The sequence below is a fragment of the Chenopodium quinoa genome, unplaced genomic scaffold, assembly GCF_001683475.1.
Source record: "Chenopodium quinoa cultivar QQ74 unplaced genomic scaffold, ASM168347v1, whole genome shotgun sequence".
NCBI lineage: Eukaryota > Viridiplantae > Streptophyta > Magnoliopsida > Caryophyllales > Amaranthaceae > Chenopodium > Chenopodium quinoa.
Window position 1 is genome coordinate 1,652,178 of NW_018744593.1, and position 64,439 is coordinate 1,716,616.

The 64,439-nt window shown below is 37.5% G+C and overlaps 3 protein-coding genes and 1 long non-coding RNA gene across 4 annotated transcripts; 2 read left to right on the top strand and 2 right to left on the bottom strand.

The window, feature by feature from the left end:
* Positions 1 to 3,632: 3,632 nt before the first annotated feature.
* Positions 3,633 to 5,318, bottom strand: LOC110699791 (protein FAR1-RELATED SEQUENCE 5-like). Its single transcript, XM_021877308.1, has 3 exons — positions 5,195 to 5,318; positions 3,753 to 4,602; positions 3,633 to 3,672 (listed from the first exon to the last, which is right to left on the bottom strand). Exons 1-3 carry the CDS (start codon positions 5,316 to 5,318, stop codon positions 3,633 to 3,635), a joined length of 1,014 nt encoding a protein of 337 aa, XP_021733000.1.
* Positions 5,319 to 40,451: 35,133 nt separating this feature from the next.
* LOC110699612 lies at positions 40,452 to 42,442 on the bottom strand. Its single transcript, XR_002506952.1, has 3 exons — positions 42,213 to 42,442; positions 41,239 to 41,282; positions 40,452 to 41,149 (listed from the first exon to the last, which is right to left on the bottom strand). It is a non-coding gene; the product is annotated as an uncharacterized LOC110699612 (long non-coding RNA).
* A 695-nt stretch (positions 42,443 to 43,137) lies between these two features.
* LOC110699613 (uncharacterized protein At4g22758-like) lies at positions 43,138 to 44,705 on the top strand. The gene is made up of 2 exons (XM_021877118.1): positions 43,138 to 43,833; positions 44,193 to 44,705. The coding sequence occupies exons 1-2, from the start codon at positions 43,437 to 43,439 to the stop codon at positions 44,363 to 44,365; spliced, it is 570 nt and encodes a 189-aa protein (XP_021732810.1). The 5' UTR covers positions 43,138 to 43,436; the 3' UTR covers positions 44,366 to 44,705.
* A 4,181-nt stretch (positions 44,706 to 48,886) lies between these two features.
* LOC110699614 (coatomer subunit beta'-2-like) lies at positions 48,887 to 51,772 on the top strand. The gene is made up of 8 exons (XM_021877119.1): positions 48,887 to 49,003; positions 49,509 to 49,535; positions 49,634 to 49,695; positions 50,198 to 50,520; positions 50,775 to 50,909; positions 51,033 to 51,181; positions 51,337 to 51,405; positions 51,493 to 51,772. Exons 2-8 carry the CDS (start codon positions 49,525 to 49,527, stop codon positions 51,542 to 51,544), a joined length of 801 nt encoding a protein of 266 aa, XP_021732811.1. The 5' UTR covers positions 48,887 to 49,003; positions 49,509 to 49,524; the 3' UTR covers positions 51,545 to 51,772.
* Positions 51,773 to 64,439: the final 12,667 nt, after the last annotated feature.

Here is a 64,439-nt window from a genome sequence, read left to right on the forward strand (position 1 = left end):
ATCAATGGAGCTTAGAATTGCATACTTCAAAGAAAGAATAACAAATGAATTGAGGTTATACAAAGTCAAGAGTGCAGTTGGATATCAACAGGTATTAATGAACAATATGGAATTATAATATGTTCATTTACATTAATGTGTATATATAATAATATCGTGTACTATGTACAGATTTTTTTTCCAGTGGCCATATATGCACATTTCTATCTTCTATGCATTGATCATATCAATGAGGCAATGCATATAATTGACAACAGGGAACTGCCAAAACATCAAACAATTGCAACAAAGTATGAAAACCAACCCCAATTGGTGGTAAGTATATTGTTTAATAGATATATAAATGATCAATTTGTTTATACAAAATGATCAATATTGAAAATTAAAATGATCAATATTAATATGATCCTTTGAATTTTTTTTCTGTATATGTTGCAGTTAAAAGGATATGCAGAATATTTGAAAGGGTTGGGGTATGAAGATGCAGATTCTATTGAGAAATATAAGGTGGTTTTGCAAAAAATGAAGTGGAGGAGCAACGAAGATTACACCAACTGTGGAGTTTACATTATGAAACATATGGAAACTTTCACTGATGATCCCAATGAAGAATGGGTTTGTGACCTAAAACCAAACAATGTAAGTAAATTTCAACAAAACAAAAAAATATACTTCATGATCACTTTATAATACATAATGATCATTTATATCCCATTAATGTTCATGTTTATAATAAATTATTTTCTTGGAACAGGTGAACCAAATCAGAAAGCTCAGAGTACAATACACTGCTGAACTAATGCTGAATGAAGGAAACAGGCAGTCACAGAACAATAGAAGAGCAGCAAGAAGATTTGCACAAGCTTAATACAATATGTTCATATATAGACATATATATGATCATACTTGCTTTCAGTATTTGTATGGACATAAGTTTTTGTTGTTGTTCAAGTAAAGACAAAATTTATTATCTTTTTAATATTTACAAATAGTAAAGTGTTACATTATAATTGCCAGTTTTAAATCATCTAATATAATTATTCCAATTTAATAATGGTTCTTACTATTTAAAATAGTATATGATCACTTCCAAAAGCAAAAATAATCATTTATAGAACATTTAAGAATAGTTTGAAAAAAAAAAGATTCAAATTACTTAATAAATCAAAATATAAAAAACTTAAAGCACTTGAATCTCTATAAAGTTGAGACAACTAAAAATGTTGATAGTTAAACACCAAAACATAATTTCATATTGATTTACTCTCTTATTTACCATTTGTAGCCAATCTCTTAGCCACACTAGTATCAAAAAACGCTAATAACCTATCATATTTGGTTGAAATCTGTGGAGAACCTCCTTGAGTACTTCTTGAAACAGTAGGAGATCCTTGAACATTCATTGAAACACTAGGAGAAAGTAGAACATTCCTTGAAACACTAGGAGAAACTTGCACATTCCTTGAATTTCCTTGAGTACTTCTTGGAACATTAGGAACATCATGCACATTTCTTGAAATACTAGAATCAACTTGAACATTCCGAAAACAGCCTTGAGTACTTCTTGGAACATTAGAAGGAGCTTGAACTTTCTTCGGAACACTAGAACGAACTTGAACATTTCTTGGAGCTTTTGGAGGATTTTGAACAATGCTAGAAACTTTAGAAGGAGCTTGAGCATTGATTTGAGCATGCACAACTGTGGGAAATTGTACATTTCTTGGTTTCTTTGGTGGCAATTGAGAACTTGTTGGAAAATTATCAACATCATGAGCAATTGTAGCTGTTTTGCCCTAATGATCAAACTTAAAATAATTAATGATCAAATTCAAAATTCATAATGACCTTATACAAAATTAAAAGGTAGATGATTAATATTTCACCTTAACAATAGAAGATATGTCTGGATCAACAGTAACGTTTGATTGCATAGAGCTATATCCATATTCCTATAATAAAATGAAAATTATAAAAACATTATAATCACAACTTAAACTACTAAAATGAACAACTACAATTACATACATAATCATTTACATAATACCTGTTCAAAGTCATTTGAAACACTATCATCTGAAGGGATATCTTCTACAATGGCAGTCTTTTTATTACAAACCTTGAAAAAAAATTAAAAGTAAAAATGTTTAATATTCTAAAGAATTTGATAAAAACAGATAAAAAAAAAAGAAAATAAGTTTTTACCTGAGCACTTGGATCTTCAATCACAATTAACTCATTAGGATCAGCCAAAGAATTAGCATAAGATATAGGACACCCATTCTCGTCCAATTCCTAAGGCAAAACAAAAATGTTCAATTCTTGAACATAAATGATCAATAACAAAAACATAAATGTGCATTATTACCTGAACTACTGCTTGACCTTTAGATCTTTTATAAGGAGTGTATACTGACTTTTTCTTCAACCACTGACCCCTGGCTTTGTTATAAGCCTTCTCTAAATTACTCTTAGGCCTATAATTCCTCTCTCCAATAGGTCTTGATTTTGCCGGATTCTTAACTTCATGATCAACAATTTCAATACCTTCAACCGGTTCATTAAAATCAATTGTACCAGTAACACTCTCAATCTTTTCTTTTAAAAGATTGAAATAACATTCAACCTCTGCTCTAGCATTCAAAGAGTGTTGACAACTTGTTACCAACTTAACAAATTTCCTTAGTGTTTGTGTCCTCCAAACACTTGTAGATACTACATTGGTTTTCATTGTAGGTTCATCAAGGCCATGACTACACATAGCAGCCTTAGTCCACCTCTTACATATATAGTCATCTGGAATCTTATGAACACAATTCATATGATAAATTCGAAGAGCATGACAACAAAGCAAACCCATTTCACTAAACAACATGCATGTACAACATATTGCATGTGTTTCTTTATTAAAAACAATCTCGTGGTTGATCATATCTTTCCCAGCTCTCCACAAATGATAATAATATTCAGGAAAATTCACACCAGCATCCTTGTGATCACAACCAGTACCCTTAATGAACTCTTCCTCAAAAAGCACATAAGCTTGAATAGTAAACAATGATCTAGCATGAACAAGAATCCCAATGTATGCAAAAGCCAAATGACGATTACCTCTGATTGTATTATAATCTCTCCCTTTTTCTTTGCTTCTCCACTCTTGAACCACATCGAGAAACACTTGATAGAAATCACATAGACCTTGTGTCTTGTTAAGCCTTTGAGAAACTGATTTGTTAGTTGTCTCACTACGTTGAGATGAAAGCACACCTCCTGACCAAAATTTCTTTGAAAAAGCTGGATACCACATCTCTTTGATTTTATACAAATCATTCAACCAATCAACATTTGCACAGTCATATTTCAACAACATTCTGTAAATGAAACATGATCATTAAGCATAACAGTTATGATCATTATAAATAAACATTTATAAAAAACTAAATGTTCATTTCTGTAAAAATTATTTAAGAAGCTAAACAAGTATAAAGCAGAAGTACCTTTTCCAATAATGCTCAAATTCTGGTGGAGTTTCACAATACTTCAGTAAATAACCAAATAAATCAGTGAAACCATCCAAAGCTCTCAATGCCCCAATGTGTTTCTTAGAATTTTGTTCAATATGCCACACACATAATCTATGATGAACACCTTTGGGAAAAATATTTCTTATCCCAGCTGCAATTGCTTGAGCTTGATCAGTCATAATAGTAATAGGACTTCTCCTTCCCATAGAAGTTAGAAAAGTATCAAATAACCACTCAAATGATTCTGTTCTTTCATTAAGTATAAATCCCATGCCAAACATCACATTATTTGCATGATGATTCATACCCACAAATGGAGCACAAATCATACCATATTTGTTAGTCCTATAAGTAGTATCAAAAACTAACAAATCACCAAAGTAATGATAATCTCTCATCATCCTTCCATCTCTCCAAAAGAAATTAACCAATGCACCATTTTCATCTTGTTCAAAATCATAATAGAAATCTGCTTCATCAATTTGTCTCTTAGCAAAAAATTTGATTAGTTGATTGCTGTCACCTCCCCCAAGTTTAGTTGTCTTTTCAACAGAAATAACATTATAAGCATCAGGAGCTGTAAAACAAAGGTTAGGAGAACCTCCAACCTCCTTCTTCAAAAGTCTCAAAGAATCAGAAACTTTAACTCCACTCAATCTAAGTGTAGAAATGAAATTAATATGTTCCTTAGAAATATCCCTTTGAGACCTTATTAAATGTCTCTTGTCAACAGGAATCATTTCATGATTATGAACCATCTCATGTCTTGTACATGTATATACACCTGAACGGTCAATACTAAACTGCACAAAAGCTAAGCAACCAGTCCTTATGTTAAGTCTCTCATACAGCCTATTATTCCTGCACTTATCATCTTTAAAACCCTCATTTGTACAAACAAATCTTTTCATAGAGAATGAATCATCTCTTCGCCTCTTACTTTTTCCAATTCTAATTCCAAAGCCCTTTCTAAATGCATATTCATTAAACATTTCATAAGCCACATCTTCAGAAGGAAATTGTTTCCCATAAAATTCAGAACTAGCTGCTTCCTCAAATAAAATAGCATTCTTTTTTTCCACTGCAATATTAAAATGTAACAAATGAACACAAATAATAGCAATAATGTACAATAACCACATGTAAACTGTTAATCATCATTTATCATTACATAAATGAACATATATCAAAATGATAATAAAACATATAAATGAACATTTATGATTACATAGATAAATGTAAATTATAGTAATTACACCTATGTTAACGTAAATGTACATATAATCTAACATACATGAGCATTAATTGAATGTCAAATTTTATAAAACTATAGACAATCATTAAAATGCAGAAAACTGGAAAAAACATCAATCGAATAACAACATTACAAAGAAAAACAATAAAATCACAACAATACATCACAAACTATAAATTAAAATAATCATAAATAAAAATGAAATCAAATATTATAATCGACCATAATTTTGATTTTAATTCATACAATAAGCAATAACAATTAGCTAAACAATAAAATCAAAAATTATAATTGAGCATTATATAAACTATAGTTCATACAATTAGCAAAACTATGAAATCAAAAATCAAAATCGAACTATTACACGCGAAAAACAGAGCATAATCAAAATCGAATGATTGAGGAAAAAATTACTCACATTGTTTCGAAAACGAGTCGACTAAACCAACTCCAGCAGAAAAAATAGAATCACAATCACGATCAAAAGCAATTAAGCTAGAATCACTGTCACGATCAAACGCAATTGAGCTAGAAATTTCCATGGAAGAAGAGAGAGAAAAATTGGGGGAAAAATAAAAAATGCAGGAGAGAGAAAATGAAATAAGTAAAATATGAGATAAATAAAATGGAAATTAGGTTAAGAAAATAATTATATAGTTGCTTGAATAGAAAGTTAACAAAAATGAAAAAAGATGAAGAAAAAAAAATGGCAGAATGGTTCAATATAAAACGACGTAGTAGCATGGGGGTGTAGGAGAAGCTGGCTTCCCTAGAGTCTAGGAAAAAATTTGTACAACAATGGGCAACAGCTCCTTCTCCATACCCTCAACAGGCTCAATTTCAATATCGGCCCGCACCTCAGCAATAACGGACTGCATATGCGGCCCAATATCCCCAACAACAATTTTAGGCTCCGTACCAGGCTTATCAAGCCCCTACCTATGGACCGCTCATGACTCCTACCGAGTTGGGGAACTCTTTTGCTACTATGTCTATCCCGCAAGACAACTCATGGTACGTGGATTCCGGAGCAACTTCACACATGACCAACAATTCAGGTAATCTCATGCCCCTTTTTAATTTGAGCACCGAAATTCATATTTTAGTTGGTAATGGTAGTCGCATTTTGGTTACGGGTTACGACCACACCACTTTTCCTAACTCCAAACCCCCCTTACAATTCGTGATGTTCTTTTAGCACCTCAAATCGTTAAAAACCTTATTTATATTCGTAAATTCATTTTTGATAACTCTGTGTCAATTGAATTTGATCCCTTTGGTTTTTCTATGAAGGATCTTCGTCCGGGGAAGGTAATAATGAGATGCAATAGTTCAGGGGACCTATATCCTGTGACTACTAACACCAGTCCATCCACGTGTCTTGCTACCACACTCACTGCTGCCACTACACCCTCTTGGCATGATCGCCTTGGGCACCCGGGAAATTTAGTTTTAAGCTTTCTTCGGTCTAAAAATCATATTTCATGTAATAAGGAGCATGATTTTACTTTTTGCAATTCTTGTCAATTAGGAAACATGTGCGTTTGCCGTTTCATAATTCCAATAGTACTACTTCTACTTCTTTTCAAATTATTCATGTCGATTTGTGAACTTCACCTATTCGTAGCTATCAAGGTCACAAATATTATTTAGTACTATTGGATGATTTTACTCATTTTTTTTGGACTATTCCATTAAAATTCAAATCACAAGCCTTTCAATGTTTTTTGAATTTTATAGCTTATGTTGCCACTCAATTTGAACGACTAATTAAATCTTTTCAAAGTGACCATGGTAGAGAATTTGATAATGATCCTTTTAAACTATTTTGTGTCTCTAACGGTTTAGTTTTCCGTTTTTCTTGTCCACACACTTCATCTCAAAATGGGAAGGCCAAACGCATGATCCGAACCTTGAATAACATCTCCCGTACTCTTCTTATTCATGCTTCGATTCCTCCTTCCTATTGGGTAGATTCTCTAGAAACGGCAACCTATCTTCTTAACATTGTGCCTACCAAAGCTCTTGCCAATGGGACTCCCGCTTATGCTTTGTTTCGTAAAACTCCGTCCTGTGATCATTTACGAGTCTTTGGTTATCTTTGTTTTCCTAACCTATCGGCTACAGCCCCTCACAAGTTGGCCCCTAGATCCACTCCATGTGTTTTCTTAGGATATCCAACCAACCATAGAGGTTATAAGTGTCTTGACCTTTCCACGCATAAGATCATTATTTCCCGTCATGTCACATTTAATGAGACTTAATTTTCGTTTCATAACTAAGTCAATTTAAAAAATATGACTACTCTTTTCTTGAGGATACGAAGCCAAGTCCTTTACTATCTCCATTATAGCGTCAAACGCAAGCCCCAACTCCCCACACAAATCAGTCCTCACCGCAGGGTACCTGCGGCTCAAACTCCCCACTCGCGGACTGATTTGCTACCCTCACCAAACCAAATCAGTCCGCCACCTAGCAACCCACTAACACACCCCACTTCTCCCTTGCGCACAAATCAACCCAACTCCACTAACCTTCTTGTTGGGCCCGCCTCACCAATCAACCTACTTCCTCCAATTCTTTAAGTTCACCAATCCAACCCATTACTCCAACTACATGCAATTCCTCATATACGCCCCCCCATTAAGGGGCATCATGCCCATTCGGCCCACTCACCCCCACCACCTTCCCCTCGTGTGACTCGTAGTCAACACGGAATTTTTAAACCAAACCCGAGATATCACCAAGCTAATATGACCATTCACATAAATCACCGCTCCCTAAGACATATAAAAATGCTCTTAATGACCCTAACTGGATTGCGGCAATGCAAGATGAATTTGATGCTCTTATTAAAACATGGAATTGGGATTTGGTACCTAGGCCTACGGGGGTGAAAATTGTTAATTGTATGTGGTTATTTAAGCACAAGTACAAGTCTAATGATCACCTTGAAAGGCACAAAGCTCGTCTTGTTTGTGATGGCAGGTCGCATGAAGTTGGTATAGATTGCGATGAGACTTTCAGTCTGCTAGTTAAACCGGCCACTATTCGTACTGTTCTCAGCTTAGCTTTGGCTAAAAAGTGGTCGATTCATCAGTTAGATGTCAAAAATGCCTTTTTACATGGTGATTTGTAGAAAACAGTATATATTCATCAACCTCTGGGTTTTGTTGATCGGAGAGCACCCTCCTATATATGTCGACTTCGTAAGGCTCTATATGGGTTGAAGCAAGCTCCTCGAGCTTGGTACCAACGTGTTGCGAACTTTTTGGTCAGATTGGGTTTTGTCATTGCTAAAAGTGACACCTCTCTTTGTACTTTTCGACATGGTGATGATATGGCATATTTGCTTCTTTATGTTGATGATATTATATTAGCTACCTCTTCTGACAGGTTGAGTGAGGGAATCATATCTCAGTTGTAAACTGAGTTTCCTATGTCCGATTTGGGCCCTCTGAGTTATTTTTTAGGGATTGCGGTGATCCGTACTCCCTCTTATTTGCTACTTTCACAGGAAACGTATGCACAAGAGATTTTAGAGCGTGTAGGTATGGGCTCTTGTAAACCTGTAGCTACTCCAGTTGACACTAAGTCTAAACTTAGTGAAGATGCCGGACCACCTTTTCGGGACCCCACTTTGTATCGCAGTTTAGCAGGTGCTCTTCAGTATCTCACTTTCACCAGGCCAAATATTGCCTATGCAGTACAATAAGTGTGTCTTTTATGCATGATCCCCAGGAATCTCATTATGATGCTTTGAAACGCATTCTGCGTTATATACAGGGTATCATTGATCATGGATTACATTTATATCCGCCTGCTTCTCATCGATTGATTACTTACACTGACGCTGAATGGGGAGGTTGTCCCGATACCCGTCGTTCCACATCGGGTTATTGTTGCTTTCTTAGGGACAACCTCGTTTCTCGGTCATCTAAGCATCAACATACTTTATCTAAATTGAGTGCAGAAGCTGAATATTGAGGCATCGCAAATGTTGTCTCTGAGGCATGTTGGCTTCGTAATCTTTTACTTGAGTTACATTATCCTCTTCGACAGGCTACTATTGTTTATTGTGATAATGTCAGTGCTATTTACCTTTCTGGCAACCCGGTACAACACCAACACACCAAGCATGTGGAGATGGATATTCATTTTATTCGAGAAAAGGATGCTTTGGGAGAAGTTCGGGTTCTACATGTTTCTTCTAGATATCAGTTTGCGGACATTTTCACAAAAGGCCTACCACGATACTTATTTTTGGATTTTAGATCTAGTCATAGAGTACGACCTCCTCCCGCTATGACTGTGGGGGTGTGATAGATATTATAGTTATGATAATATTTGTCGCAGATTAGGATATGTTTTGTATATATTCTGTATCCTTATCGTACAAGGATTACGAGTCTTGTAAAACTCTATATATATTGACCAATGGTACACACTCCGATTTGAGGAGTTTTCCCAAAATCTAACACACACATACATCAATCGCAAAATATCAATTAATTGAAGATGAAACAAGTTAAACAAGATAGATTTATGTATATTTAGCTTTCAAAGCATATAGTCGTTTTAGGTGTTTTGGAGGTTTTTGTCCTTCGGGAGAGCTACGTCACCTAAACTGACCTCCGGGCGCCTGCACTTGCAAAACAACGGAGACTCCGGTGGAGTTCCGCCTCCGACGATCAAGCTAGTAAAGATTCAAAGTAAAGAGTGCGGAAAAGTAAATATCTTCTCGGATTCCGAGATCAGGTGTTTTCTCTGTTTTCGATAATAATAATTGCTTTGTAACGATTGAATGCGTGATTAATGAATGATTCAATTTGTTCCCCAAGGGGGTAAATCTCCCTATTTATAGGATCATTGGAATTTGTGCCCTTGTTATAGGTTGCAGAAACCTAGGACTGATGGCCAGCACCGCTTTTTGGCAATCTAGAGAATTGGGCCCTGAAGGCCGTCTTTTTCCCTGCTGATTGGGAGTGCCACATGTCAGCTAGGGATTGGTTCATTTAGAACCTCTCCTACCAAAAACATTTGCCCCTCACAGGGGTAACGTGGCATGCCACGTGACGCCTGTGACACTTGTCACACAGACATTGGTGGACGATTTTAACCGTTCAACTTCTGGGGTAATTACCGGGATGCCCCTGATTTTTACACTTCTATGAATAGTGTTTTCATCCCTCCATTTTCGCACATTCACGAAAATTTTCACAGTCTTTGCCTTTGAGAGGATTTACTTATCGCCATTTGTGTTCGATCCGCCTGCATTACAGTCGTCAGAAGAGAGAGACTCTGATAACTGTCTGTGTTTGCCTTTGCAATTTCCGTCTACTTTCTCTGTTTGGCACAGCCGGTCACCGCTTGAGACTACTTTGTTCCAGCAATCAACAAGGTAACCGTCTCTCCTTTTCCCAACTCTTTTAAGCTTTTTACCGTTTGTATATATTGTATTGAATAATGGATTCACCCACAACATACACGATACAGTCTAGGACAGTAGTCAACTGGTCTCCTGGTATGGCTGAGTCTAGGACTAGGGGTGCCGTCTATGGGTGTTTGGACCACCCTTGCTCTTCCCTAAATTCGATCGTGTCTGTGCATGTGCAGGACAATATGGCTCGGACGATGTAGATGGCACTTGACCAAGATTATAGGTCAGACGACTCAGCTGAGGCACCGGCTGATAGAGAATATGACTACCCTCCAAGTGCACCCAACACTCCGAGTGACGAAATTTTAGAAGAATCTGATCAAGGAGACGGCGATGAGGCCGTCCAACGATCCGACTCAGAGGAGTCGAGCTCACCACAAGCGGATGCCGACAGTGAGGAGGGTGAGGCGTACCAGTGGTCGTCTATTAACAACCCAACAGAGGCGCATATGTCCGCCAGGGATAGAATCACCCTTGAAGCAAGCTTTCCTGCCTTTATAGATAAATGCCCAGTAGGGGATAAGTGGGAAATAATTGTGCCGCTTGCTCAGGCGACTGTCATCTAGCATGACGATATTGAAAATGCCGACAATTATTTCGGCTGCTATGAGGCAGCATTCAAAGCCGACCTCCACTCCCTCTTCATGACGCAATCAAAGCCATCTTAAGGGGCTATGATTTAGGCATATGGAAACTCACACCCAATTCCTGGGCGAACATCCTCTGCTATATCGCCGCCTGTGAGATGTAGAACTTAACGCCCAGTTAGGAGGCGTTTGCACACATGCACTACTTGAGCCGTGCTCCAGGCGGCTGGAGGGCATGGTACACTTTAACCACACATCTGGAGTACATGATGACGCTGGATAAGCCGTTGATAAGTCCTATTTTGCACATGTTTTAGGTGGGTATCTAAGCTCATTTTATTACAAAATTAGAGATCTTTGGTGCATATTTGCATTATTTGCTTAAGTTGTGCTCTACTACTCTTCGTTTGTGTGTTTTGATGAATTTCAGGTGATTTATATGCAAATGGAGTATGGTTGGCTAATATTGAGTATAATAATCATGGAGTATGAAAACATATTGCTTAAGAATATCAAATCATGTGTTCGAGACGAACTTGAGTGAAAATGAAGCAAAACGTTGATGAAATACTTGACAAATATGACACCTGTTCACTATTATGCTCATAACTTTTGATATACAAATGATAATGGAGTGATTCAAATTGCATTGGAAAGTAGACTTGAAGACCTTTCCAACGATATATTACACGCCTCAAACAGAGCTCCGGATATGAAGTTATGACTGATTTAAGATGAGTTAAATACAAACTATTTGCTGCAGCCTCTACGTGCCCGATCGGGCATGGTCCGCCCGGTTGGACCGGGCACATAGGAGTTAGATGATTTTTGGTATTTTCGAAGGTAGAAAGCAATTTATGAAGACCGCCCCACGCGCCCGATCGGGCAACGTCCGCCCGGTTGGACCGGGCACGTGGTGGAAGAAGTGCTACGAAGGAAAGCAACTCCGTACTCTCACCGCCCGATCGGGAGGTGCTTGCCCGGTTGGACCGGGCACAGTTATGCGACACTCCGTATTATTATTTTCTTATTTTTAGGTCATTAAGGGTATAAATACCCCTTGTAATCTTCATTAGAAAGAAGTTTTAAGTTTTCCATTATTCCTCTTTCTCTCTCTAGAGTTCTAGTTTATTACTTTGAAGCAATTTTAATTCTTTCCATTAGATTTGAGCATTGTTTTTCAACAATTTAATTCCTTTCAATTGAAGAATCCTTGGTATTCACTTCTACTTCATTCTCTTTCAATTATAATTGCTTTTCAATTATGTTTTCCATATTCATGATTGTTATTGTTTCTTTCAATATGTGTGAGTAGATTTTCTATTCCAAGATCTAGGGTAGCCCAATTATGATTGATGCATGAATTAAAACTTTAAATTCCCCAATAATAATCCCAATTGACATGCTTAATTGATTGTGTTTATGCCAATACTAGATTAGGAATAATTAGTATTGTTATCATCCCTTTGTTCTTATTGCAACGGAAGTTGGGTATTAACGGGATTAGGTTATTCCAATTAAGGGTTTGAAGATCATCACGGAAGTAGATGATTGAATAATTAGGAATCTAGGCATGGTGTTTAATGTCCCTTATTCGCTTGATTCCACGGAAGTAGGCTTGATAGTTAATTTGGGAAGCCATTGATAACTTGGAAGAGACCTTTGGTATTATTATTAGGGATTGCTTTTCTTCTTGTCAATTGATTTATATATTGGGGGTAGATTTATTAGTTTATCAATCATAATCGTGGTAATGCTTGATCTTGGATGCTTTAGTTTATTGATTAATATTTCCTCTAGTTAATTGTGTTATTTAATATATTAGTTGATTATTATCATCCATTATTGATTGGTGACGTGCTTAGTGATTAATTGAGTCTGATTAATTGAATGAACCATAGTCTCTTGGGATTCGATCCTTACTTGCCCTACTACATAGTTAGAAGGAATAGTTAGGTTATTTTTGTTAGGTACGCGATAAGCCTATCAAATTTTGGCGCCGTTGCCGGGGACTAACGGTTTTCATCTAATTATTTGTGATTCGTTTTTGCTAAGATTTTGGTTTGTTGCTTTGGCTATTATTAACTTCTTTTTCTCTTATGAGTTGATGATATACATGCCTTGGAGATGGATGATTTATTGTCACGTCTTGCATCTGGCCATTGTTCTTGTTATTATCTTTATCATGAAAACCCTGATTGCCCTTATAGTGAGTATTTTGTTCGAGCTCCGGATGATTTTAGAATCTTTCCATTCATATATGATTATTCTAAAAAACGGTTTGTTCTAAATGAAATTTATTGGAGGATTCATGATGAATATTATCATAATTTGTATAATACGTCGGAGGAAGAATCATTTGTTGAAAAACCGATGGTTAAAGAGTCATTGGTTATAGAATCAGTGGTTGAGGTATCATTGGTTCCAATAGAAGAAGAATCATTAGTTGTAGAACCATTGGTTGAAAAGTCATTGGTTGTAGAACCAATGGTTGAAATTTTTTTTTTCTTTTGCTAATGAACTTATTCGTGAGCGTAAAATAATAGAGACGTTATTGGGTGATGATAAAGAACAAGACTACCTCCATGTTCGTTCTATTAATTCTAAATTTTTAGCGGAGGAAGCAGAAGGTTGTGGTGTATCTTCATCTTTTTCTTTTGATTTTTCTTTTTACCTTGAGTTATCTTTGTGTGCTCCTAATCTTTTCTATGTAAGGATTACTGTGCTTGCAATTGAGCCCTATATAGTGCTTAATGAAATGTTTGCAGGAGCGTATGATAAGTTACTCAAGGCGTTAAATTCTTCTGATGGAAGGAGAATGGTCAAGCTTAAGACCTTGATAAACTAGCGCTTTGCGGGAGGCAACCCGTATTTCATTATTTTTATTTTAGTCTTTTCTAATTTTTGTGTGTTTTCATTTTTCTTTGATTCTTAGAGAGGTAAGGAGAGTACATCTTATGCTTGTGGGAGTTCTCTTGGTGCAGATTTTGATCTAAAAGGCTGATTTAAAAGGAGAAGAATTCGCTGGACTGCGTTCGAGTTCGATCAGGAAGAGCTCGCCCGATCGGGCGCGCGTATGGATCAGCAAAACTGCTCAATTTCGACAGGCCATAACTTTCTGAGATGCATTGCAATCCTCGAGGCTTTGGTGACATTATTTTGGGTGATGATGAAGATGAGGTTTGACTACAAGTTTCCCTTTAAGACAATGAGGACATTGTCTGATTTAGCTTGGGGGGAAGTTCTTGTGTACACAAGGTACATCTTTCACTCTCTCTTTCTACTTTAGTGTGTTTTCACTAGCAGTAAGGTTTAATGCTTTCTTCTGGAAAAAGAAATGAAAAATAAAAGAATCATGATAATGAACGGCCAACGGCCATTGAACTACTTCCCTGTGCCCCTATCCTTTATGCCAAAAGGTTTTGATTTATTTTCGATTGAAAGACTTGCATAGTGGACTAAAAGATCATGATTTGACCTTGAATTTGTTGATCCCTAGTAGGAGTCAAGGTTATTTAACTATGTATGATTCAGGAGCTTGACTGTGTTAACCGTGAGGCTTGAGCCTTATATATTCATTCTTGTGTGTGTTTAGTTCCTGGTGTAGCATTGATCTTAGTTTTGACTTTAGACTCTTAGTAGTGTGTCGTAATGCATTGCACGTGCACATTGAAATGACGAAGGCCATGTTCATTAGGTAGCCTCCAGACAAAATTAGAACATCAGTTCCCTTCTTGCTTACCCATGTTGTAGCTTGACTATATTTTTCATTAACTCCACAAAAATTACCCCTTGGCCCCAATTTGATTACTTTTCCCAAGTCTAGCTTGGGGGAGCTATTTTATGCGGTATTTTTGCGTGATTCTGTTTCAAGTTGCAATTGATGCGAAAATATTGAAAAGAAAAGGAAGAAGAAGAGAAAAAGTGAGAAAAGGAGGTTTGATTGAATTACTTGAAAAAAAAAAAGTAACATTTCTTGAAAAAGAAAGAGAGAAATAAAGAAAAGAAAGAAAAATATTTGGAAAAAGTTTCAAATGAAAAATTGTTGGATTGAAATAAAAAAAAAATAAAAAGATAAAAAAAAAAAAAAAATAAAGAAATGAAGCAAACAAGTAAAAGAAGGTTGAAGAGTTGAGAATGTAGGTGGATGAGATGATGGTTGTGTTTTCATTGTAATTGGGTTTGTGTTTCATTGATCGAAGTTGATGAATCGAGGTGTGACTCATCGCATTTGATAGTTCCCCCCGGTTAGACTATTATAGCTCTCATTCCCCAAATTATTGTCCTACCCATTCTTATTCCCGACCTACGTTACAAGCTTCACAAAGTCCTTCCGATCTTCGTGCATAGCATTGCGTTCATGTGAATTGAGTCTTTTGTCAAAATGCTGGAGTATATGTTGCATTTCAAGTCGACATTGACTAGGTTGAGCGTTATTATAACCCTCTAAACACGCGAGTGTTGTGAGATGGGGGGATTGCATTGTTGGTGGGGATGGTGAGAGATCGAGCTCATTTTTAGCTCGCCACATAAAAAGTGTGTTGAGTGACCACCGATGTGAGATACTCTAGTCTTCGATTCTTGAATTATAAATGGTTGGTCTCATTTGACGATTAATTAGGTGGATCGACGGTTTGAGTAATTTGATTGGTTGATTAGGATGCATGCTCGTTTGATTTCGATTTTGAATCCTTGTTTGATTTTGCATTATGGGGTGAAGCATGTTGTTTGGTTGTTGATTGTTGTTGATTATTGTTAATTGTCTTGCTTGAGGACAAGCAAGAGTTTAGCTTGGGGGAATTTGATAAGTCCTATTTTGCACATGTTTTAGGTGGGTATCTAAGCTCATTTTATTACAAAATTAGAGATCTTTGGTGCATATTTGCATTATTTGCTTAAGTTGTGCTCTACTACTCTTCGTTTGTGTGTTTTGATGAATTTCAGGTGATTTATATGCAAATGGAGTATGGTTGGCTAATATTGAGTATAATAATCATGGAGTATGAAAACATATTGCTTAAGAATATCAAATCATGTGTTCGAGACGAACTTGAGTGAAAATGAAGCAAAACGTTGATGAAATACTTGACAAATATGACACCTGTTCACTATTATGCTCATAACTTTTGATATACAAATGATAATGGAGTGATTCAAATTGCATTGGAAAGTAGACTTGAAGACCTTTCCAACGATATATTACACGCCTCAAACAGAGCTCCGGATATGAAGTTATGACTGATTTAAGATGAGTTAAATACAAACTATTTGCTGCAGCCTCTACGTGCCCGATCGGGCATGGTCCGCCCGGTTGGACCGGGCACATAGGAGTTAGATGATTTTTGGTATTTTCGAAGGTAGAAAGCAATTTATGAAGACCGCCCCACGCGCCCGATCGGGCAACGTCCGCCCGGTTGGACCGGGCACGTGGTGGAAGAAGTGCTACGAAGGAAAGCAACTCCGTACTCTCACCGCCCGATCGGGAGGTGCTTGCCCGGTTGGACCGGGCACAGTTATGCGACACTCCGTATTATTATTTTCTTATTTTTAGGTCATTAAGGGTATAAATACCCCTTGTAATCTTCATTAGAAAGAAGTTTTAAGTTTTCCATTATTCCTCTTTCTCTCTCTAGAGTTCTAGTTTATTACTTTGAAGCAATTTTAATTCTTTCCATTAGATTTGAGCATTGTTTTTCAACAATTTAATTCCTTTCAATTGAAGAATCCTTGGTATTCACTTCTACTTCATTCTCTTTCAATTATAATTGCTTTTCAATTATGTTTTCCATATTCATGATTGTTATTGTTTCTTTCAATATGTGTGAGTAGATTTTCTATTCCAAGATCTAGGGTAGCCCAATTATGATTGATGCATGAATTAAAACTTTAAATTCCCCAATAATAATCCCAATTGACATGCTTAATTGATTGTGTTTATGCCAATACTAGATTAGGAATAATTAGTATTGTTATCATCCCTTTGTTCTTATTGCAACGGAAGTTGGGTATTAACGGGATTAGGTTATTCCAATTAAGGGTTTGAAGATCATCACGGAAGTAGATGATTGAATAATTAGGAATCTAGGCATGGTGTTTAATGTCCCTTATTCGCTTGATTCCACGGAAGTAGGCTTGATAGTTAATTTGGGAAGCCATTGATAACTTGGAAGAGACCTTTGGTATTATTATTAGGGATTGCTTTTCTTCTTGTCAATTGATTTATATATTGGGGGTAGATTTATTAGTTTATCAATCATAATCGTGGTAATGCTTGATCTTGGATGCTTTAGTTTATTGATTAATATTTCCTCTAGTTAATTGTGTTATTTAATATATTAGTTGATTATTATCATCCATTATTGATTGGTGACGTGCTTAGTGATTAATTGAGTCTGATTAATTGAATGAACCATAGTCTCTTGGGATTCGATCCTTACTTGCCCTACTACATAGTTAGAAGGAATAGTTAGGTTATTTTTGTTAGGTACGCGATAAGCCTATCAGCCGTCTAAGTGAAGCAACTGGAAAAGTAAGTTCTACTTGGTTTCCTCCCTATCCAGACGTCAAAACCGCCTCCTCCGCTGGTATAATAAGAAACCGGCTCTCTTGGGAAAAAAGTGCGCCCTTCCTAATTTCCCTGAGGAGGCTTGGTCACCGATAATAGAGCCGGGGTTTTCAAGACAACCGGCATGCCTCTAGAAGACAGCACTGAAATTATTGTACCCCAGAATTGGGTACCTCATCCGGATTGACTCAAGGATGAGGCTTTCCTCTACACCTGTGGTCTTAGTCCCATGTTTGAGAGACGTACTTTGATCATCTAACCGGCACTTTGTTTCCGTCTTTAGGGTTTTGTGATTTGTTCTGTATTTAACCAACCAATTCTCTTTTGTAGAAAAAGCTCTAAGAATGGTGGACTCTGCAAGGACGCCTACCAGGTCAGCAGATCAGATCCGGATGGATCAACTTGAGAAGAAAAAGGCCCAGTTGGCGGCCAAGAATGATGAGGTAAGCTTTGGTTATGTATTTTAAATTATGTAAACTTTTATAGTCATCAGACGACTTTTAACCGGTTGTAACCCCTGTGTTCCTTTTTCAGAGTGGAAGCAAAAACATTCCACGATCCATCTCCAAGATGCTCAAACAGAAGGCCAACGAACCTGCCAAGACTCCTTCCAAAGTCAAGAAAACCCAACCTACCCAAATGGCATCTTCCTTGCCGCGTGGGCAAGACCGACCAACTTCAGGAGGAAAAAGCCTAAAGGATCTTAGCCTGGACGCCAACTTGGTAGGCAATGAGCCAGGCGTCCCTGAGACGTCGAAGAGTGGCATGCCACTCAATGCTGCATCCAGTTCTGTAGCGGCTGGGGGTGACGAGACCCCTCAGCCAAAACCTCAAGGTATGATTAACCGCCTTGAACTTCCATGGCCGCTTGAGCATATGCGAGTCAAATCTCAGGTTACCTAGTCGGGGGATTCATCTAGCAGCCAGCCCAATATAGGTGCCACTTATGCTGCTATCTCACCACACCCTTCTATTGGTGCAGATGCCTTCTCCAAGGTGGTTGGACATCCAGCAGTACTCTAGGCGGATGTTGAGGTGCCTCACCCGATCAGGGAAGGAGTCTATTCCTGGGGTGCATCAGGTCAACATGGACCGCATCTCTGCCTTGCTAGCTAAGTTAACTAAGCTTTCTTCAATTTTTTTTTTTTTTTTTTTTTGTTAACTAAATTATCTTTTCACCGGCTGGGTTTTGCAGGGAATTTTGAGGGTGGACGGACTCAAAGCTCCGTTTAAAAGGAAGCGGGAGGAGGTAAGAGACGCTAATAAATGGGCGACTGATGCACTTAACCCTTCTCAATACCAAATTACCCCGAATGATATTGAGACTAAGGCCAAAAAGATGAAACAGGAGGAGCTGGTTAAGGAGCTCACGGTTGCTGTGGAGGCGGCCAAAAATAGGGCGTCTGATCTTGAGCTTGAGCTTAAAAATGCCCAGTCAGATCTCAAGGCACTGGAGGGGGCCGACGAGGAAAATACCCAACTTCGGACATATGTCGGCCGGCTCAAGGATGAGATGGTCCAGATGCGGAATGATCATAAGGCTGAGCTTGCGGCAAAACAAGAACGGCTGGTGGATGAGAATGAACGAGATACCGAGGTACGCATGAAAATAGCGTGGAATCTCATCCACCCGAACTACGAATGGGAGTTCTTCAACCTGGGGTTCAAGTATGCCACTGAAGTGTATGATGCCCAGTCCCTCGGTCTGGAGGCGCCGGCTCCATTTTATGAATGGGCCGACATCGAGCCGTCTGATGAAGAGCATGAGGATGAGGAGCTCAATGAGCATGGGGAAGAGCAGGTGCCGGTTGACGTTGACCAAGCTCAACCGAGGCAACCTGAAGGCAACCTCCCCACCGGCCAGGACCAGTCGGTGCCTCCATCTTAGCAAAAGCAAAATTAAGTTTCCCCTTCTGGCCATGAGCTGTCTATGTTTCCGCCCTGCGAGCCGAGTATTTGTGTTTTTCCAACAATTTTATTTTTCCGGATAAGGATCCGTCATGACAGTTCTTCTCTCCCGTTCTTTTTATACCGGGAGCATTTAATGAAAATTTATTTTTGCTATATGTGTATGCTTGCAACTTTTCCAACTTGTTAAATGCACACGACACTTAACGAACCGGCTGCCTCTTGCCCCTGGACAACTGTGTGGTTGTTCAATCAATCACTACCGTGATTGCCCCAAACCTAGCATGCATCCGTTCATCATACCAGCAGATTAAAATTGAACACACGGACGTTTCGATTTTACCGTTTGGGACTGTTTTCCAAAAATATACTCAATTGTCCACCGACCCCATTGGGGGGACTTTTAGAGTTATGCAATTAGCATGAGATTATAATATAAGTTGGAATGACAGCACATGCGGTTTTGTTTATGCCGCTTAGGTTCCATTTTAGATTATTCAGGTCAAACGGCTGTGAATTAGCCCTTGTTGGGTTAATCAGTCTTCACCGCTTGTATTTGAGTTTATTGAGAAATGTGGCGCCAGATGCCTTGCTCTTGTTGTAGTAGACGGGTAAACGTTTAATTGCAGACGGTCATTGGTTTTATCAAGTCGTTTTACACAAATTAGCTGCTAAGTTTTGGACTTAGCTTGTATTTTCAAGTTTAGTCGTATGTATCCCCTTTTTACAATAGCAGGCGTTTAACGATGTTCGTACCGAAATAAAGTGGTATCCAACCAAGATAGTAGCCGGTTACCGCTTGTTATAAAACAGGCGGTAATCCCTAGCTATCTAGATCTCATTTGATGGTTCAAATCAAACGGCTGCAAGCTTATCTTAATCCAGACAGCCGGTAGGGCTGTTTGTTTTTTAAGTTTATAGAACAATGTACCACTCGGATGGGAGATGCTCTCTGCGACGAATTCACCCGGATGGGCGTCGCCAAATATATACTCATGTTGGAGCAGACGGTTGATTAAGATTTTTCCGCCTACACATTGCACAGGCGGTACTCCTCCAAGTAGGAGACGTATCTATCACTTTTTGGATGTAAAAAGCATGTCCCACATACTTTTTTGACCTTTTCCATTCAGTATGCCGCCCTTGAGGGAGCCTTTATCTAATATTGTGATTCAAAAAATCAAACAAGTTAAGCGTTCATTTCCAGACCGTTTCAACTTTTCTGAAGTTCGTTTTAGAACTTCTCAATGAAAGTTTCCGGATGTCCACTCATGTGGGAGCAGACGTTGGATTTTAATAAGGTTGTCTGCACATTGCACAGATGGTATTCCCATGGGGAGATGTATAAAGTTAAAACAATAAATAAACAAAGCTGAAAATAAAAAGCCACTTTTTCATTAATAAGCCTTTTATTTTCAAAAATTTACAAGTCTTAGAAGTAGTACTTTTTTAAATTATCTACATTCCAAGTTCTGGCTAGCTGCCTGCCGTCTAGAGTTTCCAGGCGATAGGTGCCGCCTCTCACTTCTTCATAGATCCGGTAGGGGTCTTCCCAATTGGGAGTCAACTTTCCTTGCTCATTGGCCCTGACGGTTGCCTCCATTTTCCGTAACATAAAGTCCCCTACTTTCAAGGGCCGCTTGTGTGCTCTTTTGTTGTAGGCTCTTGTCATTCTCAGACGGTAAATCTCATGACGCAAGGCGACATTGCCCCTGCGTTTTGGGAGTGAGTCCAATGCTAGCCGCATGGCCTTCTAGTTAGCCTCTTCGTCATACAACATGACTCGAAGAGTCGGCTCATAGTGTTCAATAGGTAAGACTGCCTCAGCACCATACACCATAAGAAACAGGGTTTTGCCGATTGCCCCTTTCGCTGTTGTTCTGATGGCCCATAGGACGTGAGTTAACTTTTCTGCCTATAGGCCGCCAGCCCTTTCTATTTTCTTTTTTATGCCGTCCGAGATAAGCTTATTGAAGGCCTCAACCTGGCCGTTTGCTTGGGGATGGCCGACTGATGCAAAGCAATGAGAGATCCCTTGGTCTTCTAACCAATTCTTGAGGATAGGCGTCTCAAACTAAGGGCCATTGTCAAAAACCATAGACATAGGTACCCCAAACCGGGTGATGATATTTTTCAGATGAAGGAGATGACATCCTTTGTCCTGATGCCTTTTACCGCCTCTGCCTCTACCCACTTGGTGAAGTAGTCCACGAAAACTAGAATATACCTCCGCCCGCCTGGTGTAGGCGTATACGGACCCAGAATGTCCATGCCCCACTTGGCAAATGGTACTGGGCTATGTATGGCCGTCAGATCAGTGGCTGGACGGTGTATGAGTCTGCCAAATCTTTGACACTTATCACACTTCTTCACCATTTCCATGGCATCTGCCTCAAGAGTAAGCCATAAGCAGCCTTGCCGCCTGGCCCTTTCGGCTAGAGACTTGCCGCCTATGTGGGAGGCACAAAAGCCCGAGTGTAGGTCCTCTAGAATCTCCTACCCCCTTTCTGGGGTGATGCATTTCAAAAGAGGTTGAAGAAAACCCTTCTTGAAAAGCTCTCCATTATGAATCTTAAAGTTGGCCGCACGTTTTTTCATTGCAGCCATTTCAGGTTATGCATCCGGCAAAGTGTCGTGTAGCAGATAAGCCCGGAGGCTGAGCTTCGGTCCAGTTTCCAATGGGATCTCCTTCAATACTTCTCTTTTCCATTACTTCCCAGAAGACTGACCGAGGCGTATCACATGAGGCAAATGAGGCCAATTTGGACAGAGCATCTGCTTGATTGTTCTCAAACCTGGGCACCTGACTTAAGTGAAATTCATCAAGTGTCCTAGCCTCTTCTTTGACCGCCTGCAGATATTTGATCATAGCCGGATGGGTGGCCTCATAGTCACCATGGAATTGGCTTACGATCAGTTGTGAATCAGAGCAGGCGTCAACCTTTCTTTCCCCTGCCGCCTTGCACATGCGAATACCGGCTAGCAGGGCTTCTTATTCCGCCTCATTATTTGAGGCCTGAAACTTGAACCGTAGTGCATATTTGTACTTGTCCCCTTCAGGGGACTGACATATAATTCCTGCACCACAGCCTCTCATAGTAGAGCTCCCGTCTACAAACATTTTCCAAACCTAGTCAAGATTTTCCGGCTCAGCCGGCCTTGCCATTTCGACAATGAAGTTGGAAAACGCCTGACCCTTCACTACCTTGGTTCGAAAGAGATTTCAAGACTTTGCATTTCAATAGCCCACTTGAGCATCCTATCGGATGACTCTAAGGTTGTCATTGGCTGTTTGAGGGGTTGGTCTATGTAGACCACAACCGAATGTGCCAAGAAGTAAGGCTTCAACTTCTTGACTGCCATGAAAAGAGTAATGCCAAATTTTTCAACCATTGAGAACCGTAGTTCAGGATTTCGAAGAACATGGATGATGAAATAAACCAGGAGCTGGATGTCGTCTCTATCAACAAGGAGAACAGCACTGAGAGCATGGTCTGAGACATCTAAGTATATGTAAAGCACCTCTTTTGGCAGAGGGATAACAAGCCTCGGCAAAGAGTGTAAGTGCTCATTCAATTTCTGAAAGGCCGCCTCAGCATCATCCCCCCATTCAAACCTAGTCTTCTTTTTAATAGCTTGGAAGAAATAGAGGCACTTGTCACCTGACCGGCTGAGGAATCTCCCCAATGCCGCAAGACAACCTGTTAACTTCTGAACGTCTTTGACAGTGCAGGGTGACTTCATGTCAATGACCGCCTATATCTTCTCTAGGTTGGCCTCTATCCCTCTTTGATTGATCAAAAATCCAAGAAACTTCCCAGACTCAACACCAAAGACACACTTCTTGGGATTAAGGATGACCTTGTGCCGCCTGAGTGTGGTGAAGGTTTCTCAGAGATCAGCAAGGTGATCCGTCTCTAGCTTGGATTTGACTATCATGTCATCAATGTACGCCTCTACATTCCTCCTAATTTGGTTAATGAAGACTGTATTAATCATATGTTGGATAGTAGCAGGCGCATTTTTCAAGCCAAACGACATCACATTATAGCAAAATAACCCCTTATCAGTGACGAATGCCGTCTTCTCTTGATCTTTTTTCCACAAGGGTATCTGGTGAAAGCCTGAATAAGCATCCAAAAAGCTCATCAAAGCATGTCCCGCTATAGAGTCGACCAGACTGTCGATCTTTGGAAGTGGATAACTATCCTTTGGACATGCCTTGTTCAAGTCAGGGTAATCAACACACATGCGCCAGGTACCATTCGGCTTCTTTACAAGCACAACATTTGCAACCCAATCTGGGAAGTAACATTGCCGAATGAACCTGGCGTCTAACAGTTTTTAGACATCGATGGCCGCCGCCTGACTTCTCTCCTCGCCGTGGTTTCTTTTCTTTTTCCTAACGACTTCTTTTTAGGATCCCCGGCGAGCTTGTGGACAGCTAGATCCGAGCTGATGCCTGGCATCTCTTCCACTTCAAACGCAAAGATGTCTTTGAATTCCTTCAGCAAGTTGTGCAAGTCTGCACCCAATTTCGCAAAAGTAACCGTCCCCACCTTAACTGTACGCTCCGGACATGTGTCGTCCAGAGCAATGTCAATGTGTTCACTAGCCGGCTGGGGACGGAATTCATCCGGCCGTTCCCCGGTTAGTGACTGCTATTGCTTTTCCTTTTTCCAGGCCACCAACTAGTTGGCCTTTCTCTTCTTGCCGGCTGCTTTGGAGTAGGCTCGGCTTCCTTGACATCATTAAGGTCTATTGGCTCCTCACCCTGGGCGTATGCTGCCACTGTGGGTGTAACACCCCCAAATCTCTCTCTACGTAAATTGTAGAAAAATACATATAAATTCCGTAGAGATAGGCTTGGGCGTATTACCGCCGCGTATAACGCAAGGCTCATACAAAAAAAAATACTTTTGCAGCGGAAAACTTTATTCTTTATTAAATAACCATAATAAAAATTCGTTCATAATTCAAGACACAAAAACGACTCGAAGGTTTCCTAGCTAGGTGAAATTCCTGTGGACTCCCGTATGCATCAATCAATTTCCATCTGAAAAATTCACCTGTTTACCATAAATGATAAACAGGGCAAAGCCAAAAAAAAAGCACGTATTAGCAAGTATGCTAAGTAAGTCATGTGTAAGATAAGTAAAACGTAATTTAAATCATTTACGTTTAATTAATAAAAGAAATACCAATGCCGTATTCAAATAGAACTTTTTCAATCCAATTCTTTTAATTCAAGTAAAACTCAATCGATTCATACCAAACCAACTCCTCACTAAGTGTGCACACCCCCCAAGTGGTTTACTTTATAATCAAAGGCCAAACTTGAGGAAAGACTAGGTCATGCAAAGTCCATAGTCTTCTCTAAACCATTCCCTAAGTGGGATTCAACATATCGATTGATTTATTTAAAAACTCGTCTTTAAAAATCCATCACATTTACATAACAACAACCTTGCAAATCATTTCCAATAATTTCCAATCACAATTTAAGGCCCTTTTGATTTAAAACCAAATCATTTAATTCAATCCGTCATGATTTCATAATTTAGTACGGAACATAATATCATAAATTCATACGAAACATAAAACATGATTTCATACGGAATATAATAAAATAGGATTTGGTACGGAACATAATAATTTAGAGACTCATAATAAATCATAGTTTTATACGGAACATAAATTATAGTTTCACAAATAAAATTTCATACGGAATAAATTATAATTTCATACGATCAAAAAATGTAGTTCCATAATCAACTTTCGAAAGTATCAAACCACATAACGTACCTTGATCAATCACGAGCGATTCACAACTACTTCTCTAAATCACGAACACCCTACACATAATTATAACCTTAATTAATATAAGGTTATCAAATAAACACAACAATTTAATTAAACTACCCTATATGTGCATGAATTAATTATCATTAGATAAAATAAATTTTCTGTTTATAATGTAAAGAATTTTCTGTTTTTATAAAATTAATTTGTGTAAGAAATAATATTTAGGAAAATGATTAGTAATATAAATAAGATTAAGAGGAAGGAAGGATTAAAGGATGGTGGAGGAACCAATGCAAGGGAGGAGCAAGGGTGGCTGTGGCCGGCTGGAGTGGCGGCTGGTGGCTGCTGGCGGCAGCAGGTGGTCGCCGGTGAGGGTGGTCGCCGGTGGCCGGAAAAATGGAAGGAGGGAGAGGAGGAAAACCGTGAGAAAGAGGGGGAAAGAAGAAGAGAATTCTTGAGGTTTTTGGTGTGATTTTTGGGGTGTATGAAGGGGGTATTTATAGGTGTTTAGGGGATGGGTTTATGGCATCTTAGGGTTTATAAATTTATGGAAGTTTTTTATCATGAAATTCCATTGGTAATTTTTTCAAGCTTGGAGTGCAAGGATCAAATATTCTTAGGTTTAAGAATGGAAGTAAAAGAATTTAAGAGATTTTATTTTTAATAAAATAAATTAAAATCTTTGTAGAAAAACCATGATTGGCCGAAAAATATTGATCAAAATATCACTCAATATTTTCGGACCTATCATGTTAGTTTAGGGGTTTTATAAAATAATTTATTTGTCAAAAATTAATAAGTTTATAGGTATTTGAAAGAATAAAATCAATTTTTCTTGCTAGATTATTAGGGTGGCCGAATTTGGACTATATTAAGGTATAAAAATCAGATTTTTATTATATAAAGTTTAAAATATTATTTGATAAATTTTGGAAATCATTTTATTTCATAAAAATAATTAATTTAGCAAATAATTAATAAAAATCAGATTTTTAATTTATAAAAATTCGAAAATATGCTTCCTTAGTTTAGGAATTAATTTTGTTTTATGAAAATACTTTTACTTAGTGTAAAATCAGATTTTTAATTGTAAAAATCCGAAAATGATATTTATTTAGTTTTAGGAAATTAATTTCATTTCATGAAAGTAATTAGTTTAGCAAGATATTAAGTAGAATTGGATTTTATTGGGAAAATCCGAAAATATATTTACAAAAATCAGATTTTTAAATTCGAAAATGCCTCTAATTTTATTAATTAAAATACTATTTATAAAATTTTTAGTTTATCCATTTAATTAAAATAAATGATTTAGGCGCCAAAATTCAAATATCATTTTGACTCCAAAACTGAAATACTCTTAAGTTAGAAAATACGCCGAAAATACGAGACTAAATACTCTTTAATTTAGAAAATGCTTTTCAAAAATACGGGGTATTACAGTGGGCCTGACGTCTGAGAGGTAACATTCTCTAGCCGTCTTCTGATCTCCGTTCAGGGAGCCATAATCCCATCATCCTTCTCAAATTTCAGCAGCATGAGGGATGGAATAATGACGGCCTTGGAATCATTCAGAGTCGGACGACCCAATATCAGATTATAGGCGATCAGCTCCTCTACAACCAAGAACCGGACAACCATATGGCGTCCTTCTCCTTTCTCCCCCAGCTGGATGGGTAAGTCAACCCGTTTGACTGGGTGCACAACCCCTCCCCCAAAACCAACCAAAGGGTGAGAAACCTTGTGCATGTTGTCGGGCTTGTACTTCAGCTTTGACAAGCACTTATAGCTGATGATGTCAGACGAACTGCCGATGTCAATGAGGATCCGACCGACCTTCTGGTTGGCCACTTTTCACTCAATGATAATGAGGTCATCATGCGGTCGGCGAACCTTGCCCCTGTCCTTTTCAGTGACAATGACCTCAGGTAAGGTGTCATTAGACGTCTGGCCTTCATCAACTGAACTGATATCCAGCCGCCTGACATGGTCCTTGGTGCCTCGGATGGTTGGGTTCCCTCCAGCAAAGTTGCCTGCTATTGTGTAGATCGGCTCTTTGTCAGTGTCCGAACTACTAGCAGGTAGGGCATTCTTTTCGGACGACTGCCCAGGTTTGTCTTCAAGGTTACCTTAGACTTCAGGATGTAAGACTTCAGCACCCCCTTATCAGTCAGATGGTCCAACAGCCTCTTGAGACTATAGAAGTCATTGGTGTCGTGGCCAATATCCTCATGGAAATGGCAGTACTTGTTTTTGTTCCGGCTTTTGGCGGAACCTTTCATAGCAAGGGGTTTATCTACGGTCACCCGGTCTTTTACCTTCATGAGGTGGAGTAGCAGTCTTTGTTAACTCGTACTTTGGAACGTACGGTTTAAATTCCTTCTTTTTCTTCTAGGATGGCTGATTAGAGTCGTCAACTGCCCAGATCTCTTTTTCTCTTCTTACTCCCTCCAGCTTTCTTAGCCGGCTGAGCTTGCCGATTCTCTTTTTTGTCAGACTTTTTGAAGTCTGACTGCTTGCTGATGGAGCAGAGCTCGGTCGCCTGTGTATAGGCTTCTGCCTCCATCAGCGTTTCTTGGAGGATTGCAACCCTCTTTCTGACGAGGTCAAACTTAAAAGTCGACCCGTCCTTCAGACCCTTGAAGAAGTCTGTATAAGCCACCTCGTCAGACAGCCCTTGAATCTTGATTCTCACCAGATTGAACCGCCTGACGTGTGACCGTAGCCCTTCTCTATCCCCCGTTGTACTGCTCCCAAGTCGAGACTTGTTTTCTTAGCAGGGATATTTATAGAGAAGTTAGAAGCAAACACGAACGCAAGCGTCTTGAAGCTGTTGATGTTGCCGGCTAGCAGATTGTTGAACCATTATTGGGCGATGCCCTTCAATGTAGTCGGGAAGCATCGGCACCAGGTGGCATCATCCAACCCCTACAAGTACATGAGGTTGGTGTAAGCCATGAGGTGGTCTTCAGGGTTGGTAGTACTATCATATCTACCCACCATGACATTCTTAACCATGGCCGGCTGTGCCGCCTCGGTTATCTCTTTGGAGAACGTAGAAGGTTGTTCCCCAAGTTTTAGTAGACGGAGCTGCCAGTCCAAGAGTTTGAGGTTTTGTGCCACCTGACCCCCAAAGAGGGCCGGTTGCATGTAAGGTTGTCCATACGGCATGTATGGCAACTGAGGCACATACGAGGCCGAATGGATCATTTGAGGGCCAGTGTGGACGGACGGGCCTCTTGACTAACTCTCTATTACAGATTGAGAATACCTCATTGAGGTATTCTGGAAGCTGTCTGAATAAGTCGACGTTGAAGCCGACTAAAACAGTTGCTGATTTCTCTTCTTCTTGATTAGGAACCAGGCATCAGAGTATGTCTTCTTGGAGCCATCTGACTGAACATGCCGAATGGCCTTCCTCTTCCCTATCTTAGGGAATTGGATCTTGGTGAGATCAATCAAGGGCCACTTCGCCTCCTTTGATTTAGGATGCGGAGTGGGCTCCTCGGTCCCTGACTGGCTTTTTCTTCTTAGAGAGAGAAGGCTTCTTGGCCGACTGACCCTTGCTGGAGCCAGCCGACCTTTAGTTGATCAGGTCCTTTATCTCCCCCTTGAAACTTGTCATGAATTTCATGAGTTCGTCTCGAGTGACTAGAGTGGTGCCTTCCGCCGCCTGGTGTTGTCCAGACGGCTGTCCGGATGACTTACTTGGACCAGCCTGATCATCGCGCCGTTCCCTTCTTTCCTTGGGACGGGTGCGCCTGGTTCTGAGTGACCTATCAGCGGCCACATATATTTCAACTTCAAAGTCGTCATCAATGTCATGGTCCGAATAGACCTCAGCTTCGGCCGTAGGCCGTTTCTCATTAGGAGGCGGTATAGACTGTTGCGAAGCCATCTAAGAGGTACTCTCCCCACAGACGGCGCCTAATGTTTCGGGGGTTTTTGTCCATCGGGAGAGTTACGTCACCTAGATTGACCTCCGGGTGCCTGTACCTGCAAAATAACAGAGACTCCGGTTGGGTGGAGTTCCGCCTCCGACAATCAAGTTAGTAAAGATTCGGAGTAAAGAGTACGAAAAAGTAAATATCTAATAGTATAATGGACACAATATTTAACGTGGGAAAAAAAAAATTAAAATGAACATGGCAACTTAAATTATGATTAGAAGTGAGTGCTGAGTAGTACAGGTTTGGTTATAGCTTTTTATGTGCATATGTTTTGGATGAATGACCATCATCAATCTTTTATAGTTGAAGATGGAGGTTGAAAAAAATGGATAGTATATCCAGAACTCAATTCCCTTTATCATTCTTGTAGGCAGCCATAAAATTCTAGAATGTTCACAAATCATATCTTTTAGTTGCTTCTAATATCAAGAATTCTCTAGGTCGTTTTAGTGGCTTGCATGATATTAGTTAGTAGAAAATCTAGAGAAATGAAGAGCAATGCTAACCATATATGCTACATGTATTCGAAAGCTTCTACTTGAATACTCCATCGATATATAATGGGTCTAAAAATTTAATTTGGGCCACAACCAACAAGGCAACTAATCGTTCAAAATCAACATGTATCTTAATTTATAATGTATGCTCTTGCAAATTATTGTATGTTATTCATTTATACATTTTGTTTATAAATGGAAATTATAAATTTCTTTGGATTATATATATGAATTATCCAATTTGTTATATAATTATTGACACAGTTAAACTTAGTATATATGTCAATACACTACTTTGACCTTAGATATATGTAAATAATAGTAGAAAATATAAAAAAGCTAACAATATGAAACTTTATATTGATGCTTATTTAACAACATATTTCATGATACATAATAACATTTGTTTTTATTATATTAATAAAAAGCTATGTCGTAAAAAAAATATATCTAACGTGTCAATTATTGTAGGACCGAGTTGGAGTATTTTTTTTTTTTTGAGAAATGGTTTTTTTATTTTTTTACTATAATGTCAATTTTCTTTTTCCATTTGATTTTCATGCATGTTCTTTGTCTTTTTTCAAGGTGTTTATTTTTTTAATTTTTTATTTTTGTGTTTAGATATCTTTTTTATGGGAGATTTTGCTCCTACTTAGCGTAAAATAGGAGTTGGTAATAAACAGAGGCCGTTAATTTTTGAAAAAGTTCACACCTAAAAAAATTGAAAAAGTTGGCTACCTTTTTTTTTTTTTTTTTTCTTTTTGACATGAACTTAAAGAAAACAACTAAACATTGTTAAAGGACGATAAGCTAAAATTAGTCACAGTTGCTAGATCGTGCGCCGGTCAAACTATATCCTGCGACACCTTATGAATAGAACACCAGCCAAAACCATTGCCCAGACTGCGAATGTGATCCCCAGTCCACTTGAGGTTGATATATGTGCCGATAGGGCTCCTCAGCATTTGCACCAATGAAATCGAATCTGTGTAAATTGTCACTGCTTCTAGAGATCGGGCCTTTGCCCACAGAAGCCCTGTAGACACGCATTCATCTTCGCATGCAGTGCTGAACTAACTAAGCCATGGGAAGCCCCTCCTAGGACTCCTTCCACCCCATCCACCCCTAAAGCCGGGCACCGTACCACCCCGGCCCATTCCTGATCTATGAGTACGCGCGCTCCAAGAACCATCAACTAGGATTACCGTAGGGTTATGGCCTTGTGGGACCATCAACTAGGATTACCGTAGGTTGATATAAATTATTTCAATTTATATGTTTTTGTTGTCCTTATGTTTGATTTTTCTTTTTCTTTTTCTTTTTTTTTTATTTTTTTATTTTTTTTTTTAGCCCTTGAGTTCTTTGTTTAGCTCTTATGTTCTTGGCTTCTTCTAGGGATAGTGGTGTTTTAGGTTGTTTTGGTTTAAGTCCACGATATTATCATTATGCACTCATGTCTAGTGTCTAGCTATTATTTAAGTATTATCCAATGTAATATCATGAAAACTCACCTAAATTTCATGTCTTATAATTTTGAAAACTTTAAATTTAACAAAAATTGAATTGCCAACAACTTTTCTCTCTTCAAAAATCTTTAGAATCACAAATGACATCATCTAAAATATATTTAAATAAATCAAATCAACTTTGATTCCCTTTATTTTACACTTAAAACAATTCTTTAATTTCTTATCAAAATTATTGATTATTGCTATAACTTGTGTGTTTCCACGTTTCTCGTATTATTATGTTTTCATTTTTGTTTTCTCCTAAGTCTTTACCCCAATTATAGAGGATAATTTAAGGAAATGATTGATCAAAGGAAATGGAATTATTGACAGCATTGTTATCCAATTCTCCGACGGAGGCCTAGCTATGATTAAAGAGTACAATTATGCGAAGAAAAAACTATCACATATTAAAGACCCTTCTAAGACGTCCAATATGTATTATTGTTTTGAAAAGAATTAAATTAATTAATTTAGGATGAGTTTAATTAATTCATTTAAAATATGTTTTACATCATAAAAGTTTCTTTAGTTTTACCCCATGAAAAAGAAGTGAGATATGCAAAAAAGAACGAGATTAATTTTTAATTCCTCCATTCTTTTTTATTACAACACTTTGAATTTAGTACTATTTACATATGCTACTACTTTGACTACCTTTGATGATTTATTATTAAGATAAACTAAAGTCATGTGAGAACTTGTTAGATATGTCTTATATTAGTGATTGAAATAATGTAATGATAAACATGAAATGAAAATGGTTGCAAATAAAAACATCAAAGCTAGGTAGTAATTATTAACTACTTCACTTATGAATAACTAATAGGGAAAAACAAGGATAGAAAATTAAATTTGAGAATGAAATTAAAAGTCAACAGCAAATAGCTAGTAAGATATCGATTAACTTTTCAATTTTGGCAAAAAAGTCGATTTTTCGGCCAACAGAAAAACCAGTTACCAAACAATTTTTTTTAAAACCTTTGACCAAAATCCTTCAAATTGTATCTGATTAAACCCAGGGATTGAAGTGCCTTGCGATCTTCTTTTGGTAGACTTGCATTTTCTCAATTTTTGTTATAGCCATTGCAGCCGCTGAAGCAGCTATTGGAACGGCTATTATTTCTTCAATTTATCGTAACAGAAAATCAGCTTGTATTAATCAATCGAATTTATTAAATAAATAGTATTTCTTTTTTTAATTTTATTAGTATTTTCAAGTTAAAAAAACAAAACGCCAATGGAAAAAATAGCTAAAATCAATAAAAAAAATTAAAAAAAAAACCATTATTTATTATTGAAATAAATACCATCATAATTATAACGCGTATGGTAACCAAGGCTATGTTTAATTATGTTAGGGTTGGAGAGTGCACAGCGGAAGCAAATTAAAGATGTAGAGATTGATAAAATAATTAGGAGATAGATGAAGGGAAGATAAGTTGTAAAAATTGACACGCAATATTTAACGTGGGAAAATTTATTAAAAAAAAACCATGAACAACGAGTACCAAAAATCATCCACTATATGAAAAATAGGAGAGTACAAGAACCCTTGAAAGGGTGAGTAGTACAAAAAAACTCTCACTATAGGAACTCACAAAGGAGTAATACAAAATAAGGATAGTGGATTAGGGAGATTGTGTGTATGTAGAAACTCCGATCATGATATATATCTTAGAGAGCGGCATTTGTAGGTAAATTCTCTCTAAGCATAGAGGGACACTCATAGAGTGTATAATATCGGAGTATTGGAGGATGATGTAGGTGGAATACATTCTCCCAAATAATGTCCAACAACACTATTTATAGTTGATGTATGGAGGTAGAAGAAGTGTGTGGAAAATTCTACACACATGCTCTTAAATTCTCTACATACATCTAGAATCGTCATGACCATTGACCAATTCTAGATTGTTTTACAATTCTCCATCAATTTTTTACATTTTTAGAGTTTTCTAGAAATTTTGAGAAACCTTGAGATATAATAAGTTGTGCTATGGAATTTGGGCCACACTAACCCAACAAATTAAACTTAGCTTGCGCTGATAAGAATTTACTTCCTCTATTCTTTTTTAGTTTACAAATTTAATTATTAAAATCTCCCATTATCAGTAATAAGTTTGGGAAAAGGATTGGGACTATACGCCCTCTATTCCAAACAAAATATTACCAGGAGTAAGGATTATGAGATGAGGGTTGGGAAGAGTAGGAAATAACAAAAATGCCATTTACCATCAAATAATGCATTATTCTTATATGTATGGATTTCTAACAACATAGTAGTATTATTTTCACCCCTTATCCCAACTTTTATACCCAAAATTTCCATTCCACGTACCAAACGCCGCGTAGTTTTCATATCCATGTATTTTGTGAGAAAAAAGGGTTTTGTATGTTGTATACGTGTTTCCCTTGTTTGTTGAAGTTATACAATTCTTATTTTACTCGTTCCATTGAGTGCTAAATAGGTCATTGTAGGTAATTTCATCGCTGGTGAACAGTCGGAGTGAGGGTAATTTACGATTATATTTGGAGAGTCAGTTCTCTATCTATCTTTTTAATAGTTTACTAGAGTTTGCTTTGGTTTTATAGGTAATATAGAGATTATACTCCTTTTTTTTTATATTTATTTGAATTTCGATTACGAATCTTAAGAAATTGTAAATGGATTATATCTACTTTTCAATATATCCATAGCAATTCGGATTAGCCAAAGGGTGAATCGGATGAAACAACAAAAAAAATAGCTATATAGAATCTATTATATTCATCTCAAAATTTTAGTTTTTAAACAACTAGTTTTATATTATTTTTGTACATAGTAATACACTAGTTCAAAACTTGTGCTATGCATGGTTTTACAATAGTATTTCATTATTCGTTTATTAGAAATTGTACAAAACGAAATTATTGTAAGTTAAAAAAAAACATTTAAAAAAAGAAAAGTACAATTTACATTGTGATATACTATAAGATTAATCTCGATCAATGTCTAATTTTACAGTACAATTAATGTGAGAGGGAATGAGTAATAATATTATAGTGTACGGAATATGAAAGCATACTCATGTTCTTAATTAAAATGTCTATACATGATATTATTATTGATAACAAAAAAAATAAAACAATAATAATAATATAATAATTTTTTTATAATATCCTAAGTAGTATTTTATAATATTATGTAACATTTTTTATTCTTTACCACTATATTTTTTAATTTTATTTAAGTTATTGTTGTTTGGCAATAAAAGGCCAAAACTTCTCCATGAGATATATAGTAACAGACTTCTTTCAATAAAAAAAAAAATAGAGATAGTAACAAAATTTTTTGGCTGGAAATTTTTTTATGAGGAGATGACTTGTGTACTTAGGGGATTACTTTAGTATATAGTATAGATATTTTTAATAAAATTTCCTATATAATATTGTTTGAAATTATACTACATTCAAATAAGACACCCAAAAAAACATATGGGACAAAAAAAAAAAAAAAAAAAAAAAAAAAGAAAAGAAAAGGAGTATTAAAATTTGAAATCAAAAAATTTACGTTGGCATAGAAATTTAGAATGAGATTACTCAAAATACCAGGTATATTAATATCCACCGTCCAAGTGTAGATTTTAGGGTATAAACAATAATTAAATATTACTTCCTCCGTCCCTTAATTAGATGTCTACTTCTCTATATTATGTGAGTAATAAATGCTAAAAATAGACATCTAATAAAGGGACGGAGGGAGTAGTATAAATTTGTTGTTTCCATACGCATCAACATTACTCCGCCACAATGATATCGACACATGTTATGCAAAGTATTTACTCCCTCCGTGTTTTAATAAGTGTTAAACTTACTATATGCGGCCGTGTTTTAATAAGTGTTACACTTTCTTTTTTGGCAAAAAGCTACATTTAAATATAATATATCTCTCCTCTAATGGTCCCCATCCAAACCCACTACTACTTTTTTTATTATTTCTTTTCTCTCACATTCATTACTTTTCAATAAACTATATACCCTACTATCTTTCTTTTACAATTTTCTCCAACTATCCTACTTACCTCATATTTTATTTAAGTCAATTATATTGCTTAAACCTATGTGCCGGTCAAAGTGTAACACTTATTAAAACATGGAGGGAGTATGAAAAAAAAGTATGAGAGTTTAGGACTTAAGAATAAGCCCCGTTCACTTCACCTTATTTTTGCTGAACTGAAATTATTTTTACTGAACTGAAATTATTTTTGCTGAACTGAAATTATTTTTACTGATTTTCTATTATATTTCTTCTTTAAAGATACTAAACTGAACTTATTTTAACTGAAATGCAATTATTTTTTCTAAACTAAAATTATTTTTACTTAATATTATTTTTTTAAGGTGAAGTGAATCGGGACAATTGGAGAAAAAGAAAAGAAATACGACATCATATTTTTTTCATTTTGATGATTGACAATTAATAATTGCCTAATTAAACACTAATAAATAGCAATAATTACGAGTAGTTCTACCTTTCTTTAGAGGCTTAATTCGTACGAGATTGTTTGACATTATTTTTTATTTTCAATTTTTTTTTTTTAACAAAAACCAAAAACAGGAAACAAGAAAAAGGTATTTCCACTTTTCTGTTGTCAATTTTCTTAAATATCATGATTTTAATAAGTTTGACTAACTTTAATTTATCATATGACATATATCATACTCTCTCCGTCCCTTATCTACATGCCTACTTTCTTTTTTGGGGGTTTCAAAACTACATGCCTATTTTTATTTAAAGAATGTATTTTTTGAAAATATTCCCTCTTTTTTATGAGTTGTCATCAATTTATTTTTATTTTTTTTTTGGTACTTTTGGCATCATTTTTCAATACTTTCTCTCTCTATCTCTTCAATAATTACCAGCTACCTTTTTTTTTCCTTATAACTCTCTCTAATCCCACATGCACATTTGTACTTCCCAATGATGGGTTTTAAGAAATCTTTAAGTTCCTTAATTCCCGTGGAAAATGGGAAATAGGCATGTAGATAAGGGACGGAGGGAGTATAATTTTGAAAAACAGAAAACCGCGGTGATGGCTTTGATTTTTTTTTTTTTAAATAACGTTGTTTTGAAAAAAAAAGTTTTTTTTTTTAAATGTTTATATTACCATATTTTTGTTACAAATATTATGATATACTTAGTATATATTAAAACATGGATTATGGTTTTGTTCATCAAATTGAGTAGAAGTTATCATTTTCGGTTTTCTTACGAACTACCCCTGATTTATCACTTAATTCACCATACATTCATCAAAATTTTCAAATTCACCATATATTCATAAGTTTAATGAAAATGTCACCAAATGCCATTTCGTTATATCTGTTAGTCATTTAAGTTAAATGTGCCACGTGACAACCTCTAATAAATTAATCAATTTTTTTTAAAAAAAAGAATCATAAATAAAGTGAAAAAAAACCACCACCTCAGCCACCCCTCCACGCCCTCACACCGCCCCAGCCCAGCCTGCCTCCACCCTGCCGACACCCCTCCCCCAGCCCCGTGCCGATGGTGCCTACCTTTTTGAACCACCGATAGCCCACCCTGAATTCCCCCTCCCTCCACCCAAAACCCTTAAAATCTAGAGCCACCAGCCCTAGCCCCCCACCGAAAAAAAACCCTGCCCCACCCGGACGCCTCTCTCCCTTTCCCTACGAGGAACATGGCGGGCCACCCTAACCCGGAAAATTGAAACCCTAGACCCAAAAATCGAAACACTAGATTTTTATTTTGGGGTTTTAAGGTTCTGGGGTGGTGGTTCGGGGGGTTTGGGGGGAGATGACAGGGGGGAGGGCAAATTGGGTTTTATCGGCGCAGGGGAGGGGGGTTTGGGCGCTGGCAAGTGAATAAGGAAGGTTATTCGAAGGAGGGAGGGGGTTTTAAGGTGGGGAGATAATGTTAGTTTAGGGGAAGGGGATGGGTGACGGCAAGGGGTCGGGTCAGGTGCCGCCGGAGCAGGGGTTTTGGGGGAAATTAGGCGCGGGCAGGGAGGTGGTGGGGTTGGGGCAAGGTGGGGGGTAGGTGAGGGTGGCTTGGGTGTGTTTTTTTATTTTTTATTTTATATTTTAATAATTAATTAAATAATAATTAGCCTTAATGACTAACGGAGTTAACCTCTGTTAGTCATTTGGGCATTTTTGGTGACATTTTTATTAAGCTCAAGAGTATAAGGTGAATTAAAAAAATTTCATGAGTACATGGTGAATAAACGAATTACTCAGTGGCATATAGTGAAAAAATCAAAGTATTATTGTCAGATATTAAAGTATTAATATATCAATATCAAAGTAATAAAGTATTAATGTCAGATATTACAATGTTAATATCTATTGTTGTTACTATCAAGTAGACTCATAATGAGTCCGGTTTCACATAATACCTTCTATTGCGTAATAGCACGAGAGATGAAATGTTGAATGATGACTTGACTACTTATATAAAGAGAGATTTGTTTTTAAATGTTGACAAGAATGATATAATAGATCGATATTAAAACATGAAAACTCATAGAGAACAATTGAATTTTTTAAAAAATTATCTATTTGGTTGTAATATGTATACTTTTAGAATGACTTTTTTTTTTTTGAATTATTAGTTTCTTTATGCTTTTGTTATTGAATTATTAGTTTTTTGAATATTCATGGGTTAATTATTGATTGGTATGCGGTCGATGGATGAAGGTGACACAACACCCATAAAGTCCTGGATCCGACACTGTCAGTCAGCGTTATTGGTGTTACTCGGTCAGTGTTATTGGGGTTACTCGGTCAGTATTACAGGGGTTATTCGATCTGTATTATAAGGATTACTTTGTTGTTTTACAAATGGTCATATGGTGTGGACAGCCATACAAAACACGCTAATTTAATAAATGTATAAACATTAAACGTTATTATACAGAGTATAATATATTGTTGGATTTGTCATTATGTATAATTTTATACTATTAATTTTTTATTATTTTTACTACTCCCTCCGTTCCTATTTGTTTTTTTACGTTTTCATTTTAGGTGTTCCTTTTTATTCTTTACATTTAGTAACTTTCCTTTTTCAGTTATAAATTTTGGACAAATTACCCTTATTTTACAATTTTAATATTCAAAACTCAAAAGTCCTTACATTTTTATGTGTTATTGTACTTTTTGTACTATTTTAATGGTTTTCCAATACTCATTATTACTTTCTCTCTCCTCTCTCCTCTGCTTTCTTCACCACACATGTACAATATTTTTTTTTTCAATAGAATTGTTTCAATTAGGGGTGTACACCGGTCCAAAACCGGACCGGACCTGGACCGGACCTGTTTGGACCGGGGACCTGAATTGGGTAATTATGAGGACCGGGGACCGGACCTGAATTAACAGGTCCGGTTCCGGGCCAGACCTGAAAAATCAGGTCCGGTCCGGGTTTGGACCTGAATGGACCTGTTTTGTGTCTTTTTCGTTTTTTTTTTTAATACAAAACCTGTTGGACCTGCATATGGACCTGTTTTGTGATTTTTAGACCTGTTGCATAATTTAATAATTACATACAAACCAAAATTATCAATTACAAAACTACATAAAGTCTATAAAGTCCCGATTCTCAAACACCAAAAATACAAATGAGTCCACCGAAAATACAAATAAGTCCACGAAAACTCATAAAATTACATAAATTCTCTTAAGTCTCAACTCTCAAGTACTAGAAATACATAAATTCTCCAACGAGTTGTTTTCCCTTTGATCGCGTGATTCACACTAATGAGTCCTTGAAAACAACTTCATCGTCTACATCGTTAGATTCACCACGTTGCACCTCTAAATAAAATACAATATAGAATATATTAATGATTGATAACAATGAAATAATAAATTTGGTGTAACAAAATTTCAAATACATAAAATTATTACTACCTTTCTCTATTTCCTCTAACTCTTTCAAATTTTCTTCCACATCAACAATTGGCACTTCCTTAGCTCTAAGCCAATCTTGTGTGCAAAGTAACGCTTGAACCATCTTCAATACAAAAATATTACACAAATATGTATAAACAAAGTCATATTAAGATATAAACAAACTTGATTTTATAAAATAAAAAGATAACGATGCATTACCTTAGGAGTTAAAGAACTCCGAAATGGATCTAGAGTACGACCTCCCGTACTAAAAGCAGATTCCGATGCAACGGTCGACAATGGGATGGCTAGTATGTCACGTGCCATGCGATTAAGAATCACATAACGCTGACCATTCTTACCCCACCATGTCAATGCATCTTGTTCTTCCTCCTCCGGCCCTAATTGATCATTTAAGTACCTATCCAACTCACTTATCGCATACCCACTTGTCCCCTTCAATCGTTTTGCTCTTTCTTTTAGTTTCCTCACATAATCGGAACCCACTCCTTTACTATTATCAATATCCATTGACATATTATCTCCACAATCTGGAATATTAGAAGTAGCATACATTTTTCTATATTCCTCAAATAAAGAGTAAGCGAACTCCTTCACATCATTAGCAAGTTTTGTACCCTTTTCCGGTCCATGCATATCCGTTAGTGTCAATTCAACAATGACCATCTTAGAGTGAGGGTCGAGAAGAAGAGCAACATAAATGAACTTATTCATCTTATCCACATCCCCCCAATACTTATCAAACTTTTTTTTCATTGCAATAGCCATAGCTTGAAAATTCAAGTCCTCACTTTGTTCCCAATTATTCAACATATCATACATAGAAGCAATTTCTCCTAAACCTTTATTAGCTGTCACATAATGAGAACCAGAAATTCGTTTAGTTAACAGATAAAACCCCTCTAGAAACAAAACCAACCTCTCCACTTTTTCCCAATCTTCGGGTTCGGGAGGCCTTTCATTGTCATTCAAATCCTCTCTATCAGGAAGAGATAACCCACTAAAAACACGTCGAAACTTCAAAGCCGTTTCCAACATTATGTATGTGGAGTTCCAACGAGTGGGGACATCAAAGGATAAAGAAGATTTTGAATCTATGTTTGCTTTTTGCACAAGATCTTTGAATCTAAGTATTCTTGCAGGGGAATTCTTAACATATTTCACAGCATTTCTAACTCTATCAATGCACACACCATGTTCTCTAATACCATCCCACACAATTAAATTAATTATATAAGCAATGCATCTAACATGAAGATTTTTTCCATCATTTATACATCCTGTTCTTCTAACCATTCTACTCAAGTGTGCACAAGCAACATCATTTGAAGAAGCATTATCAACAGTGACAGTAAAAAGTTTATCATCAATACCCCAATACTCTAAACATGCCTCAACTGCTTTTCCAATAGCCTCTCCTTTATGACTAGAAATTGGACAAAAATTTATGATCTTTTTATTCAATTTTCAGTCATTATCAATGAAATGAGCTGTAAGACACATATAATTAATTCTTTGTATTGAAGTCCAAGTATCAGTGGTCACATAAATTCTTTGACATGTCTTAAACATTTCTCTCAATTTCTCTTTTTCACTATAATACAACTTTAAACAATCACGAGCAATGGTAACACGAGATGGAATGTGAAATTGTGGACATGCAACTTGCACAAAGTGCCTAAAACCGGGTTTTTCCACATGCTTAAATGGTAACTCATCAACAATAATCATGTGAATCAATGCCTCTCTAACATCATTCAAGTTAATAATCCTACTCCCACACTTTAATTCACTACTCTCATGTTCTTGATCAAAATACAATTTAGTTTGCTTTTCTTTGCCCTTTTCTTTTTCTATATTAATAGGATTACCGAGACATGATTCTGCATGGTTTTTAACATTTTTTGAACCATTAAGATTACCATCAGCAGCAAAAGTTTTAGGACAGAACTTACATTCAGCTCGTAGTTTTCCATTCTCGACGTACTCTAAGTAATATTTTCAATACTCAGCTTTCCTCTTACTTTTTCTGTTCCATATATATTCCCGCCCCGCTTTTAGCTTCTTATCAGGAGGCAAAGTAGATTGCAATTCTTCCATATCCTTTTCAGAAAGTGGCTGTGACGTTTGTTCAGAAAAAGAAGCAGACCGTTTGGATTGAGAGCTCTCCATCTACAATATAATTATATACAATATAAGTAATTTTAAAGTAACAATTATATACACATACCATTTTATAAAAAAATTTAAGAGCAACTTACATTGCAAGAATAAGAATCCGTGGTTCCTTGACTTCCTTCACTCCCTGCAAGAATAAAAACAAAAATAAGAACCCCTGAACTACACACAGGTTAGCCAACTTATTTAATCTTAATAATCTGAGTCCATACTTTTAGCAGCCTAGCAGGAATAAACACAAATTTTAAAGTATAAGTTAGCTTAAAAAGCGTCCATATATACACATTAGAAATATCAATACCAGGTAAATAGCGTATATGATACGGAGTATGAGTTAGTTTAATAAGTGCAAGTCCATTCATTATTCATTAGAAAACCAAACAATGATTAATATAATGAATCACTAGTTCACTACTCATCCAAAAAATTTCTCAACGATCAAAATTTATTACGAAGTAGTAAGTTACTAAGTTGTGCCGCATTATGTTGGATCAATTTGCAGGTTGGTATTATGGTATATATTCAACTATTCATAATACAATGTGAAATTGAATTGCCACATATAACATTCAAACACAGAGACTAATAATGCATACAAATATACAATAGAGTACATACTTAGCAGTTTTCTGTATTATACAGAAATATTGATTGAGATAATGATGGATTTTTTTTGTATTTCTCATCATCAAGACAAATTCAAGTGGAGACATATATTACCTTGAATAACTTATACTTTAGGAATAAACACAAATTTTCGCACTAAATTAATCTTAATAATCATAATAAACACAAAATTTTGAACTAAATTTCGCACTTGAACCCTAAACCCTAAACTTCTTAATTCTTATGAACCCTAAACTCAAAAAAAACCAAAAAAAAAAACAGAAATTCGAAAGAGATGAACTAAAAATAAGAAATTCAACATGCAAACATCAAACAAATAAACAATCATTAAAAGCAATTGAAAATTTGAAACAAGAATAAACATATAAATTCTCACACTTAAATTTATTATTTCGAATTAAAAATACCAAAATTATAAGCAAATACTTACCAGATATTATCGGTGTGCATCGCCTGAGAGAATGAGGGAGGTGTCGGCAGTGGGCGGTGGCCGGAGCGAGTTGAGACAGCCGCGTTGAGAAGTTGAGATTGAGGGAGGCTGAGAGAATCAGTTTGGGCTAAGGGAGTTAGGGTTAGAACTTAAAAATATGAAAGAGAAGTTTTAACGTCAGTTTCAATTTTTCAGAGTTTGGTTTTCTTTTTTTTTTTTTTTTTTTTTTTTTTTTAATTACGATTTTCCCGGGTTTCAGGTCCGGACCTGAAAACCCCGGGTTTGGACCGGGTCCGGACCGGGACCGGGAACCTGGATTTTTAAGAACCGGGACCGGACCTGAATCAACAGGTCCGGGTCAGGTCCGGTCCGGTTCAGGTCATTTCAGGTCCGGTTTCAGGTCCGGGCCAATTTTTGTACACCCCTAGTTTCAATTATTGAAATATTGCAATATATCTCTATTTTACACAATTTCTTAATAACCGTGCATAATTCCAAACATAAAAAATATAAGGGAACGTAAGAAGTAACATATTACAAAGTATTAGAGAAAATAGCAGTAAAAAAAACAGAGGTAGTCACCGCATCTTTAAACTTAAAAACAGCATTAAAATGAGCCACAAATTATCAAACTACCAATTTATAAAGGTGTGAGCAGGTGCGCAGAGCCGGAGCTTAGCACGGCATGTTCACTCACTAGGGACCCACCCTTAATAATTTCATTTTTTAATTGGAAGGAACCATAATAATTTCATTTTATAACCCCTAATTAATTAAATATTTATAATTCCCAACATCCCCATTTTCCAACAATTAAATTAATCAAATAAATAAACAGCAATCAACCATATCCTTAAAATTATCATGATTGGATCATCATTACCTTCCTTACTTTCTCTCTCCTCCCTCACTATAAATAACCCCCTCCCTCATTCCCCTTCCGTCATCACTTCCAAATAATATTCTCACTTTCAAAAATAAAACACATTAATATTTTTGATTACTACTCGTAATTGTGTAACAAATTAAATGACTTATGATAGTTTATGCTGCTAATTACTCATCTAAGAGCCTCCGCTCTTCTTTCACCTCCGCTTTTGGCTTTCCCCGCCACCGCTACCACCGTTATCGCCGTCTACGCTAATCAAATATAAACCCATAACCATCACTAGGGTGTTCAAAACCCGCTCCATACCGAAAAAATTATTATTCTTGCTTCTCAATATGCCGTCCCCTAATTCGAGCAGGAACGGCATATTGTTTTCTGCTCGAGTATCGGAGAGATCGATGTCCTTCAACGGTAGAACAACCGGAGGTTCACCGGCGGCGGAGAATCTCCGGCGACCCAAAACGGTGCCGGATTTGAAATCGGCGATGCTATTTCCCGGCGAATCTCCGGCGAATGAAGAGGTTAAGCCCAAGAAATTGACGAAAGTGTTGTTAAATGTGACGATTCAAGGAAGTGTTGGTACTGTTCAGGTTATTATTAGTCCGGAATTTACTGTTAAAGATTTGATTTCTGCTGCTCTTAAACAGTATGTTAAAGAAGGTCGTCGTCCTGTTCTTTCTTCCGCCATTGCTGATGATTTTGACCTCCATTATTCTCAGTTTAGCCTTGAAAGTAATTTTCTCTATCTTTTTTTTTTAATTATTTTTTATATCTTTTAAGATTCCGTTATATTTTTCCTGATTTGTTGGTCTAATTGCTCTGTTGATGCGATTTTCTCTGTCAGAATATTTCAAATTATTGAACTAATTTTATTATTATTATTAATTTATTATTATTATTAGTCTGCCCGCAGGCCGGATTTATTTATTAGTACTCGTTTAAGTTACACTGTTAACGTGACAATTGATATGATCGTATAGTGTTATCTTACTTGTCGTATTACTAGTTCAAGTTATACCGTATCTTTGGAGAGAGCATTAATCAATAATTGGAAGGTTAATTGATGAAACTTTAAATTTGGTGGATTTCAGGTTTGGATAGGGAAGAGAAGATTGCAGAGTTAGGGTCAAGAAACTTCTTCCTATGCAAAAAGAGAAAAGAAGTGGCGGAAACGGCGTCGTCTTGTGCAAAACAGGCTGATCAAGCTACTAAACTTGCTTCTCCTTGCCCTCCTTGGCTCAAGTTCATTAGTTTCTTATTCTAAGAAAAAAAATTGAGATATTTGGTTATGAAGAAAATTTTCTAGCCAGAATCTTGTTTAAGGTGGTCCAATATCATGTTAAAGAAATTTGGACTAGTATATTATTTTAGATTTTTTTTTTTTTATCCTCAAATATTTGTTGTTGAATCTTAAAATATTAGTAGAAGTAGTATTGTACAGTTAGATTCCTCCACCAAAAATTAATCATAAAAAAAAAAAAAAAAAAATTAGCTAGAATATTAGTCTTATCTGAATGTATGGATGTTAATGTCCTTTGAGTATACTCTGAATCTGGAGAATTGCTTAAACACATGAAACAAATTGTCAATTTGTTTGTTGGCAAGTTGCTTGTTTAATAGAGTAATTGCTGAAGTAATATAATACATTAATACCCCTAGTATGTGGAAAGGATAAACATGGGTTTTATTATTTCGTACTCGTATTATGTTTCATATGTGGTGACCGCTAATTAATACGGAGTACAATATTACGTAGTCCATAGGTTAGATATAGAACTATTATTTATAGAGTAGCAAGTAATACGCAAGAAAAATAAGGTTTGGTTTAATTGGTTGGTGAATTTCATTGTTATCTTAATCTTAATGTTAAGAGGATAAATCCTTTCAACTACGAACACTTGTAGGCGTTTAATTTTCTCCATCACTTCCAAGTGCCTGTTCCGAAGAAGGAAGCGGGGAGTGACCTAAACTTCTCTAGCGGATACTTTTATGTCGCAAAGGGGATGGAGAAATATCCTAGAATTGATCATGGTTATATGTTGGCAATGGTGTCAACTACCGTCATTGCTTTGAAAAACAGTAGTACACTAATATAAAAGCTCTTTGGCCGGGTAGATTGGAGGTTCATAGCACTTTTTTCACTCTTAACGTAGTTGGGTCTCTCAACAACGAACCGAGAGACAAGGAGTACCAAATAACACATGTAAGCGTCCCACATTGAGAAAAGAAGAGAGAATCAAACACTTTATAAGGTTAAGGGGTTACTCTTCTTATTGCCATATGGTTATGGGATGAAACTTCCTTTGGACTTGAAAAGTGGACTCTCTTTCTTGATTTGCGAGTGCAGCCTAGACCCATATTTAACACCAAGAATTTTCCAAACTTCCCTTATTACTTTAATAGATCATACAATGAGTTTGTTAGGGGTGTCCGTCTCTTAGTAGTAAGTATTTGGATTGAACTTAAAAAGCCCAATCATAAAACGAAGAAATCCATATTCATATAAGCTTAATTTTACAATATGGTTTTCGGTTTTATTTGGATTCAATTAGGGTCAATCCGAAAATCCGAATTTTTAAAAAATCTCAATCCGATCCGATCCGATTTAAAGTTCGAATCCAATCCGAATTATAATTCGATTTGGATTAAATTAGATTTCGGTTTTAATCTGAATTATGGACACCCCTAGAATTTGTTAGCGAATTTGCATATTAATCAAGCTGTTTGTTTCCTCCTTGCTAAAAATAATGAATGTTTATGATGTATGGGTCGGAGTAATATGTACATTTACACTTGGTGGGCTGTTGGACAAGGCTATAAATAGGCCCAATGTGCATAGTTTGAAGCTTGCAAATGTCTAGAGGGTAAAGACTAAAAACCAAAAATATACTCCTATTAAACAATATTTTCTCCTTGTTTTTCATTAGAGCCTTTTGGCCCTTGAAAAGTTTAAATCTCAAGAAGTGTTTTAAGAAAAATATTGTAATTGTTGCGAAAATCTATTAATCAATTTAATAAAAGTTAAATAGGAGCGGGGGAAGAAAAAAATTACTCATATGTGAAATTGGATAGAAAATGAATACAATTGGTGAAGAATATCCAAGGGATTTAAAAGTTGGAGATGAATGGGGAATATGGAGTGTTCAGGTGAGGGAAACTGTAAAAATCTACTCTAAAAAAAAAAAAAGGTCAAAATGGAGGACATATAGTCTATATGAATTGTATTTAAATATACTTCGTCCTAGGTATGCAATGCGTGGTTCCTACACCCAGGTGTACCATGCGCATGGTACACCTGTTTTAAAGTGCAACTAAAAGAACATGAAACGCAAGCCTCAAAACAAGTAAAAAAGGCGGAAAGAACATTAGTTTATAAGACAAAGAACATTGCCTTATAACTGAAAGAACACCAGAATGTATTAGTAATTTCCTTTAAACTAGGAAAATTAGTTATTAAATGATATTTATCCCGCTTTTATTGTCTTATCATTTTACAAAAATACAGTTTCTAAATATAATTTTCTTTCTCTAAATTATTTTTTCCCAAATAATTCAAGATATATTTTTTGATAATTTCAAATTTCAAAATTCAAATTTGATTTCCAAAATTTTATTATCCAAAAAAATACTACAGCATATTTCATTCCCTCTCTTTAAGTTTTTTTTCTAAAAGCATCATTCATATTTTTTTACCAAATTTTAAAAATATTTGTGTTTGAAAGAACATGTGTAACCATCTGAGTAACCATGAATACATGATATACTTATATTTTTGTGTAATTATTGTGTTCTTTACATATTTTATAATGTTCTTTATTAGAATACATGATATACTTTATATTTGTTTGTAACATACAATAAATTATTAATACTATGTTTTATTCCATATGTCTACCTTTATATCATATTAATAATCTTTATTAGATCTTTTAATGAAATATTTTAAATGTCCATGTCTTTTTTATTGTAATTGTAATGTACTTCCATTGTCATAAAATGTTCATTGCTTATAATGAAAATGTTCTTTAAATTTAGTCCTTACGCCATATTAGTTAAATTTAAATGAGATAATTCAAACAATGTTATTATAGTTTCTTCATGTTCTTTATTAATATTATGGATGTTCTTTGAATCTAAAAATCAATCATCAATAGACGATGTCCAAAAAGAATATCGTCGTCAATCTTCATGATCCTGAATTAAAAAAAAATACACAATTATTAAATGTTAATTAATAAAGAAAAACATAGGATCAATAAATAATATTTAAGATGAATATACTAATAATTAAAAATGACTTTACAAACTAATTTTAAAATGACATATGCTATACCAAAAAAATGTGCATCACTCAATACCTCAAAGAACATATGAACCCCAAAATCAAAGAACATTAGGGATAAAATAAATAACATAAGTGATGTAACAACAGAACATATATATAAGGAGTAAAACATCTTAGAAATTAAAACCCAAAAGAACATAAGAGTTAAAACAAAGAACATGAACATAGAAGAACATATTATTCAAATAAAAAGAACATTATACCTTAAAGAACATAGTTTGCATTGTAAAGAACATATAATTTAGATTCAAACAACATATTAATCAGATTTAAAGAGCATATTCCACAATAATTAACAAAATGAATACAGATCAAATAAATGATAAAAAGAACATTCATCATAATTAGAAGAACATCATCTTCAACTTCAAAAAGTAATACAAAAATAGTTTTTTTTTAAAAAAAAAAACTCCTTTTATTAAAATATCCATAAATTATCAAATTTAATAACAAAAAATATAATCTCTTTTGATTATAAAAACCCACAACTTATGAAATTAAATAATTTAAAAGTGCATTATCATTATCATCAACATCATAACTATAATGATAAAATTTAAATAAGAAAAAAATAAAAGTAAAAAGAACCTTCTCGTCATTTGATTACAAACTACTCAAATTCACCATCAACATTATCAAAATCTTCATTGTCATATGTATTATCAACAGATCTACAATTGGAATCATGTAGAAATTCAAACTACGCTACCAAGCTATTGTAATTCCTCTCTATAATTCTCTCCGTATTTCAAAATTGTAATTATATCTCACCAAAAATATAAAATTTAATTCTGAAAACTATTAGTGTGGAAAATAACTAACAAATCCCTTGAATTATGTAGAGAAATATTTTGATTTTTTATTTTTATTTTATTAAAAGTAAAAAAATACTGTAATTTCCAGCAGGGTGTACCATGAGCATGGTGCACCCTAGTGTACTATGTAATTTCATAGATATGTAGAGTTTTAAATTTAACGTATTAATTTTAACTATGTTACTTATTATGAAATTGAAATAGTATTATTTTTAATAAAAAATTGGAGTTAGTATTTTTTTTTATTTTTTTTTTATTTTGGATTTGTAAAGAGTATGTATTAACCAAAAAAGATGGTCAAAATGCATCTCATATGCGAAGGGTATAAACATCAAAATATTTTGTGTAGTATGAGTGTTTATCTAAAGAAATCTACTAAATGTAATCATATAGCTGGATTAATAGGTGTGGAACATTCGAAGATGTATCCAAGGAGCCTAAAAAGACTTTTCTTTTATTGGCAGTGGCACATTAATTACTCAACAAGAATGCATCACACACTTGAATATCCACCCTTCATTTTTACAAATAACTAATCCAACGGTTTAAAATATATTCGATGATGACATAATAAGTTACCTTATTTTTTTGAACTCCTTGTTCTTGTGATAGAATAAATAGCCGTCTTACTTTGTTGCAACTTCATGCAATACATTCTGTCTATTATTTCTTGTCTCTCCTACAAAATGTAAACTCAAAAGAAGAATTTTCAAGTTATTTCTACATTCAAGAAATATAAATGGTAATTTATAATGCATCTTAATTCTTTTTGTGTGTGTGTGTGTGTTTTTTTTTTTTTTTTTTTTTTTTTTTTTGTGAGTTTATTTTGTGATTTAATTTAAGAAGAAATAAAATGACATGGTAACCTATTATACAGTCTTATTCCTATCCAACAAGACTTTTTTTTCAGTTTTGGATGGAAAATATAGAAGTCTCATTAAAACTCTTTAGAAGGTCAAGTTTTTGTCAATTTTATTATTATATTATGTTCTAAGAAAATTTTACTATGTGTCTAGTAATATATAAAGTAATAGAGAGTAAAATTGATATTAGATAGCACAAATATTAGTAATAATTATATTAATTGTAAAGTTGTGTGATATTTTAAATTATTGAGTGCTTGAAACAATCAAATTCTTATGTAACTCTACGTTTCTTCCGAGTCAGAATTGAATGAAATTTCTTATATTGGTTTACATTTGTGCCTTTAATCTGATTACATATGTATTTTTCTTTGTTTTCTGCAGTCTCTCATCAACACCAATGAATTCCAGGTGATACACCTTTGCCACAAAAATCAATCTAAAATTGTCATAATCTTTATTTTTTAGCATAATCTTTATAAGCCTTGATGCAATTTTGCTATTTTCAGGCTGATTTCACTCAAAAATCTGCTAGAGTTAAGTCATTGGACCTTCATCCAGTGCAGCCATGGTAATTTTATGAACGATCTTCAACCATTCATATAAACTTGTGTACCCTGTATAGTTCACCATATTTTCATTTAATCAACAAAACAAACTATATTTAGTGTCTATAAAAAAGCATGTAAAAGACAAATGAATTTTTTTACTAGTATGCATTACGTTAGAAAAAAGTAAAAATGTGCAGGTATTACGAGTAGTTCATAGATAAGATTGGATGAAAAAGTAAAATACAAGATGTAAAGAGTTGACTACGCACCCTTATTGACTGGTTTCATTATTAGAAAGACGTAAAACAACAATTTATCAAAGGAAACTTTGGTCTTTATACATGGAAAAACTACTTGTAGTGCTTGATATCTTGACTCTTGCATTGACACTATACTACTCGAATAGTTGGTTTATATGTGGTAGCGATTATGACCTGTTAATGAAGTAGCAATGTGTTAATATTTACAGTGAGATCAGCAATATGTTGGTGAGATTAAGTAGCAATGTGTTAATTTTTACAGTGAGATCAGCAAAATTCGTAGCACAAAAGGATTGGATCATAACAGGGAGCGATGACAAAATGATCCGTGTGTATGACTACAAAACTGAAGAGAAGGTGAAGGAGTTTGTGGCACATAACGATTACGTGAGGCACATTGTTGTTCATCCCACTCTTCCATATGTTTTAACCGCGTCCGATGACAAACAAATCAAGCTTTGGGATTGGGAGGACTGGGTTTGTACTCGAACCTTCCTAGGACACTCACATTATGTGATGCAGGTGGCTATCAACCCGATTGACCATAACAACTTTGTTAGCGTATCTCTTGATGGCTCCATTAAGGTACGCACTACATAGGAGTTATGATCATATATAAATATATGACACTTCTATAATCTCTACAAATTAGCCTGACTAATTAAAGTTTGAAAGAAAATTATTATTAATAATAAACCGTAAGACATTTGTAATGATTATCATGATTAGATTCGTGAAACATTGATGTACAGAATTAGAATAGAGTCATATTATTTGAGTCTATATATTTTTGTGTATTAATTATATCAATTTTGCTATTATCTCTTTTCTTAATATAGATATGGAATCTTGACAACCCGAACCCAATTACTTCAGTAGCTGCCCATAACACTGGAGTTAATTGCGTTGCTTATTACTTAACAAGTGATAATAAACTCTATATACTCACTGGTTCAGATGATTTTACCACAAAGGTTAGTTGATGCTCTATGCTTATTACATTAACATTATGATAGATTGATATATACTATAGTTTTCGTATATTATGATTATTTCAATTCAAAGAAAATCTAATTTATGATAGCATGTAAAATTAGGTATGGAATTATGAAAATATGAACTGTGTTGAAGTGTTAAAAGGACACACAAACAATGTGTCTATGGCTCTTGTTCATCCTAACCTTCCGCTCATTTTTACTGGATCTGAGGACAAAACAATTCACATTTGGAATGCAATCACTTACAAGTAAGATTCTTACTCCTTTCACACATTTATTTATTTATTTATTTATTTCATTTTGTTGTGGTTTTTCTTTCTTAAAGCAACGTATATTTTCATTTTCATACATTTTCATTTTTGTATATTACTTTGATGATATAATCAAATTTCTTTAATTTTAGGCTGGAGAAGACCCTAGATCAGGGTCTTGGACGAGTGTGGGTGCTTAAGTATGACAAAATTTCCAACAAGTAAGGCTATCAAGCTTATCCTTTAATTTCTATAACTCATATATATATATCAAATTACTAATCATAATTTTGGGTTCGATATGTTAGGATTGTTATTGGCTGTGATGAGGGATTCCTAGTGGGAAAGTTTGGGCCTTGAAGAATTTGAAGTGTGGATGTCTTCGAATCAAATTTGAGCGGATTGGTGTTTATCTGAAATGCTGAAGATGTCTTTATTTTAATTTTCTTAAAATGATTGCCGTATATGCTTTACTTTCTAGAGATTTTAGTATGCACTGCGTGTATTTAGATCTAGTGCTACAATAAATAAAGGACCATTGTCCAACACTACAACATATTATCATACTTTGCAAGATTGTTACTTTTAGTATTATGTTATTTGAGAAGCTTTAGTTAGGGTTTAGGGGTTTTTCTTTTTTTTTTTTAAAAAAAAAAATTTAAACCAATAAACAACTGACATGTGTACATGGTAGGCCCCACTAACGGTTTTCATCCAAAAATCCGTTAGTGGGTGGTGAAACCAAATTTTTGGGATTTTAAGTGGTGTTATAATAAAATTTCAAAATGTTTTGGTGTTATAATCAAAATCGGGGGTTTTAATGGGTGTTATTTTCTAATTTAGCCTAATTATTTTATTAGTTGTGCATAATATTCCCCTAAGTTTTAATGTATTTATTTAGTATGATATAATTTTCTTTTTATTTTGTCATTACAAAACTTTCATCTTATTTTGCAATAACATTTAAATTTTTATAATTAAATATATAATACTAAACTAATAATAAATGGGGTGAAAATTACCGTGCATGACACGAGATCTAACCTAGTAAGAATGAATTTGACTACCATTACACTAATTAGCTTCAAGATTAACATTACCATAAGACCATTAAGTAACTATTATAACAGATGGAAGAGAGACGAGGGAGAGAAGCCCAAAAGCCCACTATTAGATCCCAAAGTGAGGTTTGATCTTAAAACCAATTGGCGATAAGAAGAGTAGCCCGATTGGATTATGATTAAACTAAAAAAATTTTGCTTTAGCTTTCAATGTGGGATAAACTATACTCACACTTGCACTTAACAATAGCTTTGTAAGAATATTATAAAAATTAGTATGCAATGATCATTGATTTTCTTTCTACGAACGCTTCGCAAGTTATTTTTGTAGTATTAGTAGTGTTTTTTCAATCTTTTTCTTCACCTCGTCAACTGTGAATGAATGAGTAGCAACATTGTTGATCGCAAGATGAAGAAGTATGAGAAAATAGAGAGCGAGGCAGTTGAAAATTGTGGATAGGAAGAGCTAGCGCAAGTTAGCTAGTAAGCTATTAAAAAAAATATGAAGAAGAAGAAAGATACATTAAACCAAATCCAATAGGCAGGACATGGCACAAGTCTTAAGGAAATGGGTTGGTCTTAAAAATTTACTATTTCTCCTAAGATTTTTTCTAAGAAAATCTATACTCCATGACCATATATAACTACAATTAGTAATTTCACTTATTTGTATTTCAAAAAAAAAAAAATATCACTTATCTGATGGGTAGGAGAGGAAAAAGAAATTTTAAATTAAATATAGGAAAAATTGCAAATAATAATACAACCTTTGATCGGTTCTTTTTTAATAATACAACCTTTGGATTATACATTAATATTACAACTTTTAGGGTGGGGGGATGTCCATTTTGAACAGGCAAAAACCGATTAGTAAACTGTTTTTACAGGTTACCATGACAGTGTCGTTGTTTTATTGATTTTGTTAATTTAATTTGAGTTTTTAAAATTTATTTAATATTTTAATTTTTAAAATATATAAAATAATAATAATTACTTTATTATTATTATTATTATTATTATTATTATATTAAAAAAAAACCCACCACCTTCCCCACCATTCCCTCTCCTCCTCTCCTTCACGCAGCTCCCCTCTCCCACAGCCCAGAAATCTTCCAGCCGGCGTCCAGCTCACCCATTGCCGGCCGACCCACCCCTATTACTCCGACCTCCCCTTAACCGTCGCCCCACCCATCAAAACGAACCCTAACCCGCGAAAACCGCAACCAACCTCCACCTTCACGAACATCAGTTCTGATTCCACCCCTTCCCGACCACCGCAGCCCCGAAACCACCCCTTACCATGTTTTCCGGCCCCCATAAACCATATTCCCCCACCTAACACCACCAAAAAATCGGTTTAACTTAGAAAACCCGAACCCGGAAATGGGTGCAGTGGTGGCGGTGAAGTGACGGTGCATCAGTGGCTTTAATTGCTGTCTGGTGATGCGTGTGAGAGCAGCGAAGTGAGCTGCTGCGACTGTTTGCTGGGTGGCGTGAGGTGGTGCTGATTGTGGCTGCTGTGGTGGCAGTGAGGGAGCAGGATTGTGAGTGAGGGAGATGCGGGGGTGGTTCGGTGCTGCTGTTGTTGGTTGGGCGGTGATGGTAGGGCAAGAGCAGGGGAGTGTGTTTTGTTGTAGTGTGAAGAAAACAAGGGAGGGGGAGAGGTGATGGTGGCAGGCAGGGTGATGCATGGGTGGGTCGATTTTTTTTTTTTTTAATTAATTAAAATTTAAAAATCTATTTTTAAAAAAAACTTTAAACCAATTTCATGACGACGCTTGTCGTGGTAACCTATTCAATTGGTTACAAGTTTTTTTGGCTGTTTAAACTCAACACCCTCTAAAGGTTGTAATATTGATATATAATACAAAGGTTGTACATAGTATTATTTTTAAAAAAGAAAAAAAAACAGGACAAAGGTTATATTATTATTTGCAATTTTTTCCTAAATATATACGAGTATATAGTATAAAACTCAAGTTATTTCTAAAACAGATGCAATACGAAAGTAACGCCAACAATATTACTTACAAGTGTCGAGTATAAGTATATACTATGTACGTATTATTGAGCATTTTATCGAAGAACGTTGCTTTTCATGTTATTAATTAAACTAGTATTTATCCTATGTACAGGTTATTTTTTTTGCTAAAATGTTTATTATAACAGGTTGTTAATTGTACATTGAGATTGCTCTTTTATTGGAATCAAGTCAAACTAGGTCTATGATTTACAAAATTAAATATAGTAATAAATAATAAAAGATTAGTAGTAAAAATAATGATGTTTTTTCATGTTTACAATTTTTTATACATACTTCCACGCAAAAAGATATATGAAGTGATACTTAATATTTTTTGACTCAACTATCAACTATTATATAAGAAATTGATACAACCAACCTAGAAACACAAGTGAACCGTTAATTGTATTTTGGAAAGAAACTAACTTCATATTTGTAAAGAGGATAATCACAAAATACAAGTGTCTTTTCAGTGAACAACATACAAGAAACGAAGGAATAAATAATTAACGGAAAGAAAAAAAAAAAAAGTGTACCAATAAGAGTGGGACACTTGGCAACGTATTGTTTGTAATTTCTGTTATTAAATATAAGTATAGATTTTTTTGTTGAAGCGGAGCTTTCTCTTCTCCATTGAAGCGACTTCTGAGGTAAGATGTTTTTTCAAAATTATCAAATATCAATTTCACAATCTAGTCTTAACCGTCAATTTAATTTGGGGTTCGGATTGATTATGGAACGATTAGTTATAGTTAATTATTCCGCACTGCTATTCATATTGGTTAGGGGATTTTTATCCACCAATCAACATCCGACACGTGGGCCAGCCAGGTTTCGCCACGTGTCCTTCATGTAGGCCAATAGGAGCCTGCCACGTGTCATCAAGAGATTCGTCCTCCTTGGACCAATTGCAATGTGACACGTGTCCACCCATGCCAAATGGGAAAACCGGCCAACAAGGCCCAATCATTGTGGGAGGCCCAGTCAGCCTTAGGTTTAACCTAAACCTAGTACTGGCACGCATCCCAAGGCATATAAATATGCCCATTAATCCTCATTAAGGGGGATTACGCACATTTAACACTCTCACCTAGAGAGACCCAATTACTTTTATTTCCGCATTAATTACTCCTTAATCAAGTACTAACTTGACCGTTGGAGGCGGATCTCCAATCGTCCGGAGCATCCGTTTGTTTTGCAGGTACAGGCGTCCGGTTCCAGCCTCAGAATTGTAACTCTCCCGCAGGACATCAGAAAACCCCAAAACATTTTGGCGCCGTCTGTGGGGAGAGTACTTCTGAGATGACATCCACGTCTGTACCGACTCCTGAAGAGAGGCGTCCCCTGGACGACCCTCAAGTTCAGTCGGACCATGATACTGAGGAAGAATTTGAAGTTGAAGATCATACAGCTTCAGACGGGACCCTAAGGGCCTGACGCACCCGTCATACCGAAAGGAGAGAACGGGAAGATCTTCAAACTGGACTCAGTGATCCAGCCGGCGCACCGCCTGTTCAGCAACAGCCGGCTGATGGGTCTGCTCCCATTACAAGAAACGAACTCATGACCTTCATGAGGGGCTTCAAGGGAGAAATTCAAGAGTTGCTCAACAAGAAGCCGCCTGCTCTGGCCAAGGAGCAGTCGGCTAAGAAACCTTCCTCTTCAGGGAAGTGGAAGCCTGTTCAAGGGCGAGAGGCGAACCCTCATCCTAACTCTAGGAAGTGGGAGCCGCCTGTCCTTGATTTCACAAAGAACCGCTTTCCTACTCCAGGAAAGAGGAAACCTGTTCGTCATATTCAGGCGGACGGGTCGAAGAAAACATACACAGATGCTCGGCTATTGCTAGAGCAGAAGAAGAATGACCGATTGTCAGAGTCGGCCTCTACTTCAGACTTCCAAGACAGTCTACGCAACACCTCGATGAGGTATACTCAGTCGCATCATGAGAGTCAGTCAGGCGGTACCTCCCGTCAGTCCGGCTTTCATAGTGACCAGGCGGTACCAAACTTACCATTTGTACCGCAACAACAATATTTTTTGCAGCCACCTCTGTTTGGAGGGCATGCAGCAAAGAATGTCCAACCTATGGACTGGCAGCTACGGTTGCTTAGACTTGGGGAACAGCCGTCGGCCTTCTCCAAGGAAATTACTGAAGCCGCTCAGCCGGCCAAAGTGAAAAATGTATTAGTAGGCGCCTATGACGGCACTATTAACCCAGAAGACCATTTGATGGCATTCACCAACCTGATGTACCTTCAAGGGATGGATGATCCCACTTGGTGCAAGTGTTTTCCAGCGACTCTCAAAGGAATCGCACAACAATGGTTCGGCAACCTGCCGACTGGTTGTGTGAATAACTTCAGGACGCTTGCTTACTTATTCACCTCCAACTTTGCCATGAACATACCTGCGAAGAAGACGACCCTTGATTTAGGAACGATTCAGCAGGGCGAGAAGGAGGGGCTTCGTTCTTACATCAGGCGGTTTAACCTGATGAGAATACAGATTCAAGGGTTACCAGATGAGGTAGCCTATACTGACTTTTTCAGAGGCCTCAAAGACGGGTCGACATTCAAATTTGATTTGGTTCGAAAGAGGGTGGCGACTCTTCAAGAGGCCTTGATTGAAGCGGAAGCCTATACACAGGCGACTGATCTTTGTAGTACGGGAAAACAGTCGGACGGGAAAAGGTTCGAAAAAAGAGAAGGACGACAGAAACAGTCGTCGAACAAAGATGAGAAGAAGAGAAAAGAGGTCTGGGCGGCTGATTCCTCTAAACAGCCGGCCCAGAAGAAGAGGAAAGAATTCAAACCATACTCCCCAAAGTATGCGTTTAACAAGGATAGCCAAGCTATCCTAAAGGAAATCAAGGGACGGATCTCAATTGAGAAGCCGACCCCCATGAAGGGTTCTGCAAGCAAGCGGAACCAAGAAAAAATCTGTGATTATCATGAAGATGTTGGTCATCACACCAACGAATGCATCAGTCTCATGCGGTATCTGGACCGCCTGGCTGAGCAAGGCGATCTTGACTCTTATGTTAAGAAATCTACGGGGAACACTTCCACGAAAAAGCAGTCGGCCAAAAAGAGTCAACAGGCCGACAGCTCTGATACAGATGATGCAGTCGTCTACACCATTGCAGGCGGCTTCTCAGGAGGCGGCCCTACTATTAGGGGCAACAAAGACAATATCAGGCGGCTAGACGTAAATTCCGTTCACCAAGAACGGCCCTCCAAATATTCATTTCCTGAGATTGTCATCACTGAAGAAGATCTAGGAGGGGTAAGGGGGCCGCATGACGACCCTATCGTTATTGAATGTAAAGTGGCCAACCAGAGAGTTGGCCGAATCCTTATAGATACCGGAAGCTCCTCAGATCTTATCAGTAGCAAATGTCTGTCAAAACTCAAATATCAGACTTATTGCATACATCCGGCATCCCACCCTTTAGTAGGGTTTGGAGGAGGAGTCGTCCACCCAGTGGGACGAGTGGATTTACCCATCCGCCTGGGTGAAAAAGGGGAAGGACGACACATGGTAGTCCGGTTCCTGGTAGTAGAAGAACTCTCGGCCTACAACATGATTCTGGGACAACCAACCCTGAATAATTCCAAGGTTGTTGTACTCCCATCTCTTATGTTGCTCAAGTTTGAGAGGGATGATGGAACAGTCGGGTCCCTAAGGGGAGATCAGAGGATGGCCCGAGAGTGCTATCTCTCGGATATCAAGCCCACTGTTATGGCCGCTGGGTCAAGTGGTGGAAAAACAGACCTTGACAATGTCAAGGAGAGTGCGCCTGTTCAAGAAGCAGGCGGCAAGAAGAGAAAGGCAGCCCAGCCGGGGGCCGCAAGAAAAGACAGAAAATAGCAATCATTGGCAGAGGAGCGGTCGGATGAATTCCGCCCTCAGTCGGCTGATGAGCATACGGACCTGATCTTAGACGACTCGCGTCCTGACCGAACAGTCAAAGTTGGGACGACTGCTCTGAGAGTCCTGGGTGACGACTTTCACAAACTATTGAAAGAATACAAGGACATCTTTGCATTCAAAGTCCACGAAATGCCAGGCATTAGTCCTGACCTGGCGGTACATAAACTGGCTGTGGATCCGAAAAAGAAGCCGGTAAGGCAGAAGAAGCGGAACCATGGCAAAGAAAGAAGTCAGGCGGCAGCCGCTGAAGTTAAAAAATTACTTGATGCAGGGTTCATTCGACAATGTTACTTCCCAGACTGGGTTGCAAATGTGGTGCTTGTTAAAAAACCGAATGGCACCTGGCGAATGTGTGTAGACTACACAGACTTAAACAAGGCGTGCCCCAAAGACAGTTACCCTCTACCTAAAATTGATAACCTGGTCGACTCAACAGCCAGCCATGCTTTGATGAGCTTTATGGACGCCTACTCTGGTTTCCATCAAATTCCTTTATGGAAGAAAGATCAGGAGAAGACGGCCTTCGTCACTGATCAAGGGTTATACTGTTACACGGTCATGCCGTTTGGTCTTAAGAATGCCCCGGCCACCTTCCAGCGAATGATAAACACTGTGTTCTTTGATCAGATTGGGAGAAACGTCGAGGCATACATTGATGATATGATTGTCAAGTCTAAGCTTCAGATAGATCATCTGTCGGACCTCCGAGAAACTTTCGCCACACTCAGGCGGCACCATGTCATGCTCAATCCCAAGAAATGTGTATTTGGAGTTGAGTTTGGGAAATTTCTCGGATTCCTTATCAATCAGAGAGGAATAGAGGCGAACCCTAAGAAGGTGCAGGCGGTCATCGACATGCAGTCGCCTCGTACCGTCCGAGAGGTTCAGAAGTTAACAGGTTGTCTGGCGGCCTTGGGAAGATTTCTAAGCCGATCAGGCGACAAATGCTTATACTTCTTTCAGGCCATTAAGAAGAAGGCAAGGTTTGAATGGGGGTCGGATGCTGAGGCGGCCTTTCAGAAATTGGAAGTTCACTTGCATTCCTTGCCGAGGCTGGTCAGCCCTTTGCCCAAAGAAGTACTCTACATGTACCTGGCCGTCTTTGATCATGCGTTAAGCGCTGTTCTTCTTGCTGAAAGAGACGGCTGTCAGCTCCCGGTCTACTTTGTCAGTCATGTACTGAAAAATGCCGAGTTGAGGTATCCCTTAGTGGAGAAATTTGGTCTTGCACTCTTCATGGCTGTTAAAAAATTGAAGCCCTACTTTTTGGCACATGCAGTCATCATGTATACAGATCAACCTATCAAGCGGCCACTGACCACCATTGAGTCGTCAGGCCGGATGATCAAATGGGCCATAGAAATATAGAGCCTCGAAGTTACTTTCGAGCCTAGAAAAGCAGTGAAGGGGCAAGCCTTTGCTGACTTTATTGTTGAGATGACTCGTCCCCCTGATTCTCGAGATCCAGACCAAGTCTGGAAGGTATATGTGGACGGAAGCTCTACTTCAAATGGTTGTGGAGCAGGCGTCATATGTCAGTTGCCAGAGGGCGAGAGGTACGAGTATGCTCTACGCTTCAGTTTTCAGGCCTCAAACAATGAGGCAGAATATGAAGCTTTACTAGCCGGAATCCGCATGTGCAAGGCGGCAGGGGCACGAAAGATAGACGCCTGTTCCAATTCACAATTGATAGTGAGTCAGTATAGTGGCGAATACGAAGCAACCCATCCGGCCATGATCAAGTATTTACAGGCGGTACGACAAGCAGTCGGATCCCTTGAAGATTTTCATCTGACTCAAGTGCCGAGATCAGAAAACAACCAGGCGGATGCACTTTCAAAATTAGCATCATCCGCCTCTTGTGATACTCCTCGAACTGTTTTTTGGGAAGTAATGGAGAAGAGAAGCATCGAGGAAGACCCTATTGGAATCCTAGACAGAATCTCAACCTGGATGGATCCAATCAGGGCATATCTGACAGACGGTACCCTGCCGGATGATCATCACCAGGCGGCTGCGCTGAAAAAACGGGCAGCCAGTTTTGAAATGATAAGGGGAGAACTTCACAAAAGAGGGTACCTTCAACCCTACTTAAAGTGTGTTACTCCAGAAAAGGGACGAGAGATACTAGCCGATCTTCACTCTGGTTACTGCGCTTCCCATATAGGCGGTAGGTCGCTTGCTCAATGGACAAGGCGGCAGGGCTACTTTTGGCCTACTTTAGAAGCAGATGCAATGGAGATGGTGAAAAAATGTGACAAGTGCCAAAGGTTTGGCAAACTAATTCACCGTCCGGCTACTGACCTCACTACCATTCATAGCCCACTACCGTTTTCTAAGTGGGGCATGGATATTCTGGGTCCCTATACGCCTGCTACAGGCGGAAGGAGGTACATACTTGTTGCAGTCGACTACTTCACTAAATGGGTGGAGGCGGAGGCTGTAAAGGGAATCAAGACGAAGGATGTAATTTCATTCATCTGGAAAAATGTCATCACTCGGTTCGGGGTTCCCATGTCTATGATTTTTGATAATGGTCCCCAATTTGAGACGCCTGTTCTCAAAAGCTGGTTGGGTGACCAAGGAATTGCACACCACTTTTCATCAGTCGGCCGTCCACAAGCAAACGGCCAGGTAGAAGCCTTTAATAAAATCATCTCAGACGGTCTCAAGAAAAAGATTGAACGAGCAGGCGGCCTATGGGCGGATGAATTACCACATGTTCTCTGGGCCATTAGGACGACTGAAAAAGGGGCGACTGGAGAAACTCCATTCCTCCTAACTTATGGTGCGGAAGTTGTTCTTCCAATTGAACACTACGAGCCGACTCTTCGAGTAATGCTATATGACGAAGAGGCAAACTGGGAAGCCATGCGCCTGGCATTGGCTCACTCCCAGAAAGGAGGGGCAATGCTGTCTTGCGCCATGAAATTTACCGCCTGAGAATGACTAGATCATACAACAAAAAAGTACACAGGCGTCCACTCAAAGTGGGGGACTTTGTACTTAGAAAAATGGAAGCAGTTGGTAGGGCTAATGAGTCTGGCAAATTAACTCCCAACTGGGAAGGACCCTACCGAATCTATGAAGAGGTCAGGGACGGTACCTACCGTCTGGAAACACCAGACGGCCAACCGTTGCCTCGAACCTGGAATGTAGATAATCTTAAGAAATATTTCTTTTGAATGATGTAAATAGTCGAGGGCTACTTAATAGAAGTTTGTTGTTTCATTCAATTTTGTACTAAGAGGGGCATGCCTAATGACAAACAGTCGGCTACTCTCCATGTTTAATTTTCATTCTTACTTAAGAGGGGCACGTCGCTTGTTCCACACAACCGGCTACTCTCCCATAACACAGTTCACCAAGAACTATCAAAGGCTCATGGCTGAAATGATCAGACCAGGCGCCAAGCCAACTGATCCAAATATAAGTTTAATTCGACCTGTCCCAACATTATAGCAGGCGTCCGACGGCATCCATCCGGATGAAATTCGTCGCAGAGAGCAGCTCCCTTTTGGGTGGAACATTGTTCTATAAAATCATTACACGGCACCTATACGACTGTCTAACCAAGACAACCACGTAGCCGTTTCCCGGACAAGGATACCTCTCACTTAACTGACTAATCAGGTCAAACAAGTGTTCGCAGTAACCATCCGTGTCAACCAACCGACTGAACTACTTGGGATAAGAACAGTCGGTATCTTATGAGTTAATAGCCAACAAACATTGGCGAATAAAGGGGAACAACCGGTACCCACCGCTTGAAACCTCTACTACTCCGTCACTCGGCGACTACGTAACAATCATGTTTACTTGGTCACTCCTTAAAAATTTAGTATGAAACTAAAAAGGTGTTCATACAGCGCCTGTTCACACTAGATTAAATTTGACGGGGAACAGTCGGCCTGGACCGACTAGAGTCTCTAGCCTAAAAAAAAACAAACAAACAAGGCAGGTAGGAAACCACCTTACTACTTGGTTGAAGGGGATCCAGTCTTTAAGGTGGCCGACTGATCGCTTAGCTGGAAACAGACAACCAGTCGTCCAGGGGCATAGGTGGCGTGACTAACTACCTCGTACCTGTCCGCAACTATCGGCCATGCAAAACAGTCGGTATAGTATGCAATTGGATATCAGAGTTTCGATACTTAGCAAAGTCGAAACAAATTCGAAACGAAACAAATTCGAAACATTTTGGCAAAAAGGCGACCTAAAATAATGGTCGCCTGAGTTATATTAACAGCCGGCCAGAAGGACCGGCATAAATATTCATACCCCCGACCCCTTGGCCGGGTAAAAGATACAAAAAGAAGCCGGTCATTAAGACCGGAAAAATATTCAAAACCCCGGCCTCCTGGCCAGGTAAACAGAAACAAACGGCACGCAGCCGTAAAAAGAAGACATAAAGCTTAAGAAGGGGGCAGATCTTCAATAATAGCAGCTGCCGCCTGGTCAGCACTCTTTTTGCTGGACTCGGCTTCAGCTGCATCCTTCTTCGATGCATCCACCCCAAGCGGCACAAGCGCCACTACCGGCTCCTCCTCCTCCAACGCCTCGTCCTCAGCAGCCGCTAGGATCTCTTGATTATATCTATCAGAACACTGGCGGTACGTTTTTCCCCATGAGGAAAAGTCGGCATTGGGGAAGAGGCGGCCCCAGGTCAGGCGCTAGATCTGAGCAGAGTCTTCCATCATCTCTCGGACCAGCTCCTTCTTTTCTTGCTCGGCCTTTGCCGAGAGCTTCTGAGTAAGACTCTTCTCCTGGGTCACCAGGCGTTCCTTAACGCGTGCCAAGGATTTCTCCAAGGTGTCGTATGAGGACATTTTTTGGCGAAGAGGTCTCAGCTCGGCCTTGAGATTGTTGATGGTCGCCTCCAGCTCATTATTTTTCTTCTGGGCCGCCTCCAACTGAGCCCGGATAACAGAAGTAGCCTGCGCCTGATAATAAAGAATATCAGTTGTCAAAATCTCATTTTGGGCAATTTGAAACATTGCCTTATCACAGTCAGAGGCGGCCATAACTTTTGCAGCCTTTACCTCTTTGTTCTTCCTGTCAAGCGGCTTGCGAAGGCCGTTCACTCGGAGCAGGGCCTAAGTAAAAGGGAACAGGCGTCAGTTTTCAAACAAAAAACAGGCGTCCTGGAATTTAAATAACCAAAAATATGCTAAGTATACCTCAGCAAGGACCCTTGCAATCCCGTCTAGGTCAAGGGTGCCGACACCCCTGACCGCCTCCCTCTCAGCCGGAGGGACGACTTTGATCATAGACTTGGCCACCTCGACCAAGTCTGGCTCCTGAGGGCCGGCTGCATCAAGCATAAACAAACGGGTTAGACCTAGTAAAGAAGGGAGCAAGTCTAAATTCACAAGGACAACTTCATACTTCTAGGCGGCCTTATTGGAGTTTTAGAAGGAGTGAACGGCTGTTTCTCAGCCGCCGCATGTTTCCTGGCAGTACCAGGAGAGCTCGCAACAGTCGTCCTCCGAGTCTTGGAGTCCGGCTGTTGGGAAGAAGAGGTTCTTGGAGTGCCCGTCTGAAAAAATAAAAAAAAATAAAAAAAAACACTCGGTCAGTATATGCATAAACCCAACTCCAAAAAGAGAGTGAAAGGTTCGGATCTCACCAAGAGCGCCCCCTTGTTGGGGGAGTCGGTTGAGGATTGTTGCATAATAGAGGCTCGCAACATGGTCGCCGCAGTCTTGGAAGCGGTGATCTTGCTCATGGCGTCCGCTACAAAGACAAGATACCAAGTTAATAAAAAGATAAACAGTAACTCATGGCAAAAAAGAGTATTCCACAGGCCGGCTACCTCTTGAACACCGACTGCTAAGGCCACAGGCGGCCAGAAAGTACTCGTCATAGAGCCATTTGAAGCTCGGGACGCAGTGCAGGGGTACTTGCTCTTGTACCCCTGTAGTAGAGTCGACCCTCGACTCTACTTTAAAGAGTCCTTTATCCAGGATCTCTTTCTTGGCTTTGGGGGGAACAGGCGGCATGGTGCGGCCGCCTGCAAGAAGAGGCGGATTCCTGTTCCACCTGTTGAAGCACTTGTTCAGCTCTGTGTCTGAACTTTCAATGATAAGGAAGGTGCTTCGCCAATCTTTCCACTTGTTTGCTTTACCTCTTGTCATGAGGTAGCCTCTGTGGCTCGTCAATTGATACCAGCCTGTACCGCCTGCCTTAGGGGTCCGGCTGAGGTAGTTCATGTGGGCGAAAGCCTCGAAGTTTGGCT

Excerpts from the sequence above, each read along its gene's own strand:
- LOC110699614 (XM_021877119.1), top strand. Across the intron at positions 49,696-50,197 it reads CTTCATCCAGTGCAGCCATG|TGAGATCAGCAAAATTCGTA; the intron begins GTAATTTTATGA and ends TAATTTTTACAG. Across the intron at positions 51,406-51,492 it reads TATGACAAAATTTCCAACAA|GATTGTTATTGGCTGTGATG; the intron begins GTAAGGCTATCA and ends TCGATATGTTAG.
- LOC110699613 (XM_021877118.1), top strand. The coding sequence starts at position 43,437 with ATGCCGTCCCCTAATTCGAGCAGGAACGGCATATTGTTTTCTGCTCGA. Across the intron at positions 43,834-44,192 it reads TTCTCAGTTTAGCCTTGAAA|GTTTGGATAGGGAAGAGAAG; the intron begins GTAATTTTCTCT and ends GGTGGATTTCAG.
- LOC110699791 (XM_021877308.1), bottom strand. The coding sequence starts at position 5,318 with ATGGAAATTTCTAGCTCAATTGCGTTTGATCGTGACAGTGATTCTAGC. Across the intron at positions 4,603-5,194 it reads CGACTCGTTTTCGAAACAAT|TGGAAAAAAAGAATGCTATT; the intron begins GTGAGTAATTTT and ends TTAATATTGCAG. Across the intron at positions 3,673-3,752 it reads AGAACAGAATCATTTGAGTG|CTGGGATAAGAAATATTTTT; the intron begins GTTATTTGATAC and ends AAGCAATTGCAG.